Source organism: Caloenas nicobarica, chromosome 18 (genome assembly GCF_036013445.1).
Source record: "Caloenas nicobarica isolate bCalNic1 chromosome 18, bCalNic1.hap1, whole genome shotgun sequence".
In the NCBI taxonomy this organism is placed as follows: Eukaryota; Metazoa; Chordata; class Aves; order Columbiformes; family Columbidae; genus Caloenas; species Caloenas nicobarica.
In genome coordinates this window covers 4,473,643-4,537,817 of record NC_088262.1, presented here as the reverse complement: position 1 = coordinate 4,537,817, position 64,175 = coordinate 4,473,643, and the positions used below count along the sequence as shown (strand labels likewise).

Here is a 64,175-nt window from a genome sequence, read left to right as displayed (position 1 = left end):
TGTGCCCCATGGTGCACATCAACCACCTTCGTGCCTCTGCTGGAGCACACAGGCCAAATTATGGACCAGCTTCATCCCTGAAACGGTCCTACCACTGCTTCTCCACCACAACCTCTCCCCACACAGGTGTCAAAGCCCCCTGAGGAGCCCACGGAGCCACCACATGCTTGGACAACAGGAGGAGGCTGCAGGGCTGAACACCCCCCACTGCCCCTGGGTCCCAGACAGACGCACCAAAACACAAAATGTTATTGCAGCTGATCCCTGCTGCGGCAAGAACAACATGTCCCAGCCAGAGCCCAGCCCTTAGGGAGCAAAGTACGTGGGGGAGAAGGAGAGACTGGAATTGAGGAAGAGAAAGGAAAAGTTTAGAAAGACAAGATTTGCCGAACCAAGCTCACAGATGGAGTCCAAGCTGATACCTTTCACTCCACTCTCCGGAGACCGTAGCAAACGTGAAGCATCCAACACGTGGGCAGCTGGGAGGACGCAGCAGAGACGGATCCTGGCTGTTTGCACCCTGAGGTGTGAGATCCAGGAGTCCCCGCTCCCGCCCGCTGTTACGCGGGTCTCTTCACGTCCCGCTGTGGCCTCTCTCAGCGGCACAGCGAGGGCCCTTGAGCAAGGAGGGTGCTGAAATACCGGTTTCCAGTTCAGTCTCATGATGGCAGCTCCTTGAGCTGACTCACATAGGAAAGCAGACGGGTGAGTAATACCCAGCACGGCTGCAAAGAAAACCCTTGCCTAAAATGACAATCTCCACCCTGCGTGTCCCGGCGTTTCATACCAACTCACCAAAAAATCCAATATTTGTCACTTGGGCTTACCTGTACAGCTTTAAACGCGAAACCACCTCTTGATCGCAGCTTGTCTTAGCAAAACCCATCTCCTAACACCAACCTGGCAGTTGTTTAGGGCTGGAGGTGCCTGTGATGCGACCGCACCGGCCAACACGAGCTTCTCACTGGTGAGGGCTGGTCCCGCTCCCGGCTGATCCGGGAAGAGCCGGGTCCAAACTTCACGCCCTGCCACCTCCAGCAGCTTGTGAAGGGAACCGGTGCTGCAAGACGTCGCTCATAAATCAGTGTCCTTCATGTGGTAGAGAAGCAATTTGATCATCCAGTGCTTGGAGAGCAGTGGGGAATCCTTGCAGCCCCTGAAGGAAGGCAGTGGCCAGGCTGGCTTAACCGTGGTCCCTATGACGGCTCAGCACATCCCCCCCAGCTATTCACATGAAATAATGATTTGTTTTCTTTTTAATTTTTATGTAATAGCTTGCACAAAGCAGGAGTGCTCAAGGTAAAATCTGGGCAGAACAGTGGGGAGGAGGGGGGTTCCACCTCTTCCTTCAGCTGGAGGCAATCCCGAGCAATCCTGCACCCACCCCACCCTTCTAGGGTAAAGCTCTTCCCCAGCCCCCAGCGATAGCAGCAAGATTTCAGGGCCAATAGTAGGAAATCTGAACACAGTACCTGCAGTTCCTGCAGTAGCAGGTTTTTGCATAAGATCTCAAAACACTTTCGAAATACTCAGTTACACCACACTCCCATGAAGGAGGGAAATCGCGGAGTATTTAGAGTGGGGAAGCTGGCACAAGGTGCAGCGAGTGGCTTTTGAAATGAAGAGCCTAAGATCAGGAAGACAGAACTGTATGTGGTGGTAGAAAACCAATCTATGCTGAAAGATTTTCTGGATCCAACACTAAGAGTTACCTAGGCCCCCTATTTTTTTTTCAGTAGTGTAAGACTATCCAAATATTGGAATTTAATGGTATGGATCTAGCTTTCACATGGCAGCCTTTCTGCTGCATGACTGATTAATCATTCAAGCAGGGACCAGATCTGGAGACATATTAATGGAATATTAATGCACACCACTTCCTCCTGCCCCGCTCCCACCCCACTTCCAGACTTGTAATTGCACTTCCCTGCTTTAATATTTAAAATCTTCCATGTGGGCAGCAGGACCGCCTGACCCTTCCACCCTCTCCGAGCCCTTTCCAAACAGAGCACAGCTCCTGGTTCCCATCGGGGAGACAGCAGCAAGTGCCGAGCATCTAAGCCAAATATGGGTTTTCAGGCTTTAATGAGCGAGGCAGAGATTTTCACCAGCATTGATCTGGCCAAAACCTGCTCCCTCCTGAATCGTGTTGCTCCGCTCAACCCAATACCTGCCCAAGCCTTGCTGACCACGTGGCTTTCCTGGCCTTTTGGTCCCACAGCTTCAGCATTCCCAAAATGTGCCTCACCTCTCATCAGTTTGCTCCAAACACACCAAGACGACCATGACCACTTTCTTTATTTTGACTTGCTCCTTCTCACCTCCCCATAGACCAAACCAAGCCTGGAGGAACCCGGACATTCACCAACAAAGCGTTGTTAAAAAGCTCACAGCTCAAAAGCCACAGATATAGCTAAGACCTATAGAGAAGAGGAATATTTCATTTGTTCCAGCCCGACTTATCCTCTCAACATATTTTCCTTTTCCCAGGCAGCAGACATCATGGCTCTCCGCAGATCTTACCACTGGTCTGCACTAGTGGAAGAAAGACTCGGCTCGAACCACAGAGCCAAGTTCTCATCAGAGCAGGTATCTAAATATTTCTCTCAAGCACACTTGGTTGCAGAAACACTTAAAAACCCCACAACTTGTGGGTTTGTGCTGACTGTTGGTGTGAGAGCTGCACAGGGAGTGGTGCTGGGCAAGAGACCTGGAAACTTCGTGCAATTGATGTTTTCTAGGATCATCTGTCTGGAAGGAGAGGGTAACTGGGAAAGAGCCTTTTTAAAATAGAACAGGAGCCCTGGAGCACAGAATGGTTTCTGCAGCATCTTACAGTTGGACTGATGTGATTCAGGAAACCTGAATTGGAATTTAATTCACAAAACGGGATTTATTAGGTTCTTATTGGGCTGTAACATTTTCTCTCTTAATGCTTTCCTTCTCCGCCCACGTCTTGCTGCAGAAAACAAACCCAAGTGGCTCAGCCGGCCTTAAAATGCAGCAAAACAGTCAAGTATGAGGAAAACAGAACCTGGAAGCAGAATGAAGCCAGGCAAGGTTTGGATGTTTCCTATAGAGCAGCTTCTGAACAACTGCTGCTTAACGCTTGTCAGTGCAAACCAGAGGGACTCACCTGATCTCAGCAAGTGCAGGACCAGATCCTGCGTGGAACGTCTCCTTTCCTGCCAAGCTAAAGCGACACGTCTCATTCTGCTCACACGAAGGAGCAGCAGCTCTGGCGCTGCTGCTGGAGCACACCCAGGAGATCTTCATGCTGCCAGAGTAAAAACTCCACAATTTTTCAGGGAAAAGAGCTACCAGGTGGCCCACAGTACCTCAGAGAGTTCAGATCTAACCAAGCAGAACTACCCAGACATCTCAGAACACTTAAAAAATAAAAAAGGACAAAATTATGGACTGCTTCTAAATAAAGACAGATTTTAGAGGGAACAACTACACTGTGTCCCTCAATTGCTTCTTCTAGCCATAGCTTATAACTTTAACAGGGACAACTGGTCTGGAAAAAACATTCGGGTAACGCATCTGGGTAAAGTGTTAAGCAGCTGCCTCACCAGTTTACAACAGGAATTGCAAAATGGGCGGTTGTTCTAAGATTTTAACATCTTCATTTCACAAAGTCAGTCAAGAGAAACCAACCAACTGCTGTCATCAATGAATAGCCAAGGACAAAATCCAAGTGATTTTGCTGTTGTTAATTCTCCCTCTCCTCATCCAAAGCTACTAAGTCACCATCAAGTTTGCCCACTCACACAAAAATGCACAAACATTTTAAGTTTTGAGCTGATTTCTCTTTACTTCACAGTCTTGGCAAAACAAATCTGCATTGAAAAAGTCATTTCACATTAATATATTAATCAAACATTTTCAAAATAAATATATTTTTTTAAATAACCATTTCTTTACATCACTGCAGTAGCAATTCTAGAAAAGTCAGTGCACAGGCAGTAGCAATTTGATTAATCAGCTGGACTCAAACAAAAAGAAAACAAGAGGTGGACCTTTTTTCTCTCCAAGCAGGCTGCATGCAGCAAGTCTCAGCAGTTTCCTAGCACACCATCTTTCCTCACACTTGCTGGGAAGGATTTCTCTCTCCCACAGAAACTGTCAGAAGCCAGTGAAATCTGATTTGTGCAAAGCTTTGTACAATACAAAGTTTTACGACCGGGTTACTAACGGGTCCTGTAGAGGTTCTGCACACTGGGGTTGTTGCTAATGAGATCAATGAATCAAAGCTACAGCAGCAAAATGCTTGAACCCTCAGTCCAAGGAGCTCACGTTCAGGTTACTGGGAAGTGAATTCACAGCTGATCAAGAAACACTGACAGCATCAAAAAACGTCGAAATGAGCAGCTCAGTTATACCTAGCATCTTAATCCAACAATTTGGATATTCTTTCAAGTGCTTCCAAGGCAGGACTAAAGCAACTATTTTCTCCTCATTAGCTATTAATTTACCAGTCACATCACAGCAGTAAGACACTTTACTGGCCAAAGAGTGTAACTTGCATTACAGCACAGAAAAAAAAGTGCATTATAAAGAGAATATTCAGGATTTAGTGTCTCAAGCCCATATATCCAACTGGAAAAAAAGAAAGTTAGTGTATCCATACGATCTGTAACTAGTTAGATGCTGTTAATCGACCCTGTAACAAGTAGTGTGTTTTCTTGAGAAGCTTATCAGCATCACCTTACATAGTGCACAGCATGGAAATTTGGAGGGCTAGCAGATTATTTGCTACGATTGTCAGGAATGACTTGGAAAAAAAAAGTTAGTTTCATAGATATCTGAAAAATGTAAAAGATATCTATTTCCTTTGAGATCCCAAATGTTCCCTCTGGAGCCCTTCCTCAGTAGCAGAGGGAAAAGACAGATGTGATACCCTGGGTCGAGCGGAACACCCAGAGACATCCCTGCATCCAGAGATGCTCTTGGCTGCACACTAAGGTAGATTCAAGACCCTGCCAAGAGCTTTGCATCCATGTTATGAGCATGTTAATTACCAGTTTGGAGCAGTTCCTCACTCTAAAAAGGTATAATTTAAGTATCAAAAGAAAAAGACATTAAGGGAAACAATCACAGATGAAGAGAACCTCCAGTTCTAGTGATGCCACACACAGGGAGAAAGGAATACTGCGGTGGGACAGCAAACCCTCAGGGCTCTGCAAGGTAACCCGGGCCACCAAAATCTCTCCCCTTGCCCTGCACATATCTACCATTATAGTCTGTGAAATCTGTGTGCCTTGGGGGAAGGCTTTACTCCGCAGTGCTATGGACCATGCCCCACGATTTTGCCAAAATGGGAAGTAAGAAAGCAATGAGTTGTGGAGAAGTTCTCTGTTAGCTTATTGGTTTTTCTTGTCCTCTGGTGGGAAGTATGGAGGAGGGGGTGGCTGGTCCTGAAATAGAGAGAGCAAAAGAATATAAATTCATGGCTAAGGAAAAAACAAAAGCCAAACAAACAAAAACCACAAACAAACAAAACCTCAACCAAACAAAACCGAAACAAATAATAAAACATACACACACACAAAACCACAACAAAAACCCAAAATCAATTCGGACAAACTTTGCTCGCCACTGAGAAAAAGAACTGCTCAATACACACTTGGGCTCCCACTGCAACACCAGCACGATATTGGAACTCACCGTGGGCATGTAGACATTATGTGGGTTGCCTGGGCTGTAGTAAGCGCTGGCAGCGGCTTCGGCAGCTTTCGCTTCAGCTGGCGCAGAAAGAGAAGTTACAGACTTGGTGACGTGCAGAGAACTTTTACAATCAAACAAAAACTCTACATATTCTTGGCCATCAAGTGCTACTAATAGAGCACTATTTAACCAATGCTTGAGTTGCAAAATAGCTACAACAAACATGACAATTGAGCATTATATCTTCCAACTGGTAAAGATGCAGTTGCCACAGGATTGTCAGGTCAGAAGTGAAACAGTCTCAAGACTTCATTTGGAAATGTCACCCGGGACTTGCCTGTTAGCCAAAAAATAGATGCTAACAGCAGTTTTGCCTAAATACAGACAACACCCCTTAAAAAGGCAGCCAACAAACCATCCTTCTTGGGAGTAAAAACACAAGACAAAACAAAAATCAGCACAAGTTTATAGCAGCTCGGGGGATTCATAGTTTAAAAATGGTAACTTATAAAGATAATCCAGATCCTCTGTTTCTGCAGAATACAAAAATCTTGTACGATATCTGGATCAGTGCCGCTTTGCAAATAATATTTCAAAGATGACTGGTTGTTTATTCAAACAAAAGAGAGAAGTTACAGATATTTGTCTGGATAAGAATTTATGTGTGAGAGATCTACGGTTGTGTCCAACCACAAAAGCTCTTTTTTTGGTTCGTTGGTTGTATTTTTTGGTGTTTTCCTCCCCACTCCCATGCAGATCTTTTAAGATGATGTTCAAAATAATTGTGATAAACCTCAAATGAGTGAAAATGCAACTGACTTTTCCCCAGCTCCTTTCCATTATCTATTCCTCTGTTCCATATTATTTAAGCACAAGTAACCAGATTAGAGGGAGATGGGGGAAGGGGGAGCAAATATCAGCAAAGCCACAGTTGCTAACTAAAATGGACTAGAAACATATTGCATGATTAATTATTTTTATCCATCTAACACAGCAAGATTACCACAATAGGGGATTCACAAACTGTATTTATTTCTGCCACAAGAAGAATAAATCCAGCTGCAAAATATCCGCTAATGGTATCCGCCCTGGAAAGAATCAGGCTGGCCTCCAGACTGAGACGGATATACAGGGCTGGAGATTACGGGAGCTCCCTAATCCCTCTCCTAAACAATTTTAACTCCTAAGTGGAGCTTCTAATTTGACTCTAAGTTCCCCAAGAGATAACAGACAAAAAACCCAAAAGTTTGTTTCATGGGTAACAAAACTGTTGTGAGCTAATTCACCTGAACAGGTGTCTTACCTGCGGGAGTGGCGGGCAGGTCTGGGCCGCTGACGGGGGGTTCCATGGGCCCCGGGTAGGGCGGGGGTGGAAGCTGCATGTAACCCATGTCTCCATCCACCGTGGGGGGGCCTGGATAAAACTCTGTCAGGAAAGGAAATAGCACAGCAAAAGACTTAACTCCTTTGGGCGGGTCACAGCACACAGCCAATACAAGCCAAAGGCAAACAGAATTAAGGTCAGAAACAAAAGTTGCACAAGACATCAGATCCAATCTAAAAGATTGTGTAAAATTTGTGTTTCTTCCTCTTTTAACCCTTGCTAACTAGAATAATCCCCATTGTCAGTTCCCAGACTTACCAGGAGGAGGTGGGGCGTACGGATAGCCCCCATTAGCCGCAGCTGGTGCAAAAGCATAGGATCCATTTGGCATGTAGGAATAGCCGTAAGCTCCATTGGGTATTTCACCTCTGGAGACTGGAAAAGACAAAGCTGACTTCATCAAAACAACAAGCCAGCATCAAATACAGGCAAATACTTTCAACAAACTTAAAGAATCCTTATCTGAAAAACAAATAAGCTCCATCCCAGTAAATCTGCTGTTCATTGCATGTGAAAAAAGTTATTTTTAAAGCAAGCAAGTTCCAGATACAGCCTGAAACTCACAGGGATTTGAATCCAACCTGTTGCAAATCTAAAACTGCTCTTGCTGCGGGATGAAGGCATAGCCTCCTGAAGCCACAAAACTGGCAGACGCTGCCAGGCTCCCGTACCTTGCGATGCCACCTGCAGCATGCGCTGCCCAAACTCGATAGCACCTCCAGCTGAAAAAGTCATCTTGAATGTGGCAGATCCTTCCCAGCCACCTGCAGGGAGGAAAGACAGAATTCAGGTGTAAGGAGAAGCCATTTTTTGTGCTATTTAGCTTTCACGCTTTATCTACAGCTACCCTGTATATAGTTCTTTGAAGAGCTTATCCCAAATGTCCAAGGAAAAAATGCAGATAAGGTAGCAGAATTACCCTATTATCAGAAAAATTCACGTTGGGCAGTATTTTCAGGTCAAGAGTCACTTGAAGAAGAAACTTCAATGAGGGAGACATTCAAAAGCTTAATAAAGTTGTGCCTGTTTCCACACCAGCTGCCAACAGACTGAGCTACCAGGAGCGCTGGATTTGCTCTAGCTTTGTATAAGATTAGTGCAGAAGACAGGGATTTTGTTAATCCTGTTTGCTAAAAAGCCTTTGCAACTACACCTAACTGTCAACTATAAATTAGTTTGGGAGTTTGAGTGGCCAATGAATCAAAGAGCTTAATGAAAAACATGGTCCCCATAAATCCATTAAAGTCCATGGAAGATATTTCAAGTCAGGATAATAATAATTTAAAAAAATAGTGACATCTCATATTACAGACTAAAAAAGAAAAACATGCACAGCCCAGAGCCCCAAAAATGCATCAAAGCAGAAGCTGTGTCAGTGCTGAAAGGGGCACATGTAGATTAAAGAGGTTTTTGAGCTAAACCAGACTCTCATGGCTGTTAAAGCAACATCCTCATTAAAGGAGACAGCCTCTGGGGAAAATTCATCCAGATTCAGCTACAGCCATTTGCCTTTCATGCAGTTTAGAGACTTTGTCTTTACTGCTTGAGCCTCCTCTCACGCTCGCCAGTCCCACTTTGGTCCATACAGAAGCTACGATGCCAATTTCAGGATTACAGACAAGCCTCCTAAGCAATGCACTGTGATTTCAGTGCCACAACTAATAGACTAAATCAAGCTGGGGGTGAAAGAGTTTACTGAACTGCGTGCCTTTGGTAAAAAGGAGAAACATAAAACAGTGATTAAAAGAAATAATTCTTGAAAATGTCTACCGCAACCTCCTCATTGAACATAATGAAACCACTCCTTGAAGATTCCCTAATTTCAAGACAGTCTGTTCTCTTCCAAGTGTCATTTTTGCTGCTAAGATGAATGTTAACAATAGCATGCCTTTCCTTGAGTTGCACAATAAATTGATGGCAGAGAGCAGCGTGCTGGAGATCTGCACCTAAAAACCCAAACTGCTGCAGAAAGGATCATGAGCCTTTGGCACAGGAGGACCTGGATGCAGAATCAACAGGTAACCCCAACCGAGCAAAGCAAAACGACACCCTCACTCTTGCTGACTCTGCTCTGATATTCACTCAGTGAGATCACTTGGCTGACTGAACTTCGTATTTTGCACAGAGGGCAGGAACAAGATCGGCTGCAGGACAGATCTGTTCATTGTACCTGTACAGGGAGCAAATATGAGGAATATTTTTAGCCGCTAGTTTCAAAGAAAGAAACACATTTTAGCAGTACTGTAAAAACACATTTGGTCAGTATCCAGTTTTGGTTACACTGGATACTTACTTTGCTATGAATTGTGTAGCTGAAAAAAGATACAGAACATACGTCTGTACTACACTTACCTCCCGCCTCTGCTTTCACTGTGCCCTTGATATAATTTGCTCCAAAGACAGGCTGCTTAATCTCACAATCTTTCAACAAATAAAAGGGCATCACAAACGACTGCATAGCGTCCTTTCCCTTCGATACAAAGATAACCTGAAAAGAAAAATAACATTACAAAGGGTATTTAGAACAAACAGGAAACAGCCCTGATTTATCATCTAAAGAGACTTTTCGATGGACTGACACTCCCCCCCCACATCTGAAGCTCCTCATCAGTGCTGCAAGCCAAAAGCTTGAACTCGCTGCTCTTCACAAGGGCTCGAGGCAATAAAGCCTTCAAGGAAGACTGTCCTTGCCCAGATAATACTCCTCCTCTCTTCCAGGGAACTCGCTGCTTCACACAGCTGTGATTTAGTAGCTGTGCTGTTGCATTCAGCATTTCCAGACCATTGCTAATTTCCAATCTTGAAGATGCTTGATGGATTAAACAGCTGCCTGTATAAGAACTAATCAGATTTATTATCTTTTGACAAATAGATAGGATATGCAATGAATTCATAAAGCTCCCCAGAGGGAAAGGATGAGCCATACTTCAAGGGGCATTAGATTATCCTGACTTTCATGCATTGAGGACATTTAAATACAGAAACGCAAAGAGCCCTTATCTCCTCACACAAGATAAAGCCTTTTACTACTTACTCGGTAGGGAGTCAAGAAAACACTCCCTTTCTTCGTCCCTTTGAAGGCATCTGGCATAGGTTCGATATCACTGAAGGTAATTTCTATGTGATCATATGTCATCAAAATGCTGCAAACAAGATGAGAGAAGTGACACAGTGTTACAGCTCAAGGCAGAAATGCAATATGAATGTAAGCTTACTGATCTACCAAAACCATCTAACCTGAGGCTGGTGCTCAGCACACAAAATCAGTCTGACTGCCTTTTTTTTTTTTGTTGGCAGTAGCAACTTAAGTAGCACTGGCTGCTTGTTCTCAGTCTGGTGTTCCTTCCTCAGCATGCTGGCACAGCTCCTGCTGCCTGCATAGCCAGGCACTGAATCTAGTCCATTGAACCAATGAAGATCTCATGACACACGCATACGCATTTTATCTTTTTTTCTAAAGTTGTGTCGCATTTCTGCTGGGTCAGTTCCCTAATTTGGTTCACCACAAGTGACACAACGGAGGAAGGACTGCTGAAGCAGGAACTGCTCAGGCTGCCTTATGCAACACGGCTGCTGAAGGACTAACCACAGCTTAAGCATCTCTGTCACAAAAATACGATCAAGAGGAACTCCTGTCTTGTCACTGCACTTCATTAACCCCTGTCGTCTGCACTGACTCCTTAATTCTCAATTAGAAACTGACCTGATTAAAACCAGTGCAATACCCTTGCATGGATGCAGTGGGTAACTTGTATTAACATGACAGCATCCACATTAGGGAACTCTAATCCCTAAAGCTGGAGAAGCCTCCACCACCTTTATCTTTGGCAGCTTAAGTATTACCATCCTCATTCTCCTTTCCCTTCTGCCAGCAAGTACCTGTCCCTCCAGCAAAGGCCCCAGATGAGCACAGGGCTCTGCTCTTGCCACAGCGTATCAGCTGAATTAACCATCACAAGCAGCCAGGGCTGCGGCAGGAGAGGTAACCCCTGAATCAAGACAGGCTGACAACTGGGAACAGTAACACATTAAGCTGTCACTGTTGTTTGTTTCAGTGAACACAAATTTAAGCCTCGGGGTTGATCTTAATAAATTATCCTAAGAAGGGTCACATCCCAGTGGGTGTCAGGCACAGGATTCTTATACCAATGTTTAACCGGCCTCATGGAGAGAGTCCCTGAAGAATGAACCGCTCCTTTGTCTCTGGAGCAGGTGACTGCCACGTCAAACCCAAGCAGGCTGGCAGACACGGAGGGCGAGGACAGCCCATTGCCATGCAGACAGAGGCAGCTCTGTGGAGGCTGTTTCCATGGTTATATCCCAGCACCTTTTTCCAACACTGTCGCTGCTTCCCAAACACACGGAGGGGGAGTGTGTGTGTGTGTGAGGAAGCCAGCAAACCAAACCGGGCGGGTGGTCTTGCGCTTCCCAAGCTCTTGGGCAGCTCTTGACCAGAGGCAACACTGCAGGGGCAGCACCAGCTGGTGAGAGATGGATGAGGCTTGGGCCCAGGCCAGGATCAGCTGGCTGGGGGCTGAGCTCTTGGCGGGGGGCGCTGGGGACAGCAGCAGGTGAGGGGGCTGGGGACAGCAGCAGGCGGGGGCCGGCAGTGGCCGAGGGGAGCGGGGCGGGGGGGGGTAGGCCCGAGGCTGAGGCCTCGCACAGCCCCCCCAGGGAGACCCAGGGCCAGGGGGACACGTACAGCCCCCACCTCCGCAGGGAGAAGCGGGGAGGACGAGCCCAGCCACGCCGGCACCCACACGGTTAATTCAGCTCCTTTATCCCCTCGCCGAGCCCGTCAGCAACGAGTAGCCCTCCCCCCCACAAGCTCCCCCTGAGGGGAAGGAAGGAAGGAGGGGGAGGCAGCTCCCCGCTATCCCCCGGCGCCTGCGGCCGGAGGAAGGGAGAGGGGGATAGCACCTCACTTCTCGCTGTTGTTAACGATGACGCCGCCGCCCTCCGAGTGGTTCCTGTTCAGCGCCATGGCCGCCGCCTCCTCCTCACGGCGCCCGGCCCGCTCTGCGCATGCGCGGCCCAGGGGCGCCGGGCGGCCAGGCGGGAGCGAGGCACGACGGGCCGGGCCGCGCGGGGCACGCTGGGAGTTGTAGTCCGCGGACCGGCCGCCATGACACCCCCCCACCTCTCCTTTTTGGGAGAGCTCTCCGGCGTGTTTATAAACCCGTTAATCATCCCATCACACGTCCCGCTGACCATATATAATAAAATGATTTAAGTTATTTCGAGCCCGCCTGAGCTTGGCGGCATTTTCCGGCTTTTCTGCTCGCAAAGGCACAGCAGCGCTCTGTGGGTGGGAGTTCGCAGAGCACCCGGACACCATTCAAATCAACTTTTTGTATCAAAATGCTGTATTTTGCTGCGGTTTACACCTAATTTTTTATCCTGCAGATATTTCTTGGCTGGCTCACTAGATTTTCCCCAGGAGTTTGTCCAGTTTTGCTTGCAAGAAGGGGCTGTTCAGACATCCCACACAACCACAAGTGATTTTTAACGCTGTTTGGCAGGATCTCTGAGGGAAAAGCCCAGAATTAAATGAAATGGAGACAAAAATTGGACTTTCAATAGGCAGTATGGGCAGAATTCGGATGTTTGGTAGAGCAGAATAAAAACCACCCCACCTATGTGATGGTGCTGCACACGAAATGAGGCTCAGCCCCTTGAACGGCTAAAATTCTCCATTTCCAACATTTTTTTAATTTCACATTTGATTCACATTTTGTGTTTCACACACTTGCAAATGGATTTTTGAGCCTGATATTGGCTGCTCTCCAGGCTGGAATCAATCACATCACATCAATCACATCAATCAAGCACATTGAAGAGCGTTAAACTGGAAGTGACCTCTGGAAACAACTTTACGACCTATAAAGTCATAAAACTTTACAACTCGCAAGATTATAAACTAACCAGTTGCCCTATAAACAAGTCAGGACCCTGTCTGTCTGTCTGTCTGTCTGTCAGAAATCCGGGAACAGGAAAATACCTGCAGTGTTTGCAGAGGTACTGTTACGGTATGATCTCCTCCCTCCAGGTGTGCAAGCAGGAGGAACTCTAAAAAAATTAGCTATTGCATAATTTCATTAAAAACAGAAGCCCTGCAAAACTTATAAACTGTTTTGAAGGGCTCCTCATATCAGTAACTGAAAACCGTATATCAATAATATACAAATATATGTTAAGAGCATATATTACCCTATTTTTCTTTTTTTACCCTAAATAATAACTTTTTATATGGCTTTGAGCTTTGTCCTACAGCATTTGCAGCCCAGCCCTGTCTGAGTGCCTGAGAACCAGAGGGGGTGCAGGAGGAAGCAGAAAAGCTACATAATGGAAAACAGATTTAAATAAATACAGTGACATAATCTGTACAGTTCTTGGCAAGAAAAGAGCAAGTTTGTGCTTTTCATATCCGCTTTTTTCAATAAGCCGTAAGTTTCCCTTTTAAGAAATGGTTATAACAAACAATCCTGATTCCTCTCCTATTAAAGTCAGTAGCAAATATGCACTTGGCTTCCACCGAAGTGCCCAGCTGAAGCATTGCCACCTCACACAAACTAAGGCTCTAAAAGCTGAAAACACTGAGGAAAAAGTGCCTAATCTGTCCATCTTTGTTATTTCTAAGCTGAGGACTGAGGTAGGATAGACAACTGAGACAATTCACTGTTTTGAATTGCCCAGGACTGACAATATTGTTATTGGATTTTAGGATTCTTCCGCTCCTTTTGCAGTCGAGCAATAAAAAAATGTGTATTTGGCACAATTCCCTTAGAAACACATGGAAAATAAAACCTGTGTTATTTTATGACAGATGTACAGGACACAGAAAAATAAACATGAGATAATTGGACAGCTCTAGTGTATTTAAAGGAAAGACAACCCAGAGTGATGTCTGTGTAATGTTTAATGGCAAATCATAGTCTTTAACATAATTATATTATTCTGTTATAGTTTTTTCACACATTGTAAAATACTCTACAGTAACCATATTTAAAAAATCCTAATTAAAAAGAGGAACACTGTGACAGCAGAAATAACTCAAGGGAACACAGAAAGGCTGTTCAAATTGCCAAGTGCCATCTACCCATCTAAACACCAAACGCCACATTTAGCCCTTCATTTGCAGCAAAATCAGTGATTCAGAGCTGGCGTAGTGCACATTTCCTAATCATTCCAGTTTGCACCCCAAATTATTGGCAACGTAGAGCAAACTCTGGGCCAATGCCCCAGGGGGATCTGCTCCCACCTTAAACGGGTCAGAATTTGCTTTATGCCCTAAACCATGAGGATTTATAGAGCTTCCAAGCAGAATAAAAGCAAGCAGCAGGAAAGAGAGGGTTGGGTCGCACTTCCCAACTGCATTGCATCTCCAGGAGCCCAAAACTCCCCCAAATCCCCCCTAAAGCTGCGTATCAGCATCCCAGCTCTCGGGGCAGCGAAGTATTAAGCAAAAGCAGTGGCACAACCAGCAGCAAAGCCCGAACACCAGCCGTGTCCCCCTAAGCCGCTCCCACATGGTTTCAGGACAGAAAGGGAAAAATTTAGGATCCCACTGAATGATCCCAAACCCTAAAGGAGTTCAGAGACTCGTGTCTGTGCTTTAGGCAACACGGAGCAGGGAGGGACGTGTGGCTGGAGCACAGGTTTCCCCACGGGGCAATCAATCCGCCCACGAAATGGGGCAAAAGCCCAGATTCGCTGTATTTACTCTGGCAAAACTCCTTGCTGGGAACAGTGGGAGTTTTGCCTGAATAAATGAGATTTTGGACCCAGACAGAGCTGAGATGGGAGCCTGCATGCGAGATCTCTTCCTGCAGGCGTGCAGCAGCGGTCAAGGGTACCTTCCTCCTCCTCCCGGGACGTGACCACACACGGGCTGTTGCACGTCTCTACCTTTCTTATCTGGTGAGGCGTTTCTGATACTGAGTCCTGTCCGGTGTTAGCAAAACAGCAGCGACGCCTGCGCTATGTCACCGCTGACATCTCGTGCTAATGCTGAGTTTTGCATGAGAGCGACCCGGGGCGAGCCAAACAAAGCGGCTTTGAGGCAGGAGCTCAGGGCATGGGGAGTGAATTCCCATCCGGACAGAAGTCCGGGCAGCATTCCCACTGGCCGGGAAAAGCCAAGATTTCATCCGAAGGTTTCACTCTGAAGCTCGACCTCCGCTTTTCCCACCGCTGGCAGTATTTTAGGAGTTGCCACATGTGGAGGAGGAGGAAGAGGAGGGATTTGCAGACACATCCCAATGGTCCCCCTCCCAGACCAACTCACCAGCCCTGCCCTGGGGAGGGGGAGCTGCATTCGGACCCTTCAGCCCCCCCAAACAAGACCCCACAAGGGCCGTTTGCCGGGGATCAGCACCTCTTCCCAGAGCAGCAGGACTTGGCAGTGCTGGCAGACAAGTTACAGTAAAGAAGCGCTTTAAGCCTCAGTGTTTATACAAACGTGGCTTTAACTTTAAACCTCTCGGCTTTGTGGCTGCCTTTTTATTCACATTCACTTTTTTTCCTGAGCTCTCCTTGAATATACCACTATGATTTCCAGCGTATCCTTTGGGGAACATATATATATTTCATATATTTAGCTAAAAGGGCCGTTTTCCATCCCTGTTGACTGCTGATGCATCATCACTGACTCACTCACACCAGCAAAAAACCTGAGCCAATATATTTTCTCTCTAGGTCTATATTACACGGCACTACGACACTGTAAAGCAAGCTTTGGGAGGTAGGTAGCAAATTAATCCCAGAAAAAACAAACTTGTGGAAAGGCACACTGCACTGAGACAGGGGCTGCACTGTGCCGCCCTTACAGGCAGTATTTCTGTATTTTTCTTCTGGACAGGCTCCCTTAGGACACGTGAACTGGCATTTTTGGCTCTCAACCTCAAGTTTCGACCTTTCCCAGAGGGGACGCTTGCTTGAGAGTAGTTTTTGTTAATTGTTACTTATTGCCAGAGTCTAAAGGGTCATTTAAATAATGAACTGATGCCGCACCTTTTAACGATGCGCTCATAGCTATCCCTGAAACAGACCATTTGCCCCTGGGACACACTCACAGCACCTCTTTGTCACTTAAAAAATTCTCTAGGCTAAGTGGTATATTTACAGCTCAAGTGTGCCCACGGTACTTTAAGAGTTGGGAGTCTAACAGTATTAAAATCCCCTAAAATAGGAGGGTCAGCACAAACATGGGGAAATTTGGCTATAAAGCTTCAGTAAGCAGTTCTGAGGAACGTGTTTACTAAAAGCGCATCCTCAAAACTGTTTTGTGCTGCTCGCTTCGCCATCTCTAGGCAGGAATGGTGCTGCTGCTCCTCGGCAGGAGGTTTCTCCCCTTTCCCAGCTGTGATTTTTGGCTGTGGTGGGGAACAGCCTCAGGGTCGCAGGGCTCCAACACACGTGGGACCATTTGGGCTTTTCCTAAATGAGCCTCTGGCTGCAGACTGGGTTCAAAATACCCACTGGCCACAGTGCGAGGGAGGACAAAGCTCCTCGTTTCACATTTGCAGCACTAATGGGTGCTCGGCCCTGCAAGGATAGGTGCTGCATCACCGCAGCATCACCCCTGCACCTGCCCGGGCTCCGCTGCATCCCACCCACCCCAGAGCCCCCTGCTCACCCACGCCAAGGCACGACGGTGATGTGACCTCATCTGTTTTGGGGGTTTGCCTGGTCCATGCTGGGTTTGCTACTTCAAAGGCACTTTCATAGGGACCATGCGGAAGGTGTTGATGAGCTGGTGCTTTAAAAAGCAGCAGCAACACAGAGATCAAGATAAGGCACAAAGCGGAGCATCTGTGCAAGTCGCCAGGTCTGCGCGAGCAGTTATTAAGGAGAGGGACCAGGCAGCCTGCCAGCTGGCCAAGACACAGCTTCAAATCTACATGGCACTTCTCCTGAGCAATGCACTTTACCAAGAAAGGCTAGATCGCGGTCCCTGATGTCCAGAAAGAGAAACTGAGGGGCAGGAAGCAGCACAGAGACTCGCCCAAGTTCTCTCAGCAGCCTAGAGGCAGAGCTGGCACTCAGATCCAGCTCCATTCCAGCTCCCAGCCCGTGGCTCTGCCCACCAGACAGCTTCATCCACCCCGGGTCACCAACAGCACGGAAAGAGGAGGGAAAGCTGCCACAGAGAAACGCAACGCTACCAAAGAGAAGCCGTGATGGCGGCAACACACTGCAGGAGAGACTCTTGTGGGTCTTCCCATGCTCCCGCTCTCCAGGCAGTTACCTACGCTTTAGCACCGAAACACAATCTTTCTTCAGCGGCCCAATCTGCAGGTGGGCATCGACGCTCTCCAGGAAGAAGGCTGGTTTCAGCTTGCATGAGAAAAGATAAGGGAAATGGTAGTTGATCTTGTGCTGGAATGGGTCACACTGACCCTTGGCAAGATGGGAGACCTTGAGCTGCTGCAGGCAGGTCATCTTGGAGTCCTTGACCCCGTAGAAGGTCAAAGCCTTCTCCGAATACTCCAGGAAGACCCCAATTGTGTGGAAAAACGGCTGCTGGATGACCGACTCAGAGTCAGCAAACCAGACCACGTAGTTCTGTCCGTTCCACTGCAGGCAGCAGGACTTGGCGTTCCGCCCCAGGCGCCCGCAGTTGTAGGACGCCCGGGGGTCAAAGTCCTCAGCGATGACACCGATGCTGACCCAGCCGTCGATGAGCTCCACCTCCCAGTAGTAGTTGCCCCGGTTCATGAGGTTCACACCCAGCACCTGCTCGCAGTTGATGAACCGCGTTGGGCTCTCTGGGTAGGGGATGGGGCACAGCACCCGTTTGGCCCCTTTGGTGCCAAAGAGCTGGATGAACTTGTCAGCTGTGTCACTGTCCAGGTCAATGATGAAGGCAACTGTGTAGGGCAAGAAGGAGAAATGAGGACGAGGAGGGAAACAGGAGGAAATCCCCTCAACCCTCCCCGCTCTGATCCCCTGCTCCAGCCCTTCAGTGATTAGCATGATCCTTTCTGACTTCCACCATCACTCTGTCCCCTTGCTTTTAAATCCCACAGCCAGTTCCAGCTGACGAGGATAAGGGGCTGAAAGAGATGACAGTTCCATAAGCAGGATGAATACAGGTAACCAGGCAGCAGACAGAGCAGAAGGACTGCTCAACGAGCTCAACCATAGAATCACAGAATCATTTGGGTTGCAAAAGACCCTCAAGATCATCGAGTCCAACCATTAACATAACACTGTCACTAAACCAGTTATTGGGCATTGGAACAGGCTGCCCAGGGCAGTGGTGGAGTCACCATCCCTGAAGGGGTTTAAGAGACATGTAAATGAGATTCTTAGGGACATGGTTTAGTGACAGTGCGAGGTTAACAGTTGGACTTGCTGATCTTGAGAGTCTTTTGCAACCCAAATGATTCTATGATTCTATGAATTATCCCTCTGCTTGCTGCCACTGAAGCTGACCCTCACCAGACCGCTGCTCTGCAGCAAAGAAAGCGATGCACAAACTCTGATCTAATTTAATGGAGGATGCAACTCATCAAGGGCTGGAAGGCAGCAGAAATTACACGGTACGCCTGCAGCCCCTCTGGCAGCTCTGGCGGAACCACAGACAAGGGAAAAAAAAATCACCTAAACAGATCATGACTATTGTCAGGAAAGCCAGGAGGGTTCCTTGTTAGCTGAGCAATATTTCCTCCGGTGGCGGCAGTGCTTTTGCCAGCCATCAGCTCGGGACCAGCACCAGCCGGGCATAGGGGAAGGAGCCGGCTGGCGCAGAGGAAAGGGAAGATGGATCTTAGCAACAACTGTCAAAGCAAAAGTCCTTCGCTTACATTTCAGGAAGTAATCACGGCTCTCCAGGCAGGCAGGATTGTTTGACTTGTCTGGAAATCGAGACTTGGACAATGCTGCAGAGAGAGGGACAGAAGGGTTTGCCATCAGCAAAGAAACCAATGCCACAAACAAGGGTGTTACTGGGGCATCACCCCCCACTCGACACCCCCCTGAGCCCTGGCTGGCGTCCCCAGCTCCCCCAGCACATCCCTGCCAGCACAGACATGCGAAAGGACACATGCTGCCTTTGCCACCCCAGGGAAATGGGCAGAGTGGGGGCAAGGAACCATTTGCAATTCTCACAGGCATCCAAAAAAAAATGAGAGAGCAAGCTCAGGCTAAACAAGAGAGCACGGGAGAAAGCTGCTGCAGTGGTTTTCTAACCCTGGCAGGTTTGGGAGCCCACAGCCTGCCCCATGAAGAGGATTGTCTATCCTGGGAAGAAAGAGTCCCCTTTCATGGGAGGCCACTTTGGCCACTTGCCCCCTCCCGCAGCGCCCTGCCTAACTCCCAGCCTGTTTGTTGCTTCTCCAGTCTCTGGTCTCCGTGGAAAAATTCATAAAAACCTCAAGAACGAGGCGTAAGCCCAGACAGGGATTGTGCAACGTGCAGCACAACCATGCCGGGCGGCTTCCAGGGCTGGTGGGAGAGGGGCCAGCGCTTGCAGGAGCCACCGAGCATCTCCCACCTACGCAGGGAGGATGGAGGGTGAGCACAAACCTTCCTCTGTTTCCTGGAAATTCAGCCCGTCAATTTCTTTCCCCTGCAAGCGGTCCCACTGTTTTTTGCAGGCAGCGGACAGCACATCCTTCACGGCACCCACAGCTTGGGCGCATTTAGTGAAGTTCAGCTCATTCTGGAAGCTCAGCGCCGGGGAGAGGTTTTCTTCCATGGCTACTTTTAAGGCCTGAAATTCCTGAGCCAAAAAGAAGGAGTTTCAGGAGGTTTCAAACAAGCCAAAGTTGTCTCTTGTTCCGCAACCCCACCCTGCCCCAGAGGATTTGGGAACTGGCAGCTCGCATGACTTGGCCGAAGGACAGCTTTGCAGAAGGGAGGAGAGCGCTTTCCCGGCCGCGTGTTCCTGGCACCTTCTCTTCGCTCCCTTTCAAACCTGGACCCAGACCATGCCCACCTCACATGGAGCAGCATCTCCTCTCAAAAAGGTCTCCTCTCCCTGGGCTGCTGGATGGGGGCAGTGGGGCACCCCAACTTCTCGCTCTTTGCTCCCCACACCTGAGTACCCAGCCTGGGCAGCACATCAGCTTTTCCCGAGTCACGGCTAGGACGGAGGTGGGGGTGATAGAGGAGAAAGTTTTGGCCACCTGGTCCCCTCAAGGAGCAGGGAGGGGAGAGGATTGTGCCAACAGGAGTGAGACTCCACAGCCCTCCCATCACAAGGCTCCTGATATCCAGCTCCATGTGAAACAGGACAAAACCCCCAAAAACAACATTATCAGCTACTACTCCTTGCCCCAGCCCACCCAGGCACCTGGAGGAAGTAGATAGTGTTGGTGCTGGGGACGTTCTCCAGGTTTTGCTTGCACTGGGACAGCTTGGCTCGCCTCTCCTCCTTCCAGCGGAGATCGGCCTCGGCCTCTCCCAGCATGGAGCGCTCCCCATCCTCGATGAAACCGGCCACCTCCTTCTGGAAGGTGGCCAGGACCTTGGAGGCTTCTGCAAAGAGCTTCTCGACTTTTTCCTTCTCCTTCGTGGCAGCGCTCTGAGTGCAAAGAGAAAGGCGTCGGGGTCACCTCTCACAGGCAAGGGTGCTGGAGAGCACCCCTGTCCCTTGCCCAGCACCCAGTTTTCAGCTCTGTGGGGCCCCCGACAACCTGTAACCCCCTTCACCCAAGAGCTTGGAGCATTTTAGAACCCAGGTGTCGAGGGACGTGGCTGTGCATGGCCGCTTACGGCTCCACCACATCTTGTGTCCCCAGGCAGTGAAGTGACATGCTTGCACAAGGGCCAAAGGGGACCAAAAACCCAGTGAGAGAAGGTACAAGAGCCAGAGCATGCCCCAGCATGGTCCTTGTCCCATCCCTCCTCCCAGGCTGCAAACAAAAGCAACCAGAGATGCCATGAGGCTTAAAGATTAAGAACAAGGACCCTCAGGGATCCTTGCTGCAGTCAGCAGCGTTTTATCAAGCATTATCAAGCATTTGCTCCCCTGTGAGCACCACCTCTATACCCTATGCCCCTTCACCACCAAGCTAACAGAGCAAAGCCATTGCAGAATCACCTTAATGAGCTCCACCACCTTCTTGGCCTGTGCAGTGGTGACTGCCAGCTCCTCCAGCTCGTTCTCTGCATCGCTGAGGACTTTGGCTTGTTGCGCCTGTGGGCATGAAGGACAAACACTGAGTTCTGCCCCCTGATCCCGGTGGCAGGAGGCACAGAGGACCCTGCCTCTCCCTAAATTCAACCCGCAGACCCCTTTCTGACTGCGACCTCGCTATCAGGCTTCAGGTGAAGGGTGCAAGGGGATTGCAAGTTGTTTTCCCATTTTTTCTCTGTGCAACATCCAAACTGCAAACATCCAGTCTTAGTTGGAAAACTAAAGAAGCAGCTGTGCTGCAAAGGGCCATACCCAGCTCTGTGCTCTTCACCCCAGTCCCAGCGTAAACCAAACAAAACAGGAATTTGAAAGCAAAACAATCAGGTAGTGATTGCAGCAAGCGCAGCTAAGCTGCGTGCTCTTAGTGTGTATCCCAAAACTGGGAAAAATCTGCCCGGGATGGGTGCAGAAGCCAAAAGGCAGACCCAGAGTACTCCAGAAATGTGGCACCAAGTCCCCTGGACATTTCTTGTTAGGAGCAAAGCAAACTGGCTGGGGAGCACAGGGTGCTGCGAGGCTGCAAAGGAAGCACTGTCCGAACGCAGCGTTTCCTGACGCACTATTGTTAGCACCAGCCATTACTCGTCATGAGGACGGGTCCCCTGGGAGCCAGGAAGGCACTGCACCCCCCAACCATGGCAGCTCCCCGCTGGTGCTCAGCCCCCAGCAACCTGTGGCACTCCTGCCCAGAGAGGAGAGACAGGCGCTTTCCCCATCGGTCCTTCTCACCCTGCAGGGCAGTGGCAGAGAGCGGCTGCAGAGGCTGCGCAGGTGACGTTAAGCAGAGCCTGCAGAGGCCTGACAGCTCCTCGAGGCTAGGATTGTACGCACTTTCTATTTCAAGGCACCTGATGACTAATAATGCCGGCAAAAGGGTTTTCCTGTGGTCCCAAGAGCCTGTGAGTGAGCAGGACCTGGCTCAAGGCTGCTACTGTGCTCCCTGCCAGCATGTCCACAGCCCCCAGGCTCTCCCCCGGAAAAAACACCCCCCCAACGAGGTCCCTGAATGCCCCACGCCAACACAGAGATGCCACCACGCCACAAGCCTCACAGGCTCCCATCTGACTGTGGCCCTGCAAAGGCCCAACGCTCTCAAGGCAGCTGTGCCCAGGAAGGCAGTGCCGTGCTGGGCTGGGAGCCTCGGCTCCTGGGGAGGCTCGTGGGTGTGAATTTGGGAGGTGACTCAGCCTCATCTGGGAATGGGAGTGACGGAAAAAACCCCTGCTGCCAAAACACCAGGACACAAAGGGCTGGAGGAGCGCGGGAGCAGCGGCCGGGCAGGCTGCCAGCGCGCGGAGAAAAACCGCCTTGACAAAACTGTGGGAACGAGACGGCGAAGACGGGTGCCCCATGACTGTGGGGGCGGCCACCGCGGGGTGTCCCAGGCGCCCTCACCCCCAGCCCTACACCCACGGGGACTGCAAGTTTGACCCCACAGTGGGACCAAGCCCCACGGGCTGTCTGGCAGCGGGTCTGCCCCTAATGTCTGTCCATGTCTGCCCGTCCTGTCCCCACACCACAGGGTGCCCTGATGGCACAGCACCCTGTCCATACGCCTGCCGTGGGGTGGGGTCCCGCAAGGGGAGAGGACTACAGCACCCACCCCACACACAGCATCCCACCAGTGCTGCACTTGCCCACCTCCATGTGGGGAATAGGTATCCTGTGGGGATGTGAGTGCAGCATGTACCCTCCCGGTGGTGCCGCACCCCACGTCCCCCAGGATGCCCCGCTGGCACTGCACCCCATATGGACATCCCCATACCAGGGTTAGGTCTCACATGGGGACAGGGGTGCAGCACCGTCCCCACTCAGCCTGCCCCATCCCACCCCCTCCCAGGATGTCCCGCCAGCACTGCACCCCATATGGACACCCTCATACCAGTGTCCCACTAGCACAGTACCCATCCTTCCACACCCGCTGGGGCAATCCCCCGTGGGGACCCCCGGGTCCCGACCGGCACCCCACGCACCTCCTTGTGCTCTCGCTCCCGCTCCAGGGGCACCACGTCGTGGCCGTGATGCTCGTGGGCCCGGCAGCGGGCGCAGACGCAGGTTTGCTCGGCGCGGCAGAAGCCGTCGAGGGGCTGGAGGTGGCGGGGACACAGCCCCTCCTCCAGCCGCCGCAGCGGGGCTACCAGGCGGTGGGCGCGGAAGGCGGGGGCGCGGCGATGCGGCTCCAGGTGGGCTCCGCAGAAAGAAGCCAGGCAAACCAGGCACGATCGCTCCGCCGCCACCCGCGACCCCGCCGGGCACACGTCGCACAGCACCGCCGCTCCTTCCTCCCCCGCCGCATCCTCCTCCTCGGCTCCCGGTGCCATCGGGGACTCGGCGGCTGGGGACGGTGGGGACGCAGCGGTGGCGGCGGCTGCCAGCAGCGGCAGCACCTCGCAGAGGGCGCGGTTCTTGCAGAGCCGCAAGGCTGCGGGGACGGGCTCCTGGCAGAGCGGGCAGCGGGCAGCCCCGCCCGCCCCGCCGCTGCCGTCGGGGGGGCCCGGCCGTTGGCGGAGCGCCACCAGGCAGCCCTGGCAGAAGTTGTGCCCGCACGGTACCGTCACCGGGTCCTTCAGCAGGTCGAGGCAGATGGGGCAGCAAAAGGGACCGTCGGGCAGCCCCGGAACCGCCAGCGCCAGCCGCAACGCCGAGGCGGAGGACGACGGGGCGCTCCCGGGCGCCGTCTCCATCCCTGAGAGCCCCGACCAGCCAGGCCCCGCCACCCGGCCCGGCCCCGGCCCCAACCCCAGCGGGAGGCGGGCGGCCGCCGTGCCCCGCCCGCCCGCTCCGCCCCCGCACCCGGAGCCGCTTCTGCTGCCGCGCTGGGGCTCCGCTCCCCGTGGTTGTTTGGCGATCTGCTGCCTCCGGATGTGAGGAGTGCTGGGGGAGCACTTGCCTTGCCGCGCAGCACTCCGGTGGGGCTACAGCTCCCCCCTCCCCGCGGTCCTCCCCACTCCAAATCATCTCCAGGCTTGGGAGGTTTGGCTGGAATGGGAGAAAGAGGAAAACCTCCTTCTTTCCCCTTCCCTATCGCCCACCCTCGCACCATCTGCAGGGGCAGGCACCCACATGTGCCCCCACACACAGCGCCGGGGGTGTTCACGCCCACCGTGAGGGCACAGCCCTTCGCCCTGCAGCCTTTCCCCTGCCCTGACGTGTGTCACCAGCGTGATATTTATATACGCAAATCAGGCGGCGTTGATTTGCATGTTTGTCCTCATCAGGTCTTGTTGAAACACTGCACCCCACCACTTGTCCCACCATGACAGCCCCCAGCTGCAGCTCGGCTGTGGCACCAACCTGGGGCTTGCCAGTCCGGTTTAACGGAGCAGCGCAGTGGCTCCGGCTCAGTTCGTCTGGCACAGTGTCACCACTCGCCCCTCGCACAGCCAAAAGACAGGATATAGGGGCTCGGTGAAGACATCATGAAAGGAATGGATCAGCTGCGTCCTCTCTCCAAGGCCGTAGAAGGAGAGCAGCCCCTTGTTGTAATCCAGGCTGATCCCCAGGTTCCGATACAGCTGCTCCTGAATTTTCTCCGCCCGGCCCTTGTGCCAGGCCAGGTAACAATCCTCCCGCACCTGCAGCCCCCACGAGCCCCCATCCAGCCCAATGTTGAACTTGTGGCCCTGCTGGTGCTGCCGAGGGAGGCTGCGGTAGGTCACCCCCAGGATGACAGAGTGGCTGGAGATCTTCACCTCCCAGTAGTGGTGGCCGTGGCTGTAGCCCTGTGTGCACAGCACCTGCCAGGGCTCGAAGCGGGGTCCCTGCTCCTGATGCTCACAGATGGCGCTGTAGCTGTGCTTGGCTTTCTGGTTACCTTTCGACAGCTCCAGGTACTTGTTGGAGGTCTCGGGATCGAAGGTCAGATTGCGGTGATCTGAGGAGAGGAACAGCATGGATGAGGCTGAAATGCTTCATCAGACCTTTATGCCCTTGGCATGAGCCCCCTCAGCGATGATATAGTCTAAGCTGCATAGGTCTGGCTCCCAAAATAGGAGGGGAATGTGCAATACCTGCCCACCCACCCACCACAAGGAACAGAAACAGCCCAGAAATAGCTGGAGAGGCACCAAGGTGTGACACTTTGCACAGCCCTTACACAGCCCAGCTCACGGCCAGCAGGCAGTGGTAGCTCTGTGGTAATTTTGGAAGAGATGCACTTGATATTAAAAGCAAAAAGTATGAGCATGGGTGGAGAGTGAGGGAGAAAACCACATGTTCTTTGAGCAAGTATGGTACTGCAGGGAGTTCCTCTCCCCTGCATGGGCTGCAGTAACTCCTGCTGCAGGCACTTGCTGGCCCCTAGCACATCACCTTTCTCCTGCAGCAACCAGGCCTGGCTGGCTGTGCTGGGCTCATGCCTGCTGCCCATAACTAACTTTTTTTTTTTTCCTATTAATAGCCCCGAGAACGTTTTCTAGGGCCTGATCAAAGGAATCCTTACAGGTCCCATAGACATCATTATCTTCCCTGGCAAGAATGGCATGACCAACATGCCCTAAACATTACCCAACTCTCATCCCAACAGGGAGGAGATAGGAAAAGGAGCGGTGAGGAAATCCCTAAGGAACTGGAGTGGGATGGGCCCAGGGAGGTAAAGGGACATGAAGGACTGTGGCTGGGAGTGCTGGGGATGTGTTCCTGGACAGAGAATAATCACTGCAGGCAGGGATCTGCGGGCAGGGATCTGGACTGGTGCTGTGCCGTGCGGCGCGGCGGCGGCAGCCCACGACACATCCATGTGGATGCTCACTTGGTTACCAGTTGCCAATGTTGCCTGTCTGCCTGTGGGAAAGCGCTGGGTCTAAATATGGATCATTTGGAACAGGCACATCGCTCCTGCCCAGGTGAGACACCCGAGGTGGGTGAAAAGGAGGGGATGGAGATGGGGCAAGATCTGGAGCGGCAACTGACCCAGTGCCAGGCACTGGCAGCCCCACTTTCCATGGGAAAGTGGTCCCTGCTGCTGCTAAAACCCTTTCCCAGCCACACAGTGTCCCCCAGCTCATCTGCCCCAGCCCTGCACACCCCTTCTCCACATTTAGGGAGAAGGATCAGGAGAGCCAGGGAACGCTTTCCTCACAGGGAAGAGCTCAGCTTGGTGAATCTCTGCCTGCTGGGGACGCCAGCGGGGTGCTCTCCCTCCAACCCCCACATGTTCCTCACCCCTCAGAAGCTCAGTTCGGAGTTGGCACTCATGGAGAGGGGCCACCAACTTCACTGCTGGCTCCTGGGAATGCACCGGGCCTGTGGAGGATGGGAACAGGCATTTTGAGTGATGCCACACAAAAATATGTTCTTTCCTGACTTCAACGGAGGAAGTCCGTCATGTCCAAGCCTGGACATGGGCACATGCCACCACGACTTGGCATTGCCAGCAAGGAGGGACCACAGGGAAGCCACCCGGCTCCTCCCACCCCATTGATACTCATCTGCAGAACAGTAGACGCATGTCCCCATCCCAGCCCCCTGTGCCTGGCAGTCATGTCCCCAGCACAGTGACATGGGCCAGGCTGTGGTTCAGGATGACTTGGAGCCCTTCAGGTTGGCCCTGCGAGCAGGAGGGTTACCTTGGGCAATGGGGCTGGGGGCTTTGGGAGCCACAGAGCCGGGCAGGACCTCCAGCAGGAGCCTGGAGATGTCGGTGAGGATCTCGGTGATGGGTTGGACCATGCCGGCCAGATCAAACTCCACAGGGAGCAGTGCCTCTGGGCTCTCTGGAGTTGGGAGCAGGGGGAACTCCTGTGGACAGACACACAGACTAGGGAGGATCAGCAGCTCCAGATCCCATCTGCACACGCCGTGTCTCCCGAGTGGGTTACTGGGGCATCCCCAAAACCTCTACTGTAAGCTGTGGGGTCAGGGGACGGGCGCAACAGGAGCATGAGGCTGCGGGGAGCAGCAGGGCTCAGGACTTTGTGTTTTGCTGGTGGTGGAAGAGCCTCTTTGGGCAGTTTGGCGGTGGGAGATGCTGCTCATGGCCCTGTGGGCAGCACCGTCCATTCCGATCCAGCATCATCCCCCCAGCTTTTCAGGGACCCCTCCAAAAGCAGCTCTTTCCCCAGCCCCATTGCATCCCTGAGCTGGGCCAAGGAGGCGTCTCCCCTGAGGAAGGGGTTGACCCAATTTCTGTCCTCACCAAGAGGGCATGGGGAAGGAGACGGCGCCAGGACTGTACCTGGAGGAAGGTCCTGTCATTGGTACAGGCCAGTAGGCGCTGAGCCCTGTCCCTGTGCTGGCCCAGCATGTCCAGTCGCTCCTTCAGGAGGCTCCAGTTCTCTCCCACGTGCTCCAGTGCTGCTGTCTGCTTTTGCTCAATCCTGGCCACTGTCTGCCACTGGAAATCTTCCAGCGCTTTCTTCAGGAGGGTGACTTTGTTCAGAATCACTGATTTGAGCCCCTCAGAGGAGTCCTGGGTGGAAAAGAGCCATAAGACCAGTGTGCTCCCACCTGTTTGCCTGTCACTGAGGTGGCTGCGGCATTACCTTGATGCTGCGTGTTTGCTCCTCCAGCTCTTGCATCACCTGCTCAATCCTCTCTGTTTCTTGCTGGGCTTTTTCCAGGGACTCTTTCAAAAGGGTCTGTGAAGAGAGGCACCAAAATCCTGCAGTGGAGCACGGGTGCTGGTGGCATTTCCCTGGCCAGACTCTGTGCCAGCCCCCTGTTCAGATGAGGCCAAGCACAACTTGGTACGCGGAGGCACATCATGTCCCCACAGTAGGGCACGGGACAGTGGAGGTGGATGTTGTGCAGTGCCCGAGCTGCTGCAACTCCCCTTGCTCACCCCTCATGTCTCCCCAGTCACAGAATCATAGAATCCTTTTGGGTGGAAAAAGTCCCTCAAGATCATTGAGTCCAACCAGTAACCCACCCCTGGCACTAACCCATGTCCCTGGGAAACTCATCTCTGCGTCTGTTCAGCCCCTCCAGGGATGGTGACTCCACCACTGCCCTGGGCAGCCTGTTCCAATGCCTAACAGCCCTTTCTGGGAAGAAATTGTTCCCAATATCCAATCTAAACCTCTCCTGGTGCAATGTGAGGCCATCTCCTCTCTTCCTATCACTTGTTCCTTGGGAGCAGAGCCCGACCCCGCCTTGCTCCAACCTTTAAGGCAGTTGCAGAGAGCAAGAAGGTCTCCCCTCAGCCTCCTGTTCTCCAGGCTGAACCCCCCAGGTCCTTCAGCCGCTCCCATCACACTTGTGCTCCAGTCCCTTCCCCAGCCCCATTCCCTTCTCTGAACTCGCTCCCGCACCTCAACATCTGCCTTGCAGTGAAGTCCCGCCACCCATCATGCCCACCTCTTTTTTAGAGCGTTCCTCCTCGAAGAGCACCCGCCGGTGCTGCTGGCACTGCTGCACGGTGCAGACGCAGCAGATGCACCGTCGCTCCTCCTCACAGTACAGCTCCAGTGGCCGCCCGTGCTGCAGGCACAGCTCCCCACAGGCCATCTCGCATCCCTCCGTGCCCAACACCCGTGCCTCGCTGTCCCGCGCCAGCTCCACCACGCTGCACAGAGTGACATTCTTCTCCAGCTCCGGGCACTGCTCGAAGCCCCTGCGGCACTCAGGGCATGTGTAGCCCTTCTCGGCCCCGGCGGGTGCCTGGTTTTGCTTGTGCCAGTGTCCGCTGATGCAGCGCTTGCAGAAGTTGTGCCCACAGGGCAAAGTGACAGGCAGCCTGAAGAGCTCCAGGCAGATGGAGCAGACCAGCTTCTCCTCCAGCTTCTGTGAGATGGGCAATGCCATCCTGCCTGGGCCAGGCATTGGGGCGACGGAGGAAAGAAGCCGGGGAAATAGAAACTCAGCTGTGCAGAGGAGGAAGAGATGGTGACGCTGAGCCCAGAGGCGGGTCAGGGCTCTGAGCCAGGCGTCCTCTTAAAGTGACACCCAGTGGGTGCCACCTCAGCCATGCCGACTGTGCCACACAGTGGGGAGATGATGAGGAGGGCTGGAGCTGTGACCTCTGGGGACAGGGAGGGCTGTGAAGTGCTCGGGTGGTAGGTGGAGTCTTCTGCTCGGAGGTGACTGTGGTGCCCGTGCACCACGTACCTTCACCTTGTCTTCGTGCAGTTCAGTTCCAAGAGAAAAAACAGCTGAAGCTGCCTGTGAGCTGTGAAACATCCTCGGGGTGCTGCTGAACCCCAGCACAGCCCCAGGGCAGAGCCGCGACAGCTCAGCCAAGCCTTCGTGACCGCCCCAACCCCTTTGGTTGTCCCAGCCCACTGGCCGATGGAATCAACCCCGTGGGAGCAACTGCATCCCGGGAGCACTGGCCGCGTGGCTGGTGACACTTGCCTTGAGGGATGGAGGCCACTCAAACACTGGTGTCACAGCCCCTGGGGAAGGATTTTACGCTATAAACACTCTGAGATTATCTTTAAAGAGAAGGACAGCTGAGAACTAGGATGATTTATTGATTGTTTTGCTCCCCCACTGATGTCTCTGTTAAGTTTAGGGGGGTTTTTATAGGAGGTCAAAAGGAGACACAGGAAGCCATAAAACAAAGATATGATTCACAGGAAACAGGAACTGGTTACTTATGAGAAGAACTTGAAGGACAAAGCCAAAGATAAAGCTTGACTAATATACGCAGAGTAACAAACCATGAAATTTGGCAAGAACTAGTGGTATACTGTGAACTTCTAGTGAACTATCCTCATTATACACTCATTATAATACAAAACCACACATCCTCATCAAAGGCTACCCCCCTCCAGGAGAAGAACCCTACTACTCATTGAGCATGTGTAGATTTTGTGTTTACTGTACATCTAAACCAAAGCGAGAAAAGTTTAGACCAATAGACTTTAAGGAGGTGTAAACATATGCAAATATTAGGAGTGGTCATAAAATTTCCTGCTGTGCCGGCTTTGCAAAAGATCACCCAGCACCCTTTTCTGCACAGAACGGTAAATAAATCAAGTAGCTCCACCCTGTGTGTGAATTAGTATCTGCACACCAGGTAACGAACCCACTTCTTGGGACAACACCATATGGAGGGCACTGAAGTCTTCTGCGAGGAGGGACCCAGCGGTTCCTTGAGGATCCCAGAGGGATGTCGCCCCCTTCAATGTAATTGCACGATGTCAGGCTTGGCTAAATGCGATACACATAAAGCTGTTTGATTTTGCCAGTGTCTGAACTAACAATATCTACAGTTTTCTTGGCAGACACATAAAGAGTTTAATCAGCTCGCCCTTGCGGGGAAGTATGCTGTATGCAGCATGAGAAATGGTTTTTGTGGTCAGCTTAGACCAACTTCAAACTGTAGATCAAAACAAACTCAAAAATAAATGTGGCTCTATTTTGCACTTAGCTTACATTTCCCAACCCAGATGACTGACGACACAGCACTGGTGATTTCACTGGGAAGTGCAACACGTTACTGCCATCTAGTGCTATGCAGTAGACTCAGCCTCTGTCACACAACTGAAAGACATTATTTTAATATGACACATGGGAGCATTAGTTTGAAAGATTACACTTCCTATCAGTTGATCTACGAAGCTCAGGATACAGCTGAGTGACATGGTGACTTTTGGTCTGGCCCTGTGATCTGTCTTCTCGTTATATGGAGGAAAATAAGATTGTAACAATGAAAAACTTCCAAAATCAGACAAGAGCCATGGTAGAAACTATGCTGGAAAAGTGAAAACTATTATCTTCAGAGACAACATCAGAAGAGTGGATTTGCTCAATGGAGCCAACAATCCCCAGCCAGGATAGGGTCGTTTTTCCCTCTAGTAAATAAGAACTCCAGAACTCTCAGGTGGCCTACAGATGGTTTCCCATCAAGGTTTTCCTAAGATCATATGGTAAAAACTTGTCAACATTCGAGACTAAGGCAATTTCTTTGCCAGAATTTAGACCCTTGACTCATAATGAAAAGAATATAATTAAAGTTTTGCTGTTTATGAGACCGACTTCTGGATGCTGATAAGACACATGGAGGGAAATGATGCTGAACCACAGAAAAAGGCTGCCAAAGGAAAAACATTTTAACTCTACAGACTTGGAGCACTGTTAGGTAGTATGTGACTAAAATAACTTCAGCTGTCAGCACTGAGTATCTCATGTTTATTGACAACTATAGTTGTTAGTGGTGCAGTAGGAGGAAAGTTGAAAATAAAAAAGAATTGTGCAAAAATTGATCTAAAACTTATCAGAGTTCATGAGACTCTCCGTTTGAAATTTGGGACAGCACTTCAAAATGTGTAAAGAGAACTTCAAGAATGGCTTATAACTGGCATGAACAGTTCAGAGTTAAAATATTTGTGGGAAAAGACTCATGAAAATTAATTTCTCCATTTCTCTAATTTAAAACTCATCATTGTTTCTCCAAATAGAGATGCTCCACAGGAACTAGAAAAATTATGATAATTATTCACTCAGTTTAGACAGTATTGGAAAAAGTGCCTCAGCTATACTCTTCTTTTTTATAGTGTAGTCCACAGCAAGTTGATAAACCGAATATAAGCAGTAAGTATGGGCTTCCTTCAATACCAACTGAATTCTTTAAAAGTCTTCTATTTGCTTCAGTAGCCATCTGATTAAACCCTAAAGGTAAAATTAGAAGCTTGGATTAAAATCTAAGGTTTTTAAAGGATCCAAAAATTGTGTTGTTGTTTGTTTGTTTTTTCAAACATAGCTCAAAGTACAAATGAAACAAATGACATAAATGACATTCTCCCTCAACTCTTTATTATGGATCAAACTTGTAAGTTCTTATTTATGTTTTATTTTTTACTGAAGCAACTGAACAGTATCTTCATGGTTTGTCCCACTGAGATTAAGTAGTTTAATACATCCTATCACATATCAAAACATGCTATTGTAAAATTGCTTTCTTTTATTGACGAAGGATGAAATGTCCCACCAGCTGCTGCTGAATGCAGTCATCCATGTTTTCATAGGAACTTTGTGACAACCTCTTAGGATAATCAATTTTACATAATTTAGGCAGCTGTTTTCATTTCTCCATTTGGTGAAAGTATACAGTAAGATGTCACTCTTTTCCATCTAATAGAATTACATAGCTTGCAGCTAGAGTTGTAGTAATACGTCACAGTAATTTCTAGGAAAGCATAGAGAAAAGCAGTCCCTTGTGATTCTTTCGTGGTAGTTCAAAGAGAATCCTTTTCTAATTCTGGTCACTTCTACTGGCAATGTGCAAGCACCCCACAATAACATCTAGTAAAACATGCTTCAGTCCAACTTCATCCTGTTGTGAATGGAATGCTAGAAACAGTAAGATCCAAGTCAAATTTGTAACATTTGTTTCTTGAATTTAATAAAAATACCAAATAGGAGTGCTGGTGAGATCTGTAACAGCCCTCTGGTGTTATAAGAAGCAGATCACAGATCAAATCTTCATTTCCTTTTGCCCTGGACTGGACTAACATTTTATAACCTTTATAAAACAACAAAACCAGTGGAATGTTGTCATTTTGCACTGTTCAGTGTAAGAACAACTCGGAGTCAATCCCAAAGTGGTGTGCTTTGTAACAATGGGAACGTGCCTACTCTTTGGGGCATCCTTTGGTCTTTTTCCTATCCAGCAGCCAAAGCTGTGGCTTTACTGTTCAGCCTGCATTTGATTTACTGTATTTAAGAGCTTTCCAAGTGATAATGTGTGTGTAATGCAAAGGATGGCAAAGAGTGAACTGGTACAAATTGGAACACTTCTACTGTTTTAAATGGACCAAGAAAGATTTCTTTCAGCTGAAATCTGATTAATGAATTCTAACCTGTTCCAAATGTGGATATTTCATACAATTCTTTTAAATAATTTGCCAGTCTAAAGAGCTTTTCAAAACAAAGTGATCAATCAAAACAAAATGAACACCAGTTTATTTATTTAAAATTGGAAATAGCTTGTAGTTTGGCTTGATAAGAGTCTGACGTTCCCACATGAAACATATGTAATAAATGAATTATTGGTGATATTGTCTCTGTTCCAGAGAACAACAATTGTAGAATATTTAATTAAGCCTCAGAATGTGTTTAGTGTTGCCTAAAGGAGTGAAAAATTAGCAAGCATATTTGTCAAATTCCACCTTCACCGCAGGTGGGGAAGGAGAAGGATGAAGGAGAAGGGGAAGGAGAGGATTGTAGTAAAGCAAGACTTATCTTACATCAGGAACTGGACACCAGTGTAGGTCCCACTGGTGCTTTAGAGTGGTATTAGAGCGGTGTCCCTTCCTGCTTCATTGCTGACTTTTCTTCTGTTAACTCCATATGAAATAGTACACATGACTTTCATGGCAGCATTTTCGTTTCATGATGTCCTTGTAGGACAAGCAGGGAATTTCTTGCTACAGTATTAATCAAGAATGTCATTCTTGGCATCAGAGGGTGTTTGCACTTTGCACATTTACAATATTTTTTTCCTTCCCTACTCACCAATGACTGCCCTCTACCTGCAAGAGTTGGACCCTCTCAGTTCAGTCTCTCCGATTTTTTGTTACATCTTCGTTGTTTTCTGTCCATGAAACTGAATAGAAATGGCCGTCAGGGCATTTAAATCTGTTCTGGTAAAGCTTACAAATTTCAAATAGTACACAGCTATACAAGCAGGAGTTCAAAGAATCCATTTGTCCCATAAAAAGATTGTTATGTTTGTTTTCCATTTTAAAACCAGAACTCAAGGTTACTCAGTGTCAAGAACTCTTCTACACTGAAAGATTAAAGCTCCAGGACTTCACCAAGGCTACAAACAGCTTAATACAGCAGTAGCTGGTAAGAGGCTTAACAACTAACATATGAGGGCACTACCACTAAGGGGTTTCAGATCCTTTCTTCTGATGTGACTTCAGACAAATACTTTAAGATCTTGATTCCTCATCTGTGAAATGAAAATAATCTCTTGTTCCCTCAGATGGGAGTCACTGTATAAACCAGTAAGTCTATTCCCTGTTTGAGCAATATGAAGCACTAAATAACTAACCAACTGTGCCACAAGAAGATCAGTTTGCCTGTGCCATAAGTAGCCTGGAAGCTACTCAGCTCTTCATTAATAACAATAATGGTTCACTGTTTTAGAAAATTGAAATCTATTCAGATCTGTGCTCTGCCCTATGAAACTTCAAGGTTAGGCCTGGCACAAACAAAAGGCTGATGTACTATCACTAAGAGATTGCAGGAGCCCCCGACAGTGAGCATTTATCAGAGTTCCCCAGCGAAAGGCTTTCTTTGTATGCAGTACATTTGAGCAAGTAGGAAAAACTAATAGCTTCGACTTCAGGAGGCCAGACAGTGTGCAGACAAGCACTGTGCAGATCCCCAGACCGCCCTGCGAAGGCTCCTCAGTTCTTGCCCTCAACACTCCTATTATTCCCTTGCAATTGCTGCCAGTTGGCTTGGTAACCATGGGCATATTTGAACAGCTGAATTCTTCCCTCAGTTACACTTGGCACCACTACGGACTTCAGGGGAGCTGCAGGGTGCAACTGAGGGCAGAACTTGGCTCCTGGCATCCCCGACAAACCAGGTCAATGCCACCAAACGTTTAATGTTTTCATCCATACCATTAGCAAAAGGAACCTAAAGCACTAACTGTATCACCTTGCCTGAGAACGCCTGGGTCCTTCATTTGGGCATAAGATTATGTTGTGCATGAAGCTTTGCCAGCGAGGGTGGAAGAAACACATTGCTTATACCTGCAGTGCGGGCTCAGTGTCACTCACGCTGCAGCCTGTCCGCCCATCACACCAAGCCGCCAGCCGCCCGAGCTGCACTTGAAACAGTGCTTTGTTTTAACCACATATTTTTATTGCATGAAATAGAGCAAAAGTATCCTGAAACTAAAGGAGTATTTTTTCATGCTGCTATAATTTGTGAAATAATGAGACATTCTGGTCTGTTAACTCCTCTTAAGTCTCACCACAATGTTATGCTTTGACTTCATTTGTGGTTGCAAAATATTTACTTTTCTCTTTAGCAGATTATATGAAGCTGTGTATTTTGTCTTGGGAGGTATATGCATATATTTATATATCTATTTAATCTCAGTAGAAGCTGTTAGTAAAGCTACCTTTGTGCTCTGATGTGTTTTTAGATCTTCTTTAAAAAATATTTACCAGGATATTGTGGATTTATTTGCTGATGCTATCTTTTCTCAAAAAAAAAAAGAAGTTAGGACATAATAATAACATTTTTTTCAGCATGCAGGTCATATGCACACAAAGAAGTCTTCACTTGTATGGGGAATATAGTCCCCAAACAATTATTTAGTAATACCAAACCCTTCCTCATTAGAGATCGTTACTACAAGGTGGTATTTCTAAAACTGCCAGAGAGAGTTAGAATCTTAAGCCTTCTAAAAAGTCTCAGCGAGATTTTGCAAGGACAAACTCCACAGTGAAGGAGACAGTACTGTCTACTTTGGATTAAAACAGCAAGACACCTGGGCTTACTTTTCTTCCTTTTCTACCAACATATACCAGGTTAAATCACCAAAAACCTGATCATCACTCATTTATCAACTGAGCTCCTACCCAAGCAAAATTCAGCTAGTAAAGATCCAATCCAAACCCAAACAGGTACAGAGTGCAGGAGACTTCCAATTCTACATTTAAGCCACCTGTAGTTACAGTGTTGCTTATACAGTATGTCTGTGAAGTAATTAACAATTTAATACTTATATGAGGTTATGATATCCTTTGAAAAAAAAAATCAAATGTGTGTCTAGTCATACTTCTCTCTCCCCACCCCTCCACTGACAATTCAAATATTAATTCCTCATTGTCTGGGAATGCCCCTTTACCAAGTTTTTTTCTTGGTAATTAGGAGTCCACCTCAGCTAGCACCTTTCTCTCTTCATTCCCCATCAGATTAATGCCTGGATGTCTCCAATGCTGTCATTGTCTTGGGGATTTCCCTGTTTTCCCTGCAGAGTCCCTAAACATAGTAGCCACCGAGCCTTGTAGGTATAAGTTGGGCATAAAGGGATAAAGGAACCTGCAAAGGAATCCACTGCACATGAAGACACTAACACTGCATCATTCCCACAAGCTAAAGGAGCTTTTAGTAATTTTTTTAAATCATTTTTTTATAATTCCTGTGGCTCTTACTTAGACTCTCAGCAATTTTAAAGACACATAGTCAGAGATTTCAAGAGCTGTATCACCAGTACCAACTGCAAAGACAATATAATCCCTCTACTCTGATTCAGCATCTCTTTTTCCTAGACACAAGTATTCGTATTCACTCTGTTGGCTGAGGGATTCTAGAGGATGAAAGTCATGCTCTGTTGAGCTTTCCGCAGAATTCTCAGATCTTTTTCACAGGTAGCCTTTTGCATATATATGGTATTTTACCTGGTTATACCGAAATGCAGTTTAATGTTCCAAGTATACTGAGTGTTACAGACTCCTGTCAGTGCTCTTAATTTTTCATGACTTGTCAGCCTGCAATTCCTGTCAATTAGCTTACATTTTCTTTACATCTGACCCAAAACTCTAAACTTGAGAAAAGCATATTTTCAGAAGGCTTTAGGCACCTAAAGGCACCCTTGTTACAAAAAGGGACTTGAAGAAATAAGGTACCTAATTCCCGTTGACTTCCAACGGAAAAGTACTTAAAATATTTAATGACTTCTAACCATTTAATTAGCTGCTTGCATGTGTTGTAGAGTCCCTAAAAACACTTTTGAAGGTAAAAACCTTTGCTTTTAATTTGTGCATTGTTTCCTGTTGTGGAAGCAGAGAAAGGACCCAGAAATGAACATAAATTATATCCACTTTAAAGTCTCTTTGTATAGGAGAAATAGGATCAAGGAGTGGGGATTTGTACTTGAGGACCTGTGGTGTCTTTTAACCACATTTCCAGATATATACAATCTGCAACTGGGAATCTTTATGATAAATATCTATATTAAGATTCCTAAAAATATATTAAAGTAACTCAAACCAGGACTAAACTCCACAGTTTTTTTGCAGAACTTGGAGATAACCTAAATTCCTGACCTTTGTTTTCATTCTCATGTGGAATTAAAGCAATTTGAGGGGAGGGGGAAGAGGGAGGAGTGAAGGGGAATTTCTAATGTCTCCACAAGAAAAATCTTGGAAAAAGATGAATTAATTTAGGAAACAACAGATGCATCTGGCTCCCAAATGTCTCTCTTTTTTGGAGTTTGTGAGGAAAAATGATGTGTTTTGTTGTTGTCTTTGATACCTACTGCTGATCAACTACTTTCTCCTGGTAGAGTCCCAGGATTTCAGAGGCTTAGGTTACATAGGAGCCACAAAAGCTTGATTCAAAACACAGTCTGATGCTGGTCTTGCACCTCTGGACAGCAAAATTCAGTTTTGCTGAGAAACCTCAAGCTGCTCCTTCTAATCCAAACGTTAAAAGCTACACTAAAGAATTTCAAAACAAGCACTGAGGTGATATTACAATAATCACATATATTTTAATCAAACACTTTCAGGTCTAACCAGGGATAAAATAATGCATTGTAATACATATCTAGTGAAAACTTGATACACGCCCAAAAAATTCTGGGCTAAGTGAAGTGAAACACCACATATTCAATCGTCCCTTTCAAAGAGCTTAGCCAAGGCTTTCCTTCTGCCCGTGATAATTTTCCTGGATGCAAAGAGGAGCAGCAGATGCTTATAAAACTTTCATCAGATGTGCACTTTTCCACCGCACTCCAGAGGGCAGCATGGTCATACTGATGAGATTTGTCTATCAAGTCATGCAAGAATCCTCCAAATTTTCATATCAAAAATAAACATTAAGTTATTTACTAATATTTTTACACAGAGAAGCCATAAAATATATGAAAGCAACACCTGAGGAAATGCTGTTCAGACTTCATAGGTGCCTATATTAAAACAGTTTCTGAGGAGATGCACAGGTTTAACGATTGCCTACATGAGCTGCATCTTAAGGCATTTCCCAAAGGTCTGAGGCCAAAGCATTGATTACAATATTTGACTGGGTTACATTATTGGAGTACAATTTATCCCCTTTATCGTGGTCCTTAGTACGTTAATCTGGCAAGTAGCCAGGTCCCAATTAGAAGCGTGCGTATGTATAAATGTGTATGTGCCAGAACACGGAGCAACTGGGAATCAATAGCCACCCCCAGAGCAACAGTAGAAAACTACTCCTCAAGAATATTATTATATAAGATTACAATGGGATCGTATTCCAATTGTTTTAATAAAATGACTGCAATATGGGGCATTGTTTAGTCAAGGTTGGCCATAAAATTCTGAAGTTAAGCCCTGACCTGTATGTCGTAGAAGGTTTCATGTAAATAATGCCAGCAAGACAAATGGGAATCCCTATATATTGCAACCATAAAAAAAGCTTGTGAAGTGTTGCTTTGCTTATTATGGATTTTATCAGGGTTTTGTTGAGTGAAGCAACAACTAAACTAAATATGCTGTCCCAGAAACCATTTATGACTCTTCTGTCTACATAGAACAGACTATACTGAAAGAGATCATGTCTTGCATTTCAAAACGTGCTTTAAGGTTTTTTTTCAATGATTGTAAAGAATCTTGTAAAGGACTCTTCACAGGCTCCCTGACCAAGCCAAAAATCTACTGGGTCAATTTTTTTTCCCCGGACCTGTGACTAGACCAGCCGTTTACCATTAAAGCCCTCTAGAATTTTGTAAGCAAGCACCATCAGATCAGTGAAATGGTGAACAAAATAGCACTGCTGCTGAGCACAAAGGCTAAAGTGGATGAAGGAGAGTTTATAATCAAACCTTTCAGCATGAAGAACAGGTTCTTTCCTCTCAACTCACCCTCAGCACAACGCTGAGGTGCTGCCTGCCCTATGGTGTTCACACTTTTCTCTAAGGGAGGGCTCCTCCCCTGTCATTTGAGGTAAAAATACTGCCACCTGAGGTAAAACTACTGTCACCTGCGGGAAAGCTTGTCTCCTGTCACCTGAGTGAAGACTCCTGTCACCTGAAGAAAAACTCTCCTGTCATCTGACATAAGGCTCCTTTCCTGTTACCTGAAGGTAAGCTTGTCTCTTATCGCCTGAGGGAAAGCGTCTCTCCTGTCATCCAAGGGAAATCTTGTCCCTTGTCACATAAGGGAAGGCTTCTCTCCTGTCCCCTGAGGGAAAGCATGTCTCCTGTCACCTGAGGGATGGCTGCCCTCCTGCCCAGCCCTGCCCTGGAGCTGCATTCACTCTGAGGTGCCCCATTTTGTCACCTGCGAAGCGCCTTCCTCCCACCCGCCTTCCGGAAGCTTCTGCAGCCCAGCCCGCCCAGTCCCCTCAGGGCAGCACTGGCTCCTTTCCCAGGACACTGGAGCAGAGCCTGATCCTCACAGGCAGGACCAAGGAAAAAAACGGTCCTTGTCCCATCTTCTCAGCCATTTAACGGAGCACGTGCTGGAGTGCAGGCAGAGGAAACGCTTTTGGGAGGTCACAGTCCCAGTGAGTTTCTGGGGAGCTTGGTACAAATTAGTGTCTGCTGAGTGACAGGGTAGAGCAAAGAGAGGGACACTCGGGCTGGTTTCAGGGGAGGTTCAGTGCAGCTGGTGTGAGGGGATGGAATCTCAGAAATAAAGTGGCATTCTGAAGGTGAAAACTCTCAGAAACCAGGGGTTAAACTGTAAGTCCATGAAATGCAGCAGTTGTGCTCTCCCAGATATTAGCGGGGCCTCAGAAGCCTCAGAAGCCCAAAAGATTTGTTTGGGACAGCAGCATGTCCTTTGAAGGGTTAGTGGTGGTAGAGCCAGATTTCAGACATATTTCTGATTTACGACACTCTTTTCCCACAGTGCCATAGTCCCTGGGGCTGGAGGGCAATACTGTGATTAAACCAAATGCAGATTTGGGCTTTTGGGTTGTGGATGTTGGTGGGAAGGTTTGGCTGGAGGCCGAGCTGTGTGGGGAGCTGAGGGGAGATACCTGAGACTGCAGCGGACAATCGTTCTGTTGACACGAACCACAGCTTACATTTTAAGATGCAGTTTTGAACTTCAGCCACTTGATGGCCACATTTTAAAGTTTTGTTTCAGATAGTGCTAGTGCTGTTGTCGCCGAGATCATGAACGTAAAATGTATGCGGTCGGAAAAACCATCTTGACAGCCTCCCATATGGGAGTTTGTGCATGTGTGTATTTTGATTGTGTAAATATTTATTTCAATACCTCTATTGAAACAACTGTCTAATATAACATGGAGAAGAAGCAAAGGTTTTATACTGGAAGAGGCAATTCCAATTTAAATCTCTGGTTGCGTGGCCTGGAGTGCGGTGGCTCTTTGGCACCTGTGGCCTTGGATCCCATGGCCTCTGCTCACCCTGCGGCTCAGACATGGCTGTTCAGAGGCTGGGAATAAATGTAGCATTGCCTGTATGTACTTGCACACAAAATGATAATATAAAACTAGAAAAAAAACATTATTATACTATTACAATAATAGAAATATTATTCCACACAGTTTGGGAAAGAACTAGCTGTGGCATGAGAGACTGGCTAGCCAATCCATCTCCTAATTTCAACATTGAAATAAAACACATTAGAATGCGTTTTGAGATTTGTTAAGTTCTTGATTTATAAAGAAATGCGGAAATCTAATGGTAGTTTCAAATAGAAAAAAAGCAGGACACTTCATGTGGAAAGTGGGTACAAAATTGGCATTCTGAAGTTTTTCAGATTCAACTTCTTCCGAAGCAAAACATTAGGTAAGTCAAAATTACTTTTTGGCTTTTGCAAATTTGTGTTTTCAGCCTTTGATTGAACCCTAAGCCCTTCTGGCTGAGAACACGGTCTGACCCTTTTAACTCACAAATGCAAACCTGCAGTGTTTTTGACTTTTTATGTATTTTGAAAGTATTGACTTTCAAATGATTCAAGAATACAATCCTAATGGATGCAATTTCCTCTTGGAATTTTGTTCTGATGTGCCACATTCAAAAGTCATGGGACCTGCTGTCATTGCTTGTACTAAAGTTCCTTTGCTCCTACCATAACCTCAGGGTTACAGAGGCTCATTGGCAGGATAATGACAGTATTACTTCAAATAGCATCTTTCCTTTTAATTGTCTTGAGAGCACATCTGACCATTTTATAAAAGGAAAACAAGTAAGTCTATTGTTGCCAAAAATCTTGAGAAATACAAGGGAAAGAGGCTGTGATAGTACTGAATCTGAAAAAGCCAAATCTTATATGTTCCTACTGAAATTTGATAAGGTCTGGACAATTAGAAAAGCATGCTGCCTTGGATTATTTTAAACATTCTTGGTGGTATTTTTAGACATTAGAATGTTTGTTTTAAACTTCATGGAAAAAAAAAGCCTGGTTAATGTTTTTTTCAGCATAAAGTAGTTTATCAAAGAGTTGAGGACAGGATCTGGCTCCAAGACGCAAAGTGTTCAGTTTAGACTCATTGTAACAGGTGAGCTTCTGAGACTGCAGTGTCAATTTCTGTCTGTACACTCAGTCCATTAAACAATGAAACTGGGTCTATGTCTAATCTCCATTTCATTGATTTGAAGTAACTACATCTCAGGAGGCAAAAACCCAGTATCCTGTGCTTAGGTTTACAACCCTTAAAACAGTTAATAAGATAACAGAGACACAAGTTTTAATGTGTTTGAGGTGATACTAAATTTAAAGCAAGCAAGAAGGTGTTTGAGCTGAAGCTGGAACATTTGGAGCAGGATCGTACTAAACAGCTTAAGTTGGGGAAGGCTCCTGGGGAACAGCAATGTCAGGAAAATTCAGTAGGATCTATAAAATGAAAGACTCAAAGCGAAACTAAAAGTTAATGAGTGCTGTTTCAGAAGCCGTTTTTTGGAACTCTCTTTGATACAAAGCTAGTTCCTTTTCCTGACTCTTTTTCTGGTCAAGTCCATGTATACATGAAATGCTGAGCAAGAAGAGCTATTTATTGTTCTTTCCTAACTTTGAATCTGTTTGGAACTTTGTTCAATAAAATCTGAAATTTCCTGTCTTCACTTTGGCCACCATGAGTTTCATATGGTTCTCGTAGTTGCTCGTACTTAATAATGAAGAGGAAAAATCATGCTGCAATTATTACTGATTTTCGCTTTCTTCTTTCACTCCTTTTTTCCCTTCTGTCATTCTCCAGTGTGACTGTGGCATTGAATATAGCTGAGACAGAGCTGGTTCCAAACGCTCTTACTTTTTTTTGGCTCATAAGTTCTTGGCAAAGAAGAAATACTTAATAGGTCTGATGTTCCTGGCTAGGTGGTGATCGATCAAAAGTCAGCACAGTCAGTGTTGTTTTTTCCAAACTCGTAGTAATGTTATTCCCTAAGAGCCCACAAAACCAAAGCAATTAGGCTGGCTTGACAGGAATGATGGTGGCTAAAACAGCATCAGAAGTGAAGATAGAAGCTTTCCATGGGGTTACCTTTCCCCTACTTATTTCTTAAGTCTGCCGCAGTCTAATTTATAAAATGACAAGGTTGTATTTAAAGTACATTATCTGGATTATGCCAACTGTGCTCTTCAGGAATGTGACATTGTGAAATGAGATTTCCACACACCTACAGGAATGAGCAAACACTGTATTTATTAGCCTAGTAAAAATACAATCTTATATCAATAACACCCAGGCGCTCTCTCCATTTCTTCCTGTTTGTGTTGTGTGTCTGTGTCAGCCTTGTTCTGAGCCAGTGTTGCCAGATGTACTCGCCAGAGTCTACTCAATTGGAGCTGTGAATACCAGCCAAAAATAGCTAGCACCGATGAGATGCTCCAGCCGAGTTAATCGCTCCGAGTCAGTAAGAGTGCATGCAGAAGGTACACACAGCTATTGCTGCACGAGCTTTGAACTTGGCCGCTGGAGATGAAGTTGTAGCTGACATCGGGATGTGGAACACTTTAGCTGTCTGGACAGGTTGCTTAGGAAGGACCTGGGTGGTAACTTCAAATATTTAGGTTTGAATCCTGCCTTAACCCATTGAGCTACTGGGTGCTTGTACTTATCCAGTACCTTTCTTGTGACTTGATTTTCCCGTCTCTGAAGTAGAATGATGCTGCTCATTAAATTGAATGATTAGCTATTCCAAATGAAAGCCAGTATTGCTCTTAATGAGAGGGAAAATATCCCAGTTGGATTGTTTGGGGATTTCATAGTGCTGGTAATTCACTCCTGAATAAGGTGCTGCTGCTGGTATTTAGTGGATGACATTCACCTTTGCACAAAATAGTAGGTTTACAGGGGACTGTTGGAATTGGTGATATAAAGGTGCTCCACTTACAGATGCATTTCACTAATTCCTCTTTGAATCCGTGAAAGAATGTCTGTGGGGGTTGATCAGGTCCAGAGCATCTGAGACGTGCCAAAACTCCGGCAGAACTTTCTGTCTTCATTTGGACACACACAACAATTCAGAGATTGGAGAATTTCCATTTTGGTTTTATCTTAGTAGGTTTAATGTCCTCCTGATTCTGATAACAATTTTGCTAATATTTTGAGAAAATTAGGTTTTGAATGAGTGCTGAGAAACTACGTTTTCAGGGTTAATGAAAACAGTAAACAAGTCTGATTTGTGACCCAGTAAAGCAGTTCTGGACTGCCTGCTGCAGCTGGTGGGCTTCCAGGAGGAGTCTGAAGAGAGAAACCTCAACTTTGGTTAGAAACACAGTTGGATGACAAAGGCATAGGAGCCTGAATGAAAACTTTCTGTCAGAGTCTTCCTATATAAAGATAGATGCAGCAGGAGACGATTGCTTTTTTTGGACGCCACTCTGACTCATTCTTGTCTGAGCCTTACTTAATAAAGCTGAATCGTTGGTGCTGCAGCCAGCCAGGGAGCTGCAAGAGCTCTGCTGAGATTTGAGCTTGAAAGTACTGAAAGACTCTTTGTGTGCTATTTGAACTTTAGGAAGGAATGAAAAAAATGTTATCTAAGTGTAATGCTGAATCATCTTAGCCTGGAAAGTGTTAGGAGCTGCTTAGGTCAGCTGAAATATTGGGAAGGAAAATACCGACTCAAGTATTTTCTCGTGTCAGCTGAGAGTCCCTGCTGCAATATGGGCTGAAACTTAGAAGCGGAGATCTGAAGGGGAACATTATAAACAGCAGCTACTTTAGAAATAGTATCATTGCTTTGCTTCTGAAGGTTGCCTGAAGCCATAGGAAATCTTGCCATGACTGTCCTTTCTAATTTTTCAACAAGTACTATTCACATCACTGTTAGTTATTTTCTAGCTTAGTTACACTTCTTAGCACTTGTTTAAGAAAAGCTTGGTTATACATTATTTCCTTATATTGGCTTTATCTCAAGCAAAAGTTTCAGATGCACCTAGGTGATTTAGAAGCCTAATTTGGCTGAGCTTGAATCATGCCTAAAAGTTAGACCTGACATTCATGAAAGTGTTATCTGTGGCCTGTTGCTAAAATGAAACATAATATAATATTTTTCAACTTCTTTGGCTGGAGATCTCAAGAAATTTGTGAACTTCTAAATGAATAATTTCATTCTGTCTATGTGTAAAAGTATTTATTGAGACATCACTATGGCTTGCCTTTGGTGATGGAAATAGTTCAGGAATTTTCTGACAAAATAGTATGTTGGAAATGCTCTGAAGGCTTAAGGTATTACACATTCTACTGTAATTCCTTTGAGCTGTAGTGACCAAGACCTTTACTCTGGGCTTTAAGCACAATTTGGTGTGTGCCTCAAAACCTTGCTTCATTCTCCATTCTTAAAGGGTCCCCCAGTAGTAACTACTTCATCCTCCTTTTTCCTTTTTGCTTTCCACATGAAATAGAAGCTATATTACGTTCCACTGTGTCTTCCAGCTAGACATGCTGCATCTCTAGCATGTCAAGATATGTTGATTGTATATAGCTGTGGGAGGGTTTTCTTTACGTAGGTTGTGGAATGGTTTGTCTTCCATCAGTTCTTTGCACGAAGTAAAAGAAACAAAGATTTACAGCAAAACAGGTTCTTTTGAGAGGGCATTAGAAGATCTTTCAGTCAGGGAATGGCATACAATGAAATTGCCACCAGATTCCTTTTTCCTCCCTTTTCCTCCAGCTCAATATCTGCCCAGGAGAGTGCAAACAGCACCTTGCTGGCTGGGCTTGTCCATGGAAGGTCATGCTTAAAGCCTTGTAACCGTCATTATTTTGTTTCCTTGCTCTCCAGCACTGCTATGTGATCAGGTCATGGTAATAAGTGGTTCCAGTCTGGCTTCATAACATCTTTGCTTTATGTCCTTATGGACTTCTGGGATCAGGGCACTATATTTGGGGACTATTAGGCAGGATCTTAAAGATGCATTTTCTTGTTGCATTTATATCCTTATGTGCTTTCTGTCTTTAGGGGATTCTTTCTTCCCTATGATATAAATACTTCAAATGTCCAGATTTTCATCCTGTGTATTCTGCAAGGAGGCTGGGGGGCAGAAATTCCAGCTCATCAATTGCACTTCAAGAAGGTAATGCCCTCTTATAAAAACTGTGTTATCTCAATTCCAATTTGGAAAAATGAATCAAGGCACTTAAACTTTTCTTCTGCCACTGTGTTTAACATTTCTTTCTTTTTTCACTTAAAGGGTCAGGAAGTGGTGCTGAGTTGGCAGCAGTATATACCATCCCAGAGGAGTCTGTAAAGTAAGTGTTAAAAATGTTTAGTCCTGTCTGTAAAAGTGACGTTTACTGAACTCTAGAAAAGTAGTGACGGAACAGCCTCTTCCAGGAGTTTTTGTGGTTATTAATAGATGTTAGTGCATTGATTATTTTCTAATGGGGATTTAAATTCTTATCTGAACTCTCCATCCAAATCAAATATTTTCTTAGCCTTAGCTATCTGATAAAATTTCTATGAACTCCTTTACACAGAATGAAATTCACCACTGTATAAATTAGTAGGCTTGTGGGAATTATTGTTGATTCATATTACTAAATCTTGTGGAGACTTCTCTTTTTGATGAAGAGCTTGCCTTGAAGATTAATGTTACAATTCATCCGTTCACTTTTTTCACCACAGAAGTTATTGTAATTAAGGTGTCTCATACACTAGAATAAATTTAGGAAGCTGTATTAAAAAGATGGCCCTTCATCAGAATATTGAAATTATTTCCTATTATTTCTTCTAAACAAAAGATTTATTATCTAAACAGTCACACTGTTTAGATAATCCTCATGCGAATAATTGTCAGCATTAGGGTTCTAATATCAATAATATAATTTAACTTATTGAAGCAGAACATATTATCTGTCAGGATTATTTCAGCCTTTGCTGTTCTCCAGGTAAGGAGAAATTGAGAATTTTTCTTTTTATTAAGGCATAATATTTTAAATGAACATCTGCCTTTTGAATGCCATGATATTAATGATACTGATTGTTTAAAAATCCTTTTCCAATGTTGTTGTGTCCTCACAAGCTTATTAGCAGTATTTTATAGTTTTGCTGGAGGTTCAAAATGCCACCAGAGGACAGATGACATGCTGTAGTATACTGTTACGGTCTAATGTGTTACTTTGTGGTCTCAGGTTGCTTTTCCTTGAGTGGTTGGATACTATCAGTTGTCAGCTTCTCATCTATTGTTTCTTTCCTGCAGAAGCTCAGTAAGAGGGAGACGACAGAGTGGACGTGCTGCCTGTGTTAGGGGAGAACAGAACTCTGATAGTGATATAAATTATTGGAACAGTGTTCATCTAGGGAATTGCAGACAGACAAAGCAGCTCTGAGGAAACGCATCTCTGTCAAAGACGGTTTGTTTCAGCTGAGGCTTGAATAACAGCGGAAGTAAAAACCAGAGTAATCTGGTGAGAAGAAAACCAAACTGGACCCACTCTGTGTAAGTATTTTCAAATAATTTCTTACATAGTTCACTTATCTGATGAACAGATTTCTATATGCATTTCTGGACACAATTTTTAACCTTTGAAGAATGAAAATTGCATTTCCTTTAATGTGATGCATAACCAGGTTATTTCTTTCCTGTTCTCTAAATATGTGGAATATTTTATTTGAAGAATGGAATTTCAAATATTTATAAGGAAGAAAACAATTTTGTTTTGCTTTCCGACTATATGCTGATATTTTAATCCAAGTATATACTGATACTTTGATTGTGTGGTCAATACCTTTTAATGGGACATACTTATAAACAACTAATTGTCGTATTTAAGACTAGGTGTTTATAATTTCTATTTGTGGAACTGTTTATATTTTCACTGTTTTGTTCAAGACTCGGTTTATAGGAGGGTGTTAATAGCAATAACTGTTTTGCATTTACACATGAGCAACCCCGGTACAAAAAATTGGCAACCTGGAGTGAGTATGGATGGAGTTTTATGATAGTATGAGACAGACTGTTTTTTATGAAAAGTGGTTTTTTTTCTTTTGATCCTCAGCAAAAAGAGATGTGTGTGTTTGCTTCTGATAACTAAAGAATAAGTAAATTTTGGCATTACCAAAATTTATGGGACCAGTTTTGAAAGGGACAAATCAGCTCCAGCCAGTGGAAGATGAAGAAATTGTGCATTGCGCTCCCAAACTCAGACTACCATGACAAATGGAATAAAAAAAGGATCGTTTGAATTTTCTGAAACCTGGCATTAACCTGCAATTCTTTCTCAGTGTGTTTTCCACGCAATACTCATTAGCAATGAATTCAAAGCTCATATGCATGCTATAGGAACAACACTTCCAGTTTTTTGCACATTTATGGGGAACTGCGGCACTGCACAAGGCTAGAGTTTTTGCATGTTTCATAAAATGATTATGATGTCTTTTTGAAGTGAAAAACAGTGGTATAACTTAGCATGACTGTATCTTCTCTGGAAGAATTTGATTTGACTGTATCTTGTCAAAGGCTCTAGATAAATAGTGATTCACATAACTAAATATTCTCTTGGAGATTGCTCCTTCTGATGGAAGGCCTGGACCTGCACATGCGTGTTACAACTTAATTGACTGTCTTAGAAGTACTCTTTCCACATACTCAATGAAGTGGTATGGGTTTCTTTTTTGAAAGGTAACAGTTTTAAGCTCGCGATAAGGAAAGTCTCCGAAGAACTTACCTAAAACTTTGCACTGAGCTCAATACATGCTATGACAGAAGGGTAGCCAGTAATTCTCTGAGGAATTAATCCCCATTTCCTTTGTTTTCAATGTGATGATGTGTCCAATTACACTGTGTCTTTACTGAAATTTTGCTGATTGGGTTTGTGTCAAATGAGTTGCCACATATTTGGCCTACTACTCAGTTATTATAGCATTTATTAGTGTAAGTTACTACTTCAGAGCACTTCTTACACCAGCAGAAAATATATCCCTTAGAACTGACATTTCGTGCAGAGTACTCAATAACCATGATGCATGCGACGTTCTGCTACATTCCCCTCCACTTTTACAGAATATCTGCTTTGTGACTCAAATTCACTGATCAAATGGCCTAGCTGATTGTTTGGCTTGTTTCAAACACTGTTAGATCTCTTTTAAGTGGCATTAGAAAAAAGGTGGGGAATTGTAAACACAGGCAAGCTAGCTGAGTTGATGTTTGATAGATGCAAGAAAGCTTTGTATTGAAAACACAGCTTTCAATTCTATTTATTGTATCTCTTATAATGAGTCTTCAGCATTGGGATATATTTGTGAGCCCAGTTGTGTATCCGCTGTCTTCAACTTTTAAAAAAGCACAGTGGAAACTCACCAATAAGTCAAATGAAAACATTCTGCAGCCTCCAGCTGCTTCTGTGCTACATGGCCTTTTGGCTGCCTGAAGAACAATTGGAGAGTGTGGGAATCACTTTAGAGAAACCATAAATTGCTTTGGGATTTACTCAACAGATTCTAAGTCTGGATGAAATATGCCATTATGGAAGCACATAATAAGCATTCTCTCCTACACTCACAAAGAGTCTTTCAAGTATTTTCAAATAATTCTCTGTTAAGCTTACTTAGATTCTGTTGCATTTTATCAGCCAGTCACATGCTTCAGTCAGGTTCCATAATAGATTTGCCAACGATGGAGAGTTTTTTCCTTCTAAACAAATAAGCAAACAGAATTCCTACCTGTCCTACAAGTAGCACTGTTCTTGCGACAACTGCTATGCAGTGATGCTGGGTTTGTTTCAAGTGTGATGCCTTCCACCCTTCCTTAGAACTCCGAGAAGGAAGAGCAAGTTCATGAGAACGTACCAAGAAATAGGTAGAACCTGTTTCTCATGTAGGTGCTGCTGAAGAATTAATAGAGAAGGCCTGATGGCAGCAGTAGGGGGGAGATATTGGGCCAACCTCCCACCCAAGCAGCTTGTGTACTAACTGGATTATGACTTTGTCTATATCAAGGCCCCAGTCCATAATAAGGGAGTTGATGACAGAATGGGAAGAATCTATGTCAAAACACGGCAAAGATGCGGACATATTTAAAAATTTCAGAGCCACGGTAAACATGAGGGTTTTTTCATAGCTTAAGGAAGCAGCTAAAAAGTTTATTGCATCTAGCACTTTCCTTAAAGCACTTTTCAAATCATGAACAAAGCCATAGATCAGTTGGCAGTGCTCCTCAGTGTCCTTCATTAACAGCAAAGAGGGAAAACAAAAGCATGGAATTAACTGGAGAGAGCCAGAGCACTGGTTCATGCCTTTTATGTGTAAAAAAGTATGCCCTATAAAGTTCATATTTAAGTTTTCTAAAAGCATGAGTGAATTTTCTCCTGCTCTTACCCTTATCCTTGTAGAGTATTTTTCAGTGACTAAAATTTTTAAAAAATGTGATCATTGAATATAGAATCTGTGTTTTGCTGTGGTATTCTTCCATATATAGATATCAAGATAGCTACAGATTACTTCATGAGAGCCTTTTGGTCCAATGAATGTGCCAGTAAAGGAAACCAAGCGTTTCTCTTAATAAAATGGCTTTTAAGCATCCTTGAGGACACATTAAAGGGATCTCTTTAGAAGTCATATTTAGTAAGCTAATTAGCACGATCAGAGCCTGCATTCCTTCCTTATGATTAACTTCATAGCACTGAAAGGAAAACTCTAGGTAAAAGTCTTACAGTGACACTAAATGCATAGATTCTTATATTCTGCACTGGAATGCATGACACACTGGCTGCAGTTTAAGTAACTGTTTAAAGTATTTTGAAAGCAGCAAGGACATAATTCAACTTAAGCTCTTGCTTTTCCTCAACAGAATGCATAGGGCATTAAACAACTTGAGCAAACAGTCTGGAAAGTTACATTGCAGTTCATCTTGTTACACTTGGTGCTCTACTCTGACTTTTACTCAGTAAAGGTGGGACTTTTATGAAAGCTGTTTTATGAAAACATAAAAATTAATAATATCTAATCTTCAATATTGTGATAATCCATTTACTGTGAAGCAAAGATAAAGCATATGTAAGTGATAAGGATCACTTTCATCACACTCTTTCAAGTTTGATATCTAAGAGATTAAGAATATCACAATATTAACCACAGGAAAAAATGTTACTGGTAGATTTTTTGATTTTTGAAAAATGAAATATCAGGGATGTGGCCTATTTCTGATGTACTTGCTTTGAAGTTCATTGGCACAATGATATTTTTATAGCATCCACATAAACATTGCTCTGTAGCATTGTGCTCAGGGTATAAGATCAGTACTGATGCTCAAGCACGCTGTATTGTATAAACCAGTATTATTGTCTAATCTCGGTTTAGTTGACTGAACTATACTAAGTTATTGGAAGACAATAGCCTCTGGTGATATAATTTTGATTGCAGTAAGATGGAAAAACAAATGTCATATTCCTTGGAGTTTGGGGCTGAAATGTTACACCATGTCTTTGCTTTTTTATTTGGACTGGCAGACAGGGGAAGTACAATTTTTTAGTCTGTGCTGTGGCAAAACGTTATTAATGCCTTTGCATACTAAGTTCAGGCAGTCTTCCACTTGAGAGAAGTGCCAGCTGGAGGTAGAGCCGTATCCCTTTTTCTGAAAAAACACATAGGTAACAGAAAAATATAAGTTGTGGCCTGTACCTCCTCTTCTTGCTGTGCATCATCCGTCTTGAGAGTGTTTTGTGGTGCCTCGTTACCAGTGGGTGCACCTACTGGGTGCACCTACATTCAGATCAGCAGAGGCTGCATTACCTTACTGTAAAAATGCTGCCCAAAGCATACACAGGTTTGTGGGGTGGTGGCTTTCAGGCGAGGTATTTCTTGGTTTCAGAGCTTTGACTGTGCCCATACTCCTTCTGCAAGGCACTATCTCCTGGAAATTGGTGTTCATATCACCCTACTTCAGCACACAGAATATGATATGGGTATGATATGGGTCCATCTGTGTTCCATCTGTGTGAAGATAAGAAAGGAACAGTGATCTAGGGCCATAATGCCAAAGTTATGTGGAACAAACTGAACTGAAACAAGTTCAGAATATTTTTTTAGTTTTGAAACAAAAAGAGGAAAGTAATGTATAATGTAATCATACATTACAAAAACATTAGCTTCCTAAAATTAGAAGGTGCTGGTCAAGCAACAGACTAATTATGCTTAATTTGCAAAATCATTCTGATCATTAACTACTTAAAAGGACTAAATTGCACTGCTTTCAGCAACAGATTATTATGGACCTATTTGGCATTATGGCCCTATAATAATAAAAATAAGATCGTAATGAAAATACAAATTTCCATTCAGACTCCTGGTTACTGTGCGTTTTCTGATTGTGGTCATGAACATCTCTTAAAGCACTTGGTCATGACCATCTCTTAAAGGACTAGTACACTTGATGAAAGACCATAGTTTAGGTGTGAAAACCGTCATATTAAAAACCAAACAAACAGCCACCAGATCAATACACCAAGAGTGCTTTTGCTATTAAATTAATTCTAGAATCAGAAGAACTGTCCCGATTGTTTCCAGAAATTCAGTTGTTTCATTTCTTATTTAAAATACTAAGCTCTCTGTCAATTTTATCAGAGAATGCTACTTTATGGTATGCTGTAATTATAGATTATTGTTTCTGAAGTTTCTCCTACAGAGCAGAGCAAGGGGGTTGCCCTCATGTGTTCCATCTTTCCTAGTGCATTCCTGGGAGGGTTCCATGTGTTACCTTCATCTGATTTGAGATTTTGTGCCTTTGTGGTTGCTGGAAAGAGCAGTTGAATTCTTTCATGCCTACTGCTTTAATAAGGAAGGCAAAGCCACATACATAATAACACTAAAACACAGCAGTATGAAGCACAAATAATCCCTGTGATGCAGATCTTGATTTGGGATTCAGAATACTTTGCACTCAGTTCTTTATTTAGACTGTTACACTTAAAAATTCCAAAAGGGGGCAATCTTACCCTCTGCCTGAAAGTCTGTAAATATAATTCAACTGTGAAATTACAGCACACTACTTTCCAAGCTCTCATTTACCTTAGCAAACTGAAGGTTAGTGCAATGATAAAAACAACTTTCAGGGGTTTGGTTTTGAAAATTAAATTTTATAAGAGTTACTGGATTTTTAAACTTTATTAACTGTAATAGTATGAATACATGTAGTCGCTCTTGAAGTGTGATGGTTAAAATTATCTGATGTCCTTACTTGTAGAGAACGATCATGTTGTTGAGATAGAGAAACATTAAAAAAATAACATTATACACTTAAATTGCTCTCAGACATAAATCAAACATGTTTTTGATGGAGATTTCAGGAAAAATAGAATCTCAATCTCATTGTCTTTTTTTCCAGATGATTGCCACCAAAAAAATTTTGTGCTCTTTTGGAGGAATGTAACGATAGCCAAATTAGTGCAAGATGTTTCTTATAATTTCTTGTCTTTCTGTGGCGTAAGTAGGAGAAATAACCTGTAGCCTTTGGGGAAAAAAAAGAAAAAAAGGCAAACAAAAACTTCTAGAAATGCACTTGCCATTCATTTGTAGTAACTTTTTAATTATATATAGTATTTTCTGTAAGAAGTATTCATATTTTCTTTCTATATGCTTTCTAAATAATGTGTTGTTGACCCATCTTTTTAATTTCATGTCAACTATCATTCAAATACTAGAAAAGAAAGTATTTCATGCATGTGCTACATGTACATCTACTAGCTGCCAAAAAAAAATTATTTCTGTAGACATTAGAAAGCCAGTATCCTTTGGCTGACTCAAACGGATGTTCAAAGGAAGGCTGCAAGGCACTGATGAGAAGCGTTCTTGCTCTTGACTGCGTATCACAGGATGGTGTGGTCACACCCCTTCAGTTTTCTCCAGGTACCAACTTTCTGAGTATCCTGCCTTACTCTAAAACAGAATGTCTGCTGCATGTTCATAATTCTGGCATCTTACCAATAACTCCCTGCCTCAGAAATCCGGGGGTATCTTGCTGATACCTCCCACCGCAGCTGGAGTAGACCCAGGGTGCTGAAGTGAGAGACCTGGTACTTCAGATGTGCTGTGTGTTCCACAGCAGGTGAGCTCTGCTGGGTGAAGGAAACAGAAAGATACAGCCGAGAGGTGAACACTGCCCTTGGCTTCATCTGAAATTTAGTTAGAGAACGCTTCTAATGTTTTAAAGATTTTTAAAGTTTTGAGAGATTTCTGAATGCTGATATTCATGAACTGAAACACTGTTCACTAATTTCTCTTCTTACTTGCTCTTCATCCCAGTAGCACTGGGCCTGTGTATCTTCCCATGAGAAGGCCAAATCCTAGAATCAGTCATTGCTACATGGGGTCTGGTTAAAGCTGAGGGATTACTTGCAGTTGAGAGAGTTGCAGCTTGTGAAGTTTGGAAGCTATAGCTCCAGTCCATGCCGTATGAACAGAGGTACAGATTGTCAACCTGTGTACGCTGAAGTGGCTCTGACCCCTGACTCCCAGCCAAGAATACGGCTGGTACAGGTCCATAAAGCCTTATGGTTAAATATGTTTTCATAAGATGCAAATGAAGCTAAAATAAATTATAGCACCACTTTATTTTTATTGTGATAAGCGGTATAGATAAAAACTTTTTTTCCCCTTGCTTCACATTCATGTGATGTAGACTATTTTAAACCCAGCTACATTTTTTCTCCTCTCAAGAAGATGACCATACCAATTGCCTCACTATCTGTTTACATTCTGGAAAGAGTCATTTGGGATTTTGTCTTTCTGAAATAAACGTTTGCTTATGGATTTTTTTTATTGTCACATCCATGGCATTTTTAAAGTAAATAGGAGTACAAGGTTTATATTATTTTAAATGTATATTGTATTTGTCTTCCCAACACTGTGGTTTTTAGTACTGTGAATAACGTAGTATGGAGCCAGCCTATTAAACAGCCTGTTTTTGTAAGGAAACTGTTAGTCCACCTACAATATTCTATTGCTTACTGTGTTCTTCCAATATGCTTAGCATTCCACAACCTAAATGATCATTTGTTGAACAAATTCATGCTTTTATTAGTCAAAATACAGAGAAAACAGAGCCCCCCTGTTTCAAGATATTTGCTAATGCACGGTTAATTATCACATATAGCTTACTATAATTCATTTTACAGGGAGACCTCCTGCAGGTAACATACTAGCAGTTTATGAAGCAAAATAACCTCACTATAGATTAGAACTGTTTCACTACTGGTCAGACAGTTGCTGCTTCTAGGCCTTCTCACTTCACATTGCTAATTTGAACAAGGCTTTATTTTTATATTTGTCAGCAGCAAGACTGTAGCATGGTTGTTAAACCTCTCCCAGGCCTAATTAGAGCAGCAATGCGAGCATTCATAATGAATCTCGTGTCTTGGGTTGGAGGAGGTAGCCGTGGTGCTACGGTAGCTTCCTGGCAGACAGTTGCTGGCAGGTTTAAGGTAGCTTGTGGCTTGCAATATTAAGTGACTGTTGAAATTCATTGACTCCACTGCGGCTTATGTGTCTAGATGACAACAAGTTTACACGGTTCTTTTATAGTTACAGCAAATGGGTCCATTTAAATATTTATTAGGTGATTATGGTGATGTGAAATGGAAAAAAATTGCAAAGTACAGTATTGCATGTATAACTGTTTTAACTGTTTGTACAAAATAGGCCTGTGGTATCATTTGAAATTACAGCATCTTTTTTTCCTCATAAATATTTATAGTGTATCAGTAGCTAGGAATGCTAATTTATTTGCATTTTGTTTCTTATTTAATTTGACAGCCATTTGGGTAGCCATTAAAGGCACTCACTCTGATTTGAATGAAGGATATTTCAATCAGCAGTTGAGTGGCATTTTGATTGGAGTGGGTGAAGTTTGTTTTTAGGAGTTCTTTTTGCCTTTATGAGACATAGAAATGGGTCTTAGCTGTGTGTGCTCGATGGCAGGAGCACCCATGGAAAGCCTGCGTCTCTGAAACTTGGACTTTTGAGGAATTTGTCATAATTGCTGCATTAAATGTAGTCAACTTGTTTTATTTTGTTATTCGTCTTGCTTAATCAAATTGAAAAGAACACAGAAGCCAGGTATAAATTTCTGCAAAAATTAACCAAGAGTTGTTGTAAAATATGAGTATGACTTGGATGATAAAACGAGCTATGTCAGGTATATAGATAAAAGGATTAAATGCATACAGGAGAAAAAGAAATCCAATTCATCGACAGCTTGTAGCTACTGTTCACTTTTTCATAGTAACAGAAGAGATGGAAGCGAATCAATCTCACTCAAGGGCAGGAGAGAAGATGATAATAGTGTCCAGATGTGTCAGACCAAATATGTGCATTGGAAATGCTCCCAGTGACAGCACAGAAAATAGGTACAGCGAAGAGAAATCAAGCATAGTCCACATAGTCCAATGTCCACAGGCTTCCTTAAGACTTGCTGTAATATGTCTAGGATTGGGATTTAGTCTACTGTATAGAGCACAAGATTGGGTGATATTTTGTTACTCCACTAATATTTATTTCATTCCTAGTAGCGAAAAGCAAGATAGCAATCCCATAGGGATATGTTTCATGCTGGCTTTAGCTCAAGTTTGGTGTTTTTGCTCAAAATTGGGAGAGCTACTGACTGAAGGATGCTACTACAGTACAAGTAGTAAGAATTACATATCAGTGCTCAGTTGAGAATGGGTTGTTCATTTTCTTTTCTGGTACGAGAAATTAAAAGCTTAGGCAGTGAATTACTGCATTAATAAACTATCTATATGACTATATAGGTATTTACCCTCCAGCATAAGAAATCTGTGCTTTACCTCTGCACTAGTTTTGAGTGAAGCCTTATTAATGCCCAAGATGGTAAGTTAAAGCTGCAACTCAAAGTGAATGTACGTCAGTATGAAGTAAGGACACTGCAAATGGCCGTGTTCTTGTGTATACACAATAACCCTTGGTCTCTAGGGCTGTCGATCTAATTCTTTTCACAAGCACTAAATTCATTTGAAAGAAGGCGAAGGGAGAAATAAGAACATTCTTTAGCTTTTTGAGTCTGGAACTTCTGTCCTACTGTTTGCTCAGATTTTCCAGTGAGATCACTTCCTGAACGGGGCATAACATGAATAAGTGTTCTGAGAGGCAGGTTCAAAAGCTGTGCATGCAGAAGCTGTCCAGTTTTGCGGTATCATTGACAAAGATTAATTTAGTTAAAGTTTTCCAATATACCCAGAAATTTCACAGGTGCAGCATGAATATATCAGCTTCTATTGTATCTTATGTGATAAGTTCCATTAAATGTTAAATTCTAACAATTCTATTCAGGTTTTAAAGTACTTTACTGTACGTATCCACCTTGTGATTTCAGTAGAACAATTTGGTCTGAATAGGAAGTGGACCTGAATGCCTGCTCAATGAGGCGAGGTTACAAGCATAGTTTTTTCTATTAATTCATGCACAGAGGCTTTCTCATGTTCAACTTGCTACCCTGGATAAATGGCAAAATAAACATAGATTTGCAAAAAATCCATGCTGGAATAATTGTTGGGTATCCATAATGATTCATGGATGTCTGAAGCAAGTTTAGTAGAGGAGGCAGTATCTTTTGCTAGCTGAAATTGGGAAAAAATTGGGAAGAAAACCCCGCAGAAGATCGTATAGACACACCAAACCCTTCAGCTCCTGATTTCAGGGATGAGTAAAGGGGAGAGGGAATCAGTAGATTTAATTAAGCAAATACAATAATTAAAAGGAGTGTTGGAACACATGGGCTACATTAAGCTTGTGTATACATTTTTATCTTAAAGAATCTGTGAAATCAAATATCTGAAGTGGATGTGGGTTTGCTGCTTGTGCGTTCAATATACAATTGACTGTTCATCCAGTGCTATAGCCTTCTCTACCTCTGTGTTGTGCCACAACTTTCTGACATTTTTACTCAAAATAATGTTAAATACTTCGTTTTCAAGAGATTTCTGCAGTTTAGTGGTTGAAGTTAATGTATTTTATACATTTGTCATAACTGTTACAGGTCAATTATTACAACCCTGATGCATTAGTTCTGATAATACTCCAAGGTGGGCATGTAGTGTTTTCCCTATGGAGCTAACAAAGAAAATAAGACAGAGATCTTGTTCCAGAGATAGATGTTAAAATCTGTCTCTGAGTACAAACGACTCCTCTCACCACTGAGTCCCTCTTCTGCTGATACTCTGTGTTTTGATCCATTTAGATGAAAGACACTCAGGGGTGGGAGGACTGAAAAAAATCATGCAGGTATGAGACAACAGCACTCACAGCAGTACGGCAAAATAAAGCTTCTTTTTTCAATATCAGGACAAATAATTTTAGACAATCAGTGGTACAATAAACTATATTCTCTCTCTGTGCATGACGCTGGGAAATAGAAATCCATTTTTGTAAAATAGGAGGCCCAAGTGTCAAGATCTTAACACGAGGACAAGTTGGAAACTTTCCCATGGAACATTCTTCTCGCAGCTAATGCCAGTTCACCAAAACCTAACACGTTGCATGAAAATGTCTATTCCAATGAAATTTTTGATGGAAATGTGCTTGGTTTCCCGCCAGCTCACCCGCTTTTCCCAGCCCTCAGCTCCCCGGCATCTCATGTGGAACGGTGCCAGAAAGTCAAGTTTCTTCACGTTTTTGGCCTGTTTGGCAGACTGCCACAGAGGATGGGAGTCTGGGCTCCCGAAAGTGGACAAGAAACCTTATACATGCACATACAACCATCCACATACTCTCACAGGTCATTTAAATCCATGTCAGTTCATTCAAAGTAAAAGTTTTTTTACATAGAGGGTCTTTTAATATGATCCTCCTATGGAAAATTTCTCATGTTGGAATTTTAATTCCAAGTTGTAACTAGAAAAAAATTGGGAAATATGAAATATTTTCCTTATAAGCAAAATATAGATTCCTGTGCAACTGCATGTTGCACTATTGTCATTGAGGCTATCAACAGCTCTGGCTGCTTCTCTTTGTCAGTGCATAACAAGATCTATATTTATAACAGGTAAGGTGTTTAGATACTTAACCTCAACAAAACAAGATTGTATTTTTAAAGTTATATAAATATTTATTTTAAAATTTCCTCTTAAGCCACCTTAAAAAGGCAGCCAATATTTTCTTGGTCCCTAAGTTTCAGTCTGTGGACTGAGGGAGTAAAGAGTTTCAGTGTTTTTCGCTGACTAATAAAATAGGCATATACACTGAAATTCTGACTGAGAGGTCCCTGAAGCAGGAGCACTGTAATGTACTTTTCCATAGTCTCACTTCATGCACTGCAAGATGCTCAGTTGCTTGTTATATATAAGTAAATAAATAAGCTCCAATCACATGGTGTTAGGTAATTTCTGACTGGAGGGACGTGTTCACAGTTGAGACAAAAAGCAGTTGATTCAAGTAGCCATTAATGAATTCCTTTTCTGATTATTCTTAATACCTTGGATTAGCATAACAAAGTCAGACTCTTTAGGAGATCAGTACTTGAAGCAGTTAATTTTTCGATTGTGCTTTTGAGAAGCTGGGATTTATAGTAATAGATAAAGTTCTTACTATTTCATGGTAGAAATGTTCCTGTGTAGAATTCCACTTCTGTTTAAATTGGCGTTGTGGTCATCAAGTCTCAGCTTCACTGCCAGTCTGTCAAAAATGTTGCTTTTGTAAAAATAGGAAAATCTTAAATGTCCTGTATGAGATGCTAAATTTATATTAAAAAGAGAAAATATTTTTCTTTGTCAAAATAAGGGAAAAAAACATTACTTGTTCTTTTTCTTTGGCAGGGGGGGACACACGGACATTGTGTAGTAGAGCAGGAGGTTGCATTGATGCTGTCCCTGTCTCTTTCATAAAACTGTAATGTGATCTGGTATTGCTCCCAATGTCTTTTTATTCTGAAGCAATAAAATGGGAATGATCAGCAAAATACTCCTGTATTAATGATAGTGTTATGTACACGGATATTTGTGAAAGGCTTCGATATAATGCACAGTTAGCCACACTAGGCATTAATTTTGGGTGTTTAAGATTTTTATTATGCTGAAAAAGAACTTTGAATGTTCTAAATGTGCATGTTTCTGCCCTTGTCATTGTAATAATGCTGAAGAAGGCTCCATGGGTTGCAAGCAGCAGGAGAAAGTGGGTAAAGAATTTATTGGCAGGAGCTTTAGTTCAGTCCTAAAAGCTGCCGTCTCTCTTGCTGGGATTGCACAGAATCCCAAGATCCTTTGCTTGTATTAACCTTGATGTCAGTCTATACATGAGGGGGAAAATGGGATATATGTGTGCATACACACATACACACAAGATCGAGCAATTCAAATTCATCCTCTGAAAGGAAATTTTAAGATTAATAAAATCATCAGCTTTTAAATTGGTTTTATTTTAATTGATCCTTGCTAAAAGTGATGCAATGGAAATCTGTGTGTTAATGGTTCTTTTCTAATGTCCCTAAATTGAACTCTCAGTTGCCCTCTCTAATCTCCTAATCTTTTTGCAAAGGAAAGCAGAAGGGCCTCTCTACAAAGCAATCTTGACTGCTTTATTTGACTCATTGGGGTGAGAGGAAAAAGGGAGAGGGGGGTGCAACACATATCATGCTGCAAATACAATTCAACATGTGCAATGAAGTGACAGCTGAATTCTTCAGGCCTTTATGTCAAAGAATCAGCGCTGGACTGTGGTGTGTAAGCAAAGACGTCTCATACTGTTATCTGACCAGTGTTCTCTAAGAGCAACAGTCTGACTGAGGAGAAAAAAAAGAGCTCAACTCTCTGGAGAATAGAGAACACTGGCACTGACTTTCCTCAGCAACATAAAGTAAAGCTCAGCTCTTTGCCATAAGACTGAACTAGTTCTGACCTCTCCCCACCGATGCAATTGCAGCACAGAAGTGCATCATCTAAGATTTCGAACTTTTGTCTATTCATCCAGACATAACATAACATGTTTTTCTGGTTGATCTCTGGATCTTTTAAGGGGCTCAGAGAAGTCTATGCTTGAAAATTTGGATCTGGATCCAAGTCTTTGACTATTTCTACCCTATAATATGAAGGTATTGAAACAAGTAATTCCAACAAAAAAAATTACACTCACAGTACTTTAGAATGCTGGTTTTGGTGTCACTTGAAAGTGAGAATGAGATCTGATTGTGTTGTGCAATCCATGTTATGCCGTATATTTTCATGAGGAGGCTGATTTTCTTAATGCAAACAAAAAGTTTGGGGTTAAACTCATGGTGTTTCTGTTCTCCATGTATGAACCTTCCTGACAATTTCTATTATTATAGCTCTTTGTGGTGTAGGACCTCAGACTCACAGTGAAATCACCCTTATCCAGAAGTTCACATCTTGGTATATTCTTTAAAACCAGGGATGGACAAAGATAAGAAGCGGGGATTTTCACCTCCATGTGCTGAATTGGACTGAGACCAATGGGCTGGTACAGAATGTAGATTCTCTAATATTTGTGGTTCAAGAATGCAGCCAGTGCAGCACTGGCCCTGGGAGACGAGAGGCAGCAGGGAAGAGCAGCCACAGAGGATTTGGGCTTGGATTTTTACAGCAGCCCGTGGAAGTAAAGGCATCCTTCTTCAATAGTTTGTCATGAATACCTATTAAAAGCTTGTATTTCTCGCTATTGATCTCTCTCCATTTGCTCTAGCAAACTGGATCTGATTTCTTGATCTATCTTTCTGTAATCAGCTACCTTGATCCCAAAAGCTGATTACAGTAACTAAATTAAACTGTGTGCAGTGGTGTATTGTCCCATCAGATGGCACAGACGAGTTCTGCAGTCTCCTCGAAGTCACTCAAATCAACTATTAATAGCTGGGTTTAATGTAAGAATTCCAAGGCAGTTTAGTTTTCCTTTGGGCATAAGATATTCTGGAGGTTTGGGGTTTTTTTCTTCCTGAAATTGTTGTGCTGTTTTCGGTAGTTAAGAGACAGACTCCAAAGGAAGCAGCCATTCCTAACCTATGCAGACAAAGGGAGTGGTTCCCTTAGCAACAGGAACCATGTGGAGGTTCTCAGAGAGCTCTCTTTTCCCCCTACTCGTGTTTTCTTTTAACTCAACATTTTGCACAGCACCTTGCATGGAAAGTCCGGCAGCTGGGCTGGAGGCAAACGGTTCTTCCGGCTCTAGCTAACCAGTGCTCGAAAGGCAATTGTTCTACGCTCATCAGACAGAAAAAATGATAATCGTGGGTAAGTGAACTGGCACGCAATCAGAGTTCACGCTGAGGAGGGGGAAAGTTTACTGGCTGGCAACCAGAAGTGTCCAGCACTTCCCAGTAGGCATGTATGTTTGAAACAGGAGTACTAATGTGATGCTTACTTTGTTTACTGGTAGGATTGTTTGTCTGCATTTAGTATTTCAGGGTTTGGAAACATTAGCACAACTGGGTTCTAGTCCTTAGTATGCTACTGACTTCCTTTATAGCCCTGAACATCTTACCTTGCCTTTCTGTTTTCCTTCCCCATCCACCAAATGGAGATGAGATGTCATGAGGATCTTGAAAGGACTGTAAAGTACTGTAGAAATATACCATATTGTTTGGCAAAATCGTATTTGCTTTTCAGGTTAATGATAAGGTGTGCAGAATCTGAGATACAGTATTGCTCTTTTACTGAAGATTTAACTCAATTAACTTTTCTGTAGGTAGATGTAGTTGCTTTTCTTCATGGTATAGAAGAGGAGATATGTGCATGTAGTGTTTGTACATATGCATAAGAATTTGTGTATGCTGGTGTATAAACAACAAACACAGAGCAGTTTATTTCCCTCAAAATAGTTATAGCACTGGTAAAATAGTAGTTGTGTTTCAGTGACATCCAGCATAGTATGAAATAATGGAATTTAATCTTTGCATGTATTGAAACACTTGTCCTGCTATCCCTAAAGTGTTACGTATTACCAGAGCTCTTGCCAGTCTGTTGGAAAAGCCTAATGCATAAACTCCATAAGTTTCTAGTAATTTTACCTAAAAAGAGACATCTGAATTAGTCTAATTTTAAGTCAGTCATTTTGTGGGAGACTTGCATAAGACACAAATTTGTCTCTCAGTTCTTCCTAATTTAATGTAAAAAGTCCCTCTGGTCACAATTTTTCATCACATTTGTATTAAAATTCAGGCATTTGAGTTCATATTTTGACAAAAAGTGCTTCATACTGATCATTTGGATGCAAGCGTCCTTTTATTCCACATTTAGAGACAGGTCTCATAATGTCGCAGTGAATGCATTTCCCACTACAGGCAACTTAGTTGCTCTCATTTCAAATGTGATTACTGCAGGAAAAAATAGTCGTTGGTAACTACATGCGCAGAGCAGCTGCAGAAGTATCATGCACCAGCTCTCCACAGTCATGTCAGTAATGTTGTTATTGCTCTTCCTATTCCATGTGCAATACCAACCTCCACAGATCACTCGCAATGTGCTGGTACAGCAACCTGTGCCACTGAGCTTTTCCTAGATGATCACAGGTTCAAACAGTCACAATACTCCTTTTTGCGTGGTAATTGACAATTTGTCTCTTAGCTCCAATTTCAATTAAGAAAAATTGCCATGTTTTCACCTTTATGAATAATGTTAGCTTTTGCGCCTGAATAAAGATGAAGGCAATAATGTAATTTCATTGAAATGAATTGTTCTCCTTTTCTCTCTGTGGTTATATTTCCCTCCTTTAACACTCTACTTCAAACAGTGCTACTGCATGAGTCAGTGATACCAGCTAAGGTACAGGATTAAAATATTTTACATTTAGTAAGCAGTGTTTGAGTTCCAAAATAAAAACTGATGTGTGTATTTTTTAATATGTGAAGAAAATTCTGGGTTTAGGGGAGTTTTAGCAAACATTTTAAGTGACTGCAGATTGATCTTCTTGATTACCTCCTCCATCCCCACTTGGTGTCTAGTTCTGCTGTTTTTTCTGGTTCATCCTTTAGCCTGTCTTTTTGGGTAGAGTCCAAAAATGTCCCTCCTTTTGCCAGACCTCCTGTTAGAGATTTTGTATGAATAAGCCCCTCAGAGCACTTTGAGTTATTTCAGGTTTAATAAATTTCCAGTGTTATTAGCAGGAGGTTTACCTTGCCTTTCATCCATTTGAAGTGCACTGCAAATGTGAGTGAAGCTTCCCCAGAAATCTGGAGACAAGGAAGTAACAATAAGGGATCACTTAATCCAGAAACTAAGCAAATAACAAGAATGCTAATCATCTACAGACGTGCTACATATCTTAGGACAGGAAGCAAAGATCTAATGTAGAAGCAGCAGATTAGGTTGATACCAACACCTATTTCAATTTTTTTATGCTTCACATATAGGACACATATCTAGAGTAAGCTGAAACAGAAGAAAAAGTGGATGTTAGTCTTAAAAATTAAAGGAAGGAATGATGATCAACCTATAGGAAAAGTTATGAGAAGCTTATTTATGTGGCTGGCAGCCAAGTAGTTGAAGAAGTTTCATGCTTTTAGGAAGAGGGATAATCTAACACGGATCAAATTTCTGGATTTTACCATTTTTACATACTGTATGTTTTTTCAACACCAAGTAAAAGGCAAGGCTTATAACGTGAGTAATTTTTTTTTCAGTCTGATTTATTCATTAAAAAGATCAGCAGGTATCAGCAGGTGGAGGCCCTGAAAGTAGACAAAGTGCCCCAAAGCTTTCATTGCC

General features: G+C 44.6%; 3 protein-coding genes across 3 annotated transcripts; all 3 read right to left on the bottom strand.

Moving 5' to 3' along the window:
- Positions 1-3,833: 3,833 nt before the first annotated feature.
- Positions 3,834-12,060, bottom strand: WBP2 (WW domain binding protein 2). The gene is made up of 8 exons (XM_065647763.1): positions 11,980-12,060; positions 10,089-10,197; positions 9,407-9,542; positions 7,726-7,818; positions 7,313-7,429; positions 6,974-7,096; positions 5,671-5,747; positions 3,834-5,420 (listed from the first exon to the last, which is right to left on the bottom strand). The coding sequence occupies exons 1-8, from the start codon at positions 12,036-12,038 to the stop codon at positions 5,367-5,369; spliced, it is 768 nt and encodes a 255-aa protein (XP_065503835.1). The 5' UTR covers positions 12,039-12,060; the 3' UTR covers positions 3,834-5,366.
- A 4,618-nt stretch (positions 12,061-16,678) lies between these two features.
- TRIM47 (tripartite motif containing 47) lies at positions 16,679-23,933 on the bottom strand. The gene is made up of 6 exons (XM_065648068.1): positions 23,174-23,933; positions 21,105-21,200; positions 20,355-20,585; positions 19,586-19,781; positions 18,865-18,939; positions 16,679-17,925 (listed from the first exon to the last, which is right to left on the bottom strand). The coding sequence occupies exons 1-6, from the start codon at positions 23,882-23,884 to the stop codon at positions 17,300-17,302; spliced, it is 1,935 nt and encodes a 644-aa protein (XP_065504140.1). The 5' UTR covers positions 23,885-23,933; the 3' UTR covers positions 16,679-17,299.
- A 486-nt stretch (positions 23,934-24,419) lies between these two features.
- TRIM65 (tripartite motif containing 65) lies at positions 24,420-28,960 on the bottom strand. The gene is made up of 6 exons (XM_065647980.1): positions 28,497-28,960; positions 27,683-27,778; positions 27,376-27,609; positions 26,768-26,939; positions 26,364-26,444; positions 24,420-25,074 (listed from the first exon to the last, which is right to left on the bottom strand). The coding sequence occupies exons 1-6, from the start codon at positions 28,941-28,943 to the stop codon at positions 24,542-24,544; spliced, it is 1,563 nt and encodes a 520-aa protein (XP_065504052.1). The 5' UTR covers positions 28,944-28,960; the 3' UTR covers positions 24,420-24,541.
- Between the last annotated feature and the right edge of the window lie 35,215 nt (positions 28,961-64,175).

Excerpts from the sequence above, each read along its gene's own strand:
- WBP2 (XM_065647763.1), bottom strand. The coding sequence starts at position 12,038 with ATGGCGCTGAACAGGAACCACTCGGAGGGCGGCGGCGTCATCGTTAAC. Across the intron at positions 10,198-11,979 it reads ATCGTTAACAACAGCGAGAA|CATTTTGATGACATATGATC; the intron begins GTGAGGTGCTAT and ends TCTTGTTTGCAG. Across the intron at positions 5,748-6,973 it reads CCTGCCCGCCACTCCCGCAG|CTGAAGCGAAAGCTGCCGAA; the intron begins GTAAGACACCTG and ends TTTCTGCGCCAG.
- TRIM47 (XM_065648068.1), bottom strand. The coding sequence starts at position 23,884 with ATGGAGACGGCGCCCGGGAGCGCCCCGTCGTCCTCCGCCTCGGCGTTG. Across the intron at positions 19,782-20,354 it reads ACACTATCTACTTCCTCCAG|GAATTTCAGGCCTTAAAAGT; the intron begins GTGCCTGGGTGG and ends TTTTTGGCTCAG. Across the intron at positions 18,940-19,585 it reads TTTCCAGGAAACAGAGGAAG|CATTGTCCAAGTCTCGATTT; the intron begins GTTTGTGCTCAC and ends CTCTCTCTGCAG.
- TRIM65 (XM_065647980.1), bottom strand. The coding sequence starts at position 28,943 with ATGGCATTGCCCATCTCACAGAAGCTGGAGGAGAAGCTGGTCTGCTCC. Across the intron at positions 27,610-27,682 it reads AGCAAACACGCAGCATCAAG|GACTCCTCTGAGGGGCTCAA; the intron begins GTAATGCCGCAG and ends TTTTCCACCCAG. Across the intron at positions 26,445-26,767 it reads CCCCAGCCCCATTGCCCAAG|GCCCGGTGCATTCCCAGGAG; the intron begins GTAACCCTCCTG and ends CATCCTCCACAG.